We start from the raw sequence: 60948 nt of genomic DNA, 5'->3' as shown, positions 1-60948 counted from the left end.
CGAAACAAGATTAAGCCGTAGCGCTGGTGTTGGGGCAAAATGTCTATCATAGCATACTGTATTGCTTATGTCCTTCATTTTCCCGGTTTGTGTAGAAAGCAGGACATTAAACACCATTTTATTTCCGAACACCCAATACCACTTGTCACTAGGCTTCTTTGTTTAAGAAATAATATCCCGTTGATCATATAAATTCAAATCTTATAACATATATTTGTTAATTCTTTTAATCTTAGTATTAAAGGTGATTATTTTTTAGTTACTATATAATGCGGGGGGGGGGGGGGGCAAATGGTTAACGCGCGTTGTATATCATAAGGTCTGTCATTGAGTTAACTGACGTGGTTTGGATTTCCCGGTTGTACGAGACAAGGAGTAGGGTCGCCTGTCCAACCTCGTGGATTTTCTGCGGGTCCTCCAGTTTCCTGCCACTGCTAAAGACCCTTACGCTCAAGCAAGTTAGTGAAATAAAATTGAACCATATCATTATGTTAGCCCCGAAATGACCCCTCTCTCCCTCTCTCTCGCTCTCTCTCTCTCTCTCTCTCTCTCTCTCTCACACACACACACACACACACACACACACACAATATAATACGTCTCTAATATGAGCAAAAAACACCCTAAAAAAACTTTCTTAGATGTTAATGGATTAAATAGATAAATCTATGTAGATGATATATATAACACGCGTGCTACTTGTCCTGCAGTTTTGTTATATCCTACAGTTATCACAAAACTCACGTACGAATAAATATGTAACAATAAGCCAATTCGATTTTCATTTAAATTACTTTTATGTCTAACAGTGATTTTACTAATAGATAAACATTCACTTAAACGGGTAAGACTACCAATTAATTATGTAATTAGTATGACATTAATTTATGTAAGATTCACTTAAACGGATAAGACTATTAATTAATTATGTAATTAGTACGACATTAATTATTATATGACTCACTTAAACGGGTAAGACTATCAATTAATTATGTAATTAGTACGACATTAATTATTATATGATTCACTTAAACGGGTAAGACTATCAATTAATTATGTAATTAGTACGACATTAATTATTATATGACTCACTTAAACGGGTAAGACTATCAATTAATTATGTAATTAGTACGACATTAAGTATTATATGATTCACTTAAACGGGTAAGATCATCAATTAATTAAGTAATTAGTACGACATTAATTAGTATATGATTCACTTAAACGGGTAAGCTTTAAAAATAATATCCATTCTGACAGCCACTGAATATCATTGTTATATATGACTTGTGCAAAATTTGATAACAGAAAGAAGGACCTATTAATAAATAAGGGTTTCGTTTAGATGAACTAGATTATACAATGTCTAGGCTTTATAGTACAGCCCTTACTATAAATTAATTATTTAATTGGTACGACATTTATTATATGATTTGTAAGATGTTTATATAATATTCAACCACTACGACCGACTGAGATAGAACACTGTATGGTGGTACGCTAGATAACACAAGGACGTTATTCCCGATAAATGTATATAGGTCAATTTGTAACCGACAACCCATAATACAACGACATGATATTATCACAAGTTAGATAAGAGGGTCGTTTTTACATTATTTGTAGGTTGCAAAAATGGCAACAATCAAAGTAGCAGACGACGAAGGAGGAACTATTACATTTATAGATGTTGATGGGAAAAGATTCCCAAACTTTAATATCAGTGCTGCGCGGGGCATCCCGGATTTTAAACTCAGGAATGATGATGTTTTTCTTATTGCATATCCTAAATCGGGTAGGTTTATTATTAACTTGTATTCCCTTAGAGAGAGAGAGAGAGAGAGAGAGAGAGAGATTTTGGGTGTAACGTCTACTCGACACAAATTTCGGGACTAACATATGGTTTAATTTCATTTCAATAATTCGCTTGCGCGTAGGGGTCTTTAGCAGTGGGAGGAAACCGGAGGAACCGGAGAAAACCCACGAGGTTGGACAGACGACCCTACTCCTTGTCACGTACAACCGGGGATTCGAAACCACGGCAGTTGACTCAATGACAGGCTTTATGATACAGCCCGCACGTGCTAACTATTCGGCCATCCACCCCCTACCCCCCCCCCCCCCTTGCAAAGAATTCCCCTCGTAGAGCTAAAGTTAAAAGCGCATTTACTATCATACAATAAAGTAATTAAGATTCCCCAGCTTACAGCCCCGACAGTTGAAAATCTAAATAAGAGCTTGCAACGGCACCGCTATCCTTGCAAAATTCCACCCATATCACATTCGCTCGGTTGGTACAATAAAGTAAGACCTTAAACCACAATGTTATTTATCCTCCATTCACCAATCTGCCTGTGGCAGTAAAGTTATACGTTAAACCCCAATTTAAAAAAAACCCGCAGAAACTGACCTATTTCCGTCTATTCAACAGATTGTTCAAATCAAATCACTTTCACCAAATGGCCACTACCAAAACTCTGATTCTTTCTTAAAGTTTTAAATGTAGCAAGAGATGTGATTTTATACTTTCCAAATAAATTATTGAATAATATCTTTTAAAATATCCTAAAGGCAGTCATTGGATATGGGAAGTATGTCGAATGCTGTTTGCTGGCTCCACAGATTTAGATGTTATTGCTAAAGAATCGTATATGCTTGAACTGACCTCACATGATCTGATAGACCAACAAATGTCACCAAGAATTCTCAATACTCACCTACGACTCAACGAAATGCCCAAAGATTTCCAAACTCTAAAGAACAAGATTATCTACCTCCGAAGAAATTTGAAAGATGTTGCCGTGTCGTTCTTTAACCACACGAAGAAATTTAAGAATAATTACCAGTATAACGGTACTTGGAACAGTTACTTAAAGATGATTATTGAGGGAAAGGGTAAGTCAGCATTTATTTATTATCACGTTCGCTCGGGGAGTAATGTGCTCGACAACTAACCAAGACTTCCAGGTGGTGACCGAGAATTTGCTTCCATCCTGGTTTCACCTTTTTGAAGACTGGGTCTACTCTTTAGATGGAGAGAGAGAGAGAGAAGTTTAACGTCCACTCGACACAAATTAGGTCATTTCGGGACTAATATATATGGGTTAATTTTATTTCAATAATTTGCTTGCTCGTAGGGGTCTTTAGCATTAGGAAGTAACAGGAGACCCTGGATAAAATCCACGAGGTTGGACAGGCGACCCTACTCCTTGTCACGTACAACCGGGGAATCGAAATCAGCAGTCCTTTAGATATGACACAGACGAAGAACTGGGGTCCAAAGTACACCATTTGCAGAACGTAAAACAATCATGGCATCATTAGCCCACTGGGTGTAGAAAAGTAAGATGTCAAAGCCCATTTCACTTCGTGGTTCTCCAGATGAAGGTTCATGTTGCGACAATACCCCCCCCCCCCTCCGCCTCACACCCGTTACCACTTTTGCCTAGTTCTTGTGACAACTTTGACACTCGTAACGAGATATCTTATTACATGTTGTGAGAGCGCGACAGTTAACGCGATTTTCTATGTTACAGGTGTTCAAAGGTATTAGCTTATGAAGGCACGGGTTGTGCAGAAAAGTGGGAATTTAAATCGCATTTTATTTCATTTCAACTCCAACGACTTTAGAAAGAGCATCACACCTTTTTTTAGTATGTTTCCGTTATAATTTGTACAGAGTATCATAACAGTTCCAGTAACAAATTCATATTCCCATTTTGACATTAGTACCTGTTATTTTGAAAAGGATAAGCATACCCTCCGACATACTTGGATTCGTTACAACATACTTTCACCCCAACAACAATTACCTAACGTAATTTAATATGCATTGCATCTTTATCTCTCTTTCACTAGTGCATCTACAGTATTGTACGGAAGCGTTTTAGGGCTAAATAAATAATTAAACAATTCTCCTAATTGGGAGATAGTAACTTCTAAATAGGATATAGTAATGCCTAATTAGGAGATAGTGACGCCTAATTAGGAGAGAGTAACTCGTAATTAGGAAATAGTAACTCCTAATTAGGATATAGTAACGCTTAATTAGGAGATAGTAACGACTAATTAGGAGATAGTAACGCCTAATTAGAAGAGAGTAACTATTAATTAGGAAATAGTAATTCCCAATTAGGACCTAATATCTCTTAATTAGGACCTAATTTGTCCTGCCATAAATGCTTCACACAATTTGAAACATATCAGTTCAGGAGATAATAAGTTATAATTAAGACACACAAGTACTTAATTAACAAATGCTTTAAGATTTATTCGACCCTAATAATAGTCTTCATATTAGGAGGTGAAAAGTCCTAATAAGGAGATACAACCTCCTAATTAGGAGATACTTATTCGGAGATACTACGTCCTAATTAGGAGACAATAACTTGTAATTACGATACACTGGTGTCTAATTGGGCGATACAAAGTCCCAATTAGGACATATTTAGCAAATGGTTTACTAGGACTGAGTATCTCCCAATTACAACTTAATTTAATTTTTATTTTATTTTTGTGTATGACCCCAATACGCTTCCATAGTATTGCGCTGAAATTTTAATTGGGTTATGTTTTAAGCTTTCACGTTACCTTGTCCTCGTCAACTAGTGCAACTCGTGTGTTGCATTTGAATTATACACTGTGTATTATATAGAGAATCTCCTACGAGTCGATAAATTAAATTTCATTTATGACCCAATCCCTTCTTACGCGCACAAATAAATCAATATAGTTCTTTGTTATCGATTTCAATTGTACTGAACCTGATTACATTACGGCGTATTGATACATCATTTTTTGACAGCAATTCAACCATTGCAAAGTACTTTATATTGACCCAGTATTTCCATCAAGGTAAATTAAATAAAAATAGTTCATTTTTAATAAATAAAAAAGAAGTTACTTTTAATAAAAAAATGAACTGTTCTTTAAAATAAAAAAAAAGTAGTTCCTTTATAACTGACCAATCAAATTCATGTAAAGCGATATCTCCTAAGCAGTAGATTATGAAATTTATCACACAAGTGATATCTACTTTAGAATGTATTATTGGGTGACAAAAGGTCATAAACCATCATTTCATTTTAAACGAGTTGTTTTATCCTTTAAAGGGCTAATCCCGATAATTTTTTGGAGAATAAAACTGTTTAATTTTGTTTTAAAATTCCTTAAAATCCTCTACCTAAGGGCCGAGCAACTAAGTCAATATTTGTGATAAGTTTTCAAATAACTGAAACCCGTCGGTCTTCATTTGGAAATGGAGACCGGTGCCCCAAGCTGTATTATGCGGTGTCTAGATAAAACCAGACAATTTTTGTATAAAAATAATGTGTAGGTGAAATTTAAATTTCATTATCAAGTACAGCATTTGGGTCATTCACTGTATAGACCTCTCAATGAACGGGAATCGATTATCAGGTCTCCCAACGAAAAAATTGACCCAAATCTTAAAAGGGTTACGTGTCCGGATAAGCAGTTTTGACGGTCACGTCCAAACGACTCAATATTTTGAGCTGAAATTTTGAGATACGGCCAATATATCATTCCTCTATATTTTGGCGTTTAAATTTCATATATACTCAGACTTTTATTTTTGAGACTGTTCAAATAAGGGATAGTCCCTTTAAGTGATCTTGTCCTTGTCCGCTATGGACTTCTATACTTAACATTTTGGTGTAATAAAATGCACCTTAAAATCCAATCAACTTAAAGCGACTAAACCCTTTCGCTAATCCTTCGGGACGTTAAAATGAACAAAACCAGATCGACAAGCACATATTAATGTAATAGAAACACTCATGTGTAATGAAGCGCTATATAAATCGAACAATAATAATAATAATATGAATGTATATAAACCGATTTACATTTATTGTATTAATTGTAATATCTAATAAGTTTTGTTCACCGAAATACATGAGCTGTACAAGTATAAAGACAATCATTTGAGCTTTGTTAGTCCAGTCTAGAAGTCTACACTGCCGAAACATCTATGGCTTTATCAATACGAATATTTCTTCTTCTTTCAGTTGATTATGGATCATGGTTTGATTATGTGAAACACTGGGAAGAAGTTAAAGAAACTCACCCGGAACTACAAATATTAGATCTGACGTTTGAAGACATAAAAGAGGTGAACACACGTAGACCAAACCAGTTTAATATTTAGTACTTTGGGATATTTACCCATAAACAGCCACCCGAATGTCGTAACAGATGTTTTGTTTAACATTCCAAACTTCCAAATGTGGATTTAAGAGCTATTGAGAAGAGCAGCCAAGCCCCAAATGAATAGGTAGAAAAAGTTATAATTTTTCCCAATGAACAAATTTTCAAATGGTCGTGGCCATATCGAAACTGGGGTTTGGGTGGCCAAATGGTTAAAGAGTTCTCGTTGAATCAGAAGATCTGTCATTGAGTCAAGTGGCGTGGTTTCGATTCCCGGCTTGTACGTGACAAGGAGTTGGTCGCCTGTCCGACCTCGTGGGTTTACTCTGGATTCTCCGGTTTCCACCTCTGCGAAAGACTCCTAGTCGCAAGCGAATTATTGAATTAAATTAAACCATATCTCAATCCCAAGTTGACGTTAAACCCCGTCTCCCCCCCTCTCTCTCTCTGTCTCTCTCCGAAAGAACCCTTAGAAATTGAAATTCTAAGACGCAAATGGGTCCTCATGCATAGCGTATGCCCTAACTATTACAAACGATATCCACCAAATAACAGATAATTTAATTCAATCTACAAATTCAATTTTTCATGGCAATCTCGACACTCCCCTTTAACATATTTAATTTGTTTTTTTTTTTAAAAATCATTCTAGAACCCCAACAAGGAAGTAAAGAAAATTGCAGAATTTTTAGAAGTCCCATATAACGAAACATTAATTGATGATATAAACCAGCAATGTAGCTTCAAAAATATGAAGGCAAGGAAAGGTCTGTTGATGCCGACCGAGGATGGTGAATCTGTTATATACAGGAAAGGTAGGTCGAGAAGATACAATGTAACACGGTGTCAGACCACCATTACTATTAGTTCCTTTTGTTCCTTCTATTTGTAACTTTGCTAGCCCTTTGTTACACTTGTAGGTTCTTTGAATCGGTTCTGGATGACAACACTGGTTTAAACTTTATATAATACTTTGATTCTACTTTAAACATGGCATGTACAAGATTTCTTAAATAACACTTATTTATCAGGTTCCTTGACTTGTAGCAGCCTTGTTTCGAGCTCTGCTCTCTGACCTGGATTCGGTACCGGCGTGTCCCCCATCCCAACCAACTTACATGGCCCTGGTTCTAGCCTTAACTCAAGGAGTCCATGGCCTTCTCTGGCCCATCTCCTTTTCATTCATACTTATGAACCCTTTCTAGACAAAGGATGATCGAAGAGATTATCCAGCTGGCTATATTGCATTATATATACCAGATTAAACGTTCAGTGCAGATTGTTTAACAAGACATAGGACATTACATAAATCGGGCCAGCTATAAGTTTATATTATTTTAATGAATAATGCGTGCATTCTGGAAAAGCATGGATGTCAATAGCCGACATAAAGCTATTTTAATCAATTCTGCTTTCATGTGTCAAGATGGTACGTGACTATCACCAACATCTGCCATCATATAACACCCCCACCCCCTTGGTGTCTAATCATAGAAAAGTGGTTTCAATACAATTTCTCCTAGATTTTGTTGAATATTCACGATTTTGTGGCGACAATGAAATGGTGCTTAACTTTCCACTATTATGTACCAATTGGAACAAAGAAGGCCGATAGCGACACCCTTTTTTGGAATTCCAACTGTCAAGTGTTGTTTTAAGTGCACGTCAACATCAGCATAACTCGGCTTTTCGTTCCAGCCTAGCGGAAGGATAATTGAGTCAAGAAGTCGCTTACGTTGGAATGTTAACTTGTATCTCAAGTGTCAACGGTGAATCACATACCGTCCCGATGCACGATCTTTTGTAGAAAATGTTAAACCCAACTAAAATTGGCTCAAAGGAAAATTAGTACCAGGCGCCAAACGTTTAGTTAAAAAGAAGCACGAAAGTTGTTTCCCTTCATATAAAAGCCCATGTTTGGTGGGTTAGGTTTAAATATTTAGGTCAACTGCTGATATGGTCGAAGCTCACGAGAAGTAAACCAGGCTAGCGCTAACCCTACACCTGGTCATAACTCTTGGCCACTATATCGCCAACAATTACCTGCCCTAATACTATTTACATCTGGTGAAATCTGCAGTTGGCCTTGATATTTAGACCTAACCCTCTTTAGAGTCCCCTCATGACAACCCATGAGAGATGGAAGTAGGTTAACAGTGGATGGAAACGATGCTGTCCGCATAGCGTATATCAGTTTATAAGCCAGGCTGGTATAGCAAATTAGAAACGTTAACCCGCTTTTCGCTTTTATTTCATTTCATCTGCTGGTTCTATGTCTAAATGTCTAAAACTGTAACATATTATACGTCATACCCACCCACAACCATCTGTTATGTTTGTATATTATTCCAGTCTTTATTAGCTCGGTCGGTGTAGAACAGTAGGACGTTAAACCCCATTTCTGTTCATTTTATTTTGTTTGTTATTCAGGAGATGTTGGTGATTGGATGAATTGGTTTACAGTAGCCCAAGATGAATGGTTTAATAGCGTTTATCAGGACAAAATGGCCGGGTCTAAGTTAAAGTTTAAATACACACTATAGACAATAGGTTGACTAATCAGACTGAAATAATCAGTCAATAATTCAGTTAAAGTCGCGTTACGTCATTTATATTTTACGCTAAGATTTCAAATATGTTGATTATTTAACATTTAATTAAGGAAACAAAATCAAAATATCAACGCTAGATAATCAGATTTTTTTTTTTTTTTTTAAAAAAGGCCTGTCAATAAATTTCGCGGATAACAAACTACCGACGGACTTATTACATAACGAGTAGCATAGATCGATGAAATTTTAATTCCACTTATCATTGTAAATACGTAAATACCGAATGGAATTGAACCATTTTGAGACTGTTACTCCTATTATAGATTCATCTTTCACAACATTGTAGTTTGCATGCGATTCTATGGAGCTAAGATGATCCATCGGGACTTTAACATGTATTATTATGCAAAGATCTGAAAGAAAATCGATATATTGACTCAAATATATATTTCCACAATCTTTTGTAAATCAAAAAAAAATATATGAATGGATGTATTGATATAAATACCTTCTGCATTAATGAAATATTAATACCTATATAGAATCAGATATTTTATTTTACAAACCTGTATTTTTGAATTATTGATCTATAGTTTATACACTCAAAAAAGAAAAAAATATCCCGGTTGTGCGTGACAAGAAGTAGGGTCGCCTGTCCAACCTCGTGGGTTTTTTCCGTGTTAGACCCACGGGTAAAGAACCCTAAGCAAAAGCTTATTTATTGAAATAAAAATGTACATAGTTTGTTTCGATAGAGGTTAAATATCTTTCTGTCTCTCTCATTATCCCGGTAGGTGAAGAAAATAGGGACGTTAAGAGTCCAATTCATTTCTATTTTCGCTACATTCCTTCTTTAAAATTTGGCTTTAAAAATTACTAAACCATAACCGACACAAACACAAAACGTTTTAAAAATGAAAAAAAAAGAAAGTAATGAACCATATGCGGTTATGGGAGAAAATCGATAATATACTCTTCAAAAAAAGTAGGGTAGGGGATATTGAAATGCAAATACCTATGCAGGTTGTGATATGATAAATAGTCATGGACACATGATATGCTTTGTATTTTACAAACCTGTATTCTTTAATTATTGACGTAAAGTTTATATAATTTATTATCTTTACGATATATTATTTTAAAAGTTGTTTCTATTTCGTCGACTTCTAAGTTAAATGTCCAATACCGCATGTCAACGATTTAAGGGTGTGTTGTTTTGTGTGCCACTTCGAATAGATATTAAAAGTTGCAGATATATATGTTATTTGCAGGTTGTGATATGATAAATAGTCATGGACACATGATATGCTTTGTATTTTACAAACCTGTATTCTTTAATTATTGACGTAAAGTTTATATAATTTATTATCTTTACGATATATTATTTTAAAAGTTGTTTCTATTTCGTCGACTTCTAAGTTAAATGTCCAATACCGCATGTCAACGATTTAAGGGTGTGTTGTTTTGTGTGCCACTTCGAATAGATATTAAAAGTTGCAGATATATATGTTATTTTAGACGGATCGGCTGTCTTACAGTATGTCAGTATTAGAATCTGTGTTACAATTCTGAAAAAATAACGTTGGAGATTCGGGTACTACTGACTAAAACAGGGGTTGTCTGACTCCAGACTGGACATCAACAATACACGCACTCGTAGCCTTATTATCTCCCCTAATCAAGTCTGGAGAAGGGGTGGTACATTCTGCAATGTCGCGTTACAAGCACTCTTACCAACTAAACCAAAACAAAACGTAGCATTAACAGAATTTATCTTCTTAAATAATCTTCTTGAAATTGTTAATAATAAAATATGATTCAATACACATTGTCTATAATTTGTTACCCTGTTACCTTTCTATTCCTTCGGATAGGACGAAAATTGACGCCCCGTGTACAAGTGGGCGTACACATAAAAGAATCCTTGGCAATTGGAATCTTTTGAGGAATAGTCAGAAACGCTGCTGTATGGCGTTTGGCCGTATTAATTGCTATTATTGCATCCCAATTCGTGTTTTTAATTCCGAATTTTATGGAAAATATTAAGTTACAGGTTTAGAACTTTTAATATAGGTTCAGACATACCATAATTGAACTGTATTAAAACTCAAACGTTAATGCAGGTCCCAATTTGAACAGTATTACTCAAACGTTAAAATAGGTTCGCACATACCATAATTGAACTATAATAAAACCCACACGTTCATGCAGGTTCCACCCAACATAATATATTAGAACTGTATTAAAACTCAAACGTTAATTCAAAGGTTATTATAGGTTCCAACATACCATATTTGAACTGTATTAAATGGTTTAAAGACTAGGGTCGTCTATCCAACCTGATGGGTTTTCTCTGGGTGTTCTCCAACAGCTAAAGAACCCTACGTCTTCACGAATTTCTGAATTAAAACAATGAAACCATATGTTAGTCACGGAATGACCTAGTTTGTATCGAGTGGGCCTTACGCCCCATATCTCTCTTTCTCCCTCCCACAAATTAAATAGTCATCATTGCTGAATCTGTATGAAAGGCGAAAAAGTTAAATGCACGACAGTTGTTGATATCCCATGCTATAATGCAGTAAAACCATTTAAGTTTAGATCTTATGTTTATATATTCATTTTAGTATAAAAGTTATTGTTCAGTATAATATCGTTGTAAAACACTTTATGGAAGACTCTTCAACATGATCTGTACAATATATAAAACATGCGTTGATAGAAGGAAGTCGTCATAATCTGTATACAGACTGAGATACCATTCTTCAAGATGCAACTCCTTTTATGCATGCTTGCTTTGGCTGGTGAGTTGTGGTTTAATTTTGTTACATGAAGTGTGGAAAGGAAATGAAATGGATTTTAACTTCCTACTGTTAATGCTCTGACTGGCTAAATGAAGACGGAAGAAAGGTGGGAGAGGAGTAACGAAACGAGAGTTGGCTGGTTAGGTCTGTAACCATATGACGGCATGTTCGAACACTTCGTTTGGCTGTGTCAAATAATTTAATTCTTACACATGGCATTGTGTGCTTACCTCTCATTATACCAAGCCATAAATGGGTACTGATAGGATTGTGCAAGGCATAAGTAATGAAGTACATAATTTTTATATCATAAATATGACTGTTTCCGAAAATAATTCTTGAAATATAAAACATTCTCCCAGATATGCCCCAGATATGGTCATCATCCTCCCCAAACCTTGCAATAGCGGGATATACAGTTACTGATTTCTATATTTTTATGTTTCAGGAATTGCCTCTAGTGAATTATCACAGAGAATTATTGGGGGAGTGAACGCCTATGCTGGACAGTTCCCATGGCAAGTGTCTCTCCAGAGAAGTTCTGGTAGCAGCTGGTCTCATATCTGTGGTGGAAGTTTGATTTTCAGCAACTGAATTTTAACAGCTCCCCATTGTGTTACTCCCACCAGGTTTAATTTATTTCTATACATTATCTTCAAATTCCATCGAAACAGTATACACTAAAGTCAATAATTGCCATGTAATGTAATTAAATTAATTATTTAAAGGAGCTAAATCGCTAATATTTGGGACCTAGAGCTAAATCGCTAATATTTGGGACAAAGAAATTGACACAAATGGGTCGCAACGCATATAATAATGAAATATGAATGTATATAAACTGAATTACATTCAATCGTTTCTGTTTTTGCTGTAAATTCTAATCAGTTATGTTCGGCGAAATACACCAGAAGTCTCAATCGAATGGCTATCTCTAGCGTCTGGTTATTGCGGTCTACACCAAAAGTATTTATTGCGCATACTCCCCAGATAAGAATATGTGGTCACCGTTTGACATGACTTGTGGAATATGTCTAGCCTCGTTCTTCGAGTCCCTTGTTACAAATGACGCTGAAACACATTATGGTACACGATTGGTGTACCAGTGGTAAACCGTTCATTTTGTCTTAAATATTGGATATCAGAAGTCCGTCTTTTCCCGGTAAGATCACAACACCAATGTTGATTTAAATTGACAAATAATTCGTGTTTTCAATGTTGAAAACTTTGGATGATATTGAGTTAGAGACTTAGTTACTTTAACATTTAAAGAAGAGAACAAAATGAAACATCAACGGAGATAATATCCGTGCATTGATTCAATCGAACTGAATTGGGGCCCATCAAAAGATTTTCACGAAAAGTATAGGGGGCGCTTGATTTCCTGTTGACATCGTTTCAATTCATCACATCTTTCTAAATGCTTAAAGTGAAGGAATCATTTTCAGACTCTTTTTCCTTTCACAATTTCGTAGTTGGTAAATATTACGGGGATATTAGCCTCCTTGGTAATAACACCGTAACCATAGAAGCAAACCAAATCCCATCTATTTCCCTAAACATGAGCAAACTACCACCTTCAGTTCATTCTATTTTCCCAATGTTTCATTTTCAAAGCGATTGGCAACAATTTTTAAATACATTTTGCTAGATATCGTGGTAAACTATTGATCACTCTTCACCTTTTCCTGACTTTCGGATTTTTTTTATTTCTTGCTATTTTTAATAATCTTACCCAGGTATTAACTGAACCTGTTTTAATTTCATGTTGTCAGTCCCGGGTCATACCGAGTTGTTTTTGGTGAACACAGACTTAACAATGATGATAATTGATAATACAGAACAGACTATCTACATCAGTTCTATTGTAAACGTAAGTAATTTTATAATTTATTATTCTAGTCGTAGGTATGGATAAAAAAATTAGCTTCGCAAAACTCTTAAAATGAAAAGTGATGTCAGGTCAGTAAGCAGCGAACAAAATACACTGCCTTACACATGACACTTGCTACCGGTTAGAATTAAAACAAATATCAATTTATAATTCACCATGATAATGTATAGCATCCCAACTACAGTGGTAATGCCAATGGATATCCTAATGATATTTCTGTTATGAGACTTTCATCCAATGCCAATACCGGAAGGTCAGCTGTAAGTACCATCAGCCTCGCTTCCTCTGGATCCAGTTTTATAGGCCAGAAATGTACCCTTAGTGGAAATGAAATGAAATGAAATGGGGTTTAACGTCCTACTGTACTGCTCATAAACTGGGCTAATGAAGACGGGCATGCAACATACAGTGTGCTATGAGGGAAATTTTGCCCGGGCAGCGGCGCTACGGCCTACTCTTATATCGAATTCCAACTGCCAAGGGATCTTGTACGTGCACGCCAATGTGTACCCGGGACCTCGGTATTTCGTCCCATCCGAACGACTAGACAGCTGTCCTTGTCAGGCCCTCCGTCCTGCATGAACTTTCTCGGCCAATGCAGGGATCGAACATCCTACCTCCAGGCTAGCGAGCCAGCGTCTTACCCACTTTGTCACGCGATCCCCGTACCCTTTGTGGATGGGGCAGAACATCTGGTACGTACATCAACTTGATTATATTAATTGGGCCCTATATGTCTATATCGTGGGTTCTAACCTGCTATGTATTATGTTATTAAATTGCTATGGACTCTAATAAATAATTGTTTTTGCCCGCGGTGGCTCAGTGAGTAAGGCATTGACTCGCTAATCTGGAGGTCTTCTGTCCAATTCCTGTGTTGACCGAGGAAGTTCGTCGGGATTTCCCGGTGTGGTTCCCCCTTGTCGTTAGTGTAGGACGGTGGGCCTGGCAAGGGATAATGTATAGTCGTCCGGATGGGACGAAAAACCGAGGTACCGTGTACACATTGGCGTGTGCGTAAAAGAACCCATGGCAGTTGGAATTCGATATAAGAGTAGGCCGTAGCGTCGCTGTCCGGGCATAATACCCCTCATAGCACACTGTGTGGCGTATGCCCATCGTCATAAGCCTAGTCGGCACAGAACAGCAGGACGTTAAAGCTACAATTTCATATTTTCTAAGAAAGTCAAAACATAATTATTTCTATGTCTTTTGCTCAATAGGTTGTCAACTCACTATTATACGATCATAGTTATCATTCTCACACTCAAAAATGTTTAACACCGGAAATAATAACACAATTACCTCCTAATTACCTCCCTTGTTTTTCTATTCCCTGCCATGGAATAGCTATCTGCAAACGTTTGAATTTGAAGTTGAAAATGATATTTTTGCCAATTTCTCAACTGGCAATAGTGAATTATAGGATTAATAGAATTATTCTTTAACATTGTAGGACTGTTTATAGATACCATGTATTATTTTAATACATTTTTAAAATATAACTTAAAAATATGAAATTGTAGCTTTAAGCCTCATTTCGTTAGATATATTTTGTTGGGGTTTTTTTTGCCAGGCGGTAGCAGTTTACCAAACACTCTTCAATACGTTGCTATGAATCAAATCTCAAACAGTGACTGTGCAAGTAGTTGGGACAGTTCTATCAACAGTGGACATATCTGTGTTGATGAGCCTAACAAATCAGCCTGTAACGTAAGTTCCCTTTCTAAAATGTTTGCCTTCGTATATCTTCCATGGTAAATACAGTTAAATCAAGCTAGATTAAACTAAATTACATGTTTTAACTTCAGGGTGTTAGTTGCATAGCATTTTTCCTTAACTATAGGGGAATGCAATATACTTTGTAAGTTGCATGGTATTTTGCCTTAACAGCAAGGGAATGCAATATACTTTGTACATGCAGAGTGATAGTTACATACTATTGTGTTAACTGCAGATTGATAGTAGTAGAATACTATTTTCACCGTAGAGTACTGTTAACACAATATTTGCTTTAATTGCAGGGTGATAGTGGTGGACCAATGGTCTGTAATGGTGTTTTAGCTGGTGTTACATCATGGGGCGCATCAGGTTGTCCTTGTACATACCCCAGTGTTTATACCCGTGTATCTGAATATCTCACCTGGATCGCTTCTATTTAAGTATGGTGTTAGCTGAGAAGCCTGTATTTAATATGTAAATTGGTATTTATCGTGTAGTAGTAGCACAACCTACAATAAAATGATTTAAAATACAGATGTGACGTCACCCTTTGATGTTGGCATACCATTATTTCAAATAATTGTACGGGCAACTTGCCAATCGTACCTTGTCAAATATTAGACTCGAGTGACGTATTTCACTGTAAACGCACGTGCGGAGTGTCTGTATTTTAAGATGTTTAATGGTCTCGAGCTGAGACATTGCGTAATATATTGTAAAAACACTCGGACCTGACGGTCCTCTTGTTGTTACAATATATTACTTAATGTCTCGCTCTCGACCATTAAACAATACATAAATCCCCCCGCTCTGTTTAATTATAAAACGTTAATGTAAAAGTATTATAGTAAAAATATTGACTGATATTAATAACCTTTATTGGCAAATAAAGTGAAATGCAATGGGGTTTAACATCCTATACTGTTCTGCTCTGACTGGGCTAATGAAGCTTAGTATACACCACACAGTGTGCTATGATTCAAAATTTTGTCCGGACAGTGGCTCTACGGCCTACTATTATATCCAATTCCCACTGCCAAGAGATCTATTGTGTGCACGTCAATGTGTACACGGAACCTCCGTTTCTCGTCCCATCCGAACGACTATACTTTATCCCTTGTCAGGCACCCCGTACTGCGACACTGATAGGGGGGGGGGGGGACAGCACCGGTAAAATCTGTATTAACGACAATGCAATATATATGGCAAGATCAAACAGGGGCAATCATCTGATGGTGAAAAAGAGGTTATTGTCTGACAGTCAGATTTCCAAACAGAGGGAATCATCTACAAATAACTATTCCCTTTAAAAATATATCTGGGAATAAACACAAAAAAATAATATTGAACACAATTACTATACTATTCAAAAAAAGTAGGGGATATTTGATTTTTAAGTGTTATTAAAGTCACCTAATGAAACTGACGAAGAAACAAATGATCGTTAGACTAAGTAAGGCACAGACTGACCATTATAAGGGTAAAATGATACCCGGGGTCAAACAGCAAAGTTACCACAGCATCACAACCAAGTCAGTAACGGGTAAATCCTCCTCTGTTTGCCAAACAAGCATTGATCCGACGTGGCATACTCCTAATGAGACGTCTAAGGTCATTTTGGTCCAGATTGTCCCATTCCTGTTGCAACGCAGCAGCAAGTTCTTGGACATTGGCAGGACGTTGTTGACGTTGACGTAACCTCTGTCCAAGCATGTCCCAGACATGCTCGATGGGGGAGAGGTCGGGACTCAGTGCTGGCCAAGGTAATGTGGTGATGTTCTGTTGTTGGAGGTAACCTGTAACGATCCTGGCCCTGTGACATCTTGCGTTGTCATCCTGGAAGATGAAACGGCGGCCATGACGTCGTGCGAACGGCACAACATGGACTGCCAAGATGTTGTCCCGGTAGTACTGGCCTGTAACACGCCCTGCAACAACATGTAAAGCCGTTCTTCCAGCAACAGTGATGCCTCCCCACACCATAACAGAACCACCCCCAAATCGATCATGTCTGATGACGTTAACGTCTTGGAAGCGCTCGTTTCGACGACGCCACACCCTCCTACGTCTGTCCAAAAAATCAACAGTGAACCTTGACTCATCTGAAAACATCACATTGCTCAAGCGTCGATTATCCCAGTGTTGACGATCCCTACACCAATGACGTCTTGCCTGAATGTGATGATCTCTCAAACAAGGGATCACGCGAGGACGTCGGGCGCGAAGGTGACCCCTATGCAGTCGATTCCGAATCGTCTGGCCACTCACTCTCACACCAGTGTCTGTTTGAAGACGAGCGCTGATCTGATTTGCTGTGATGACACGATTTCTCAAGGCCAAGGTACGGATAAATCGATCCTGGGCTTGAGTTGTCGCCCTTGGTCGACCTGAGCGTGGTCTGTCCTGTACAGATTGTGTATCACGGTATCTGGACCATAGCCTGCTTATGACAGACTGAGAAACATTCATCATCCGCGCCACAACCGCCTGTGTTGTGCCGATCTGTAGCATGCCAAGGGCACGTAACCTTTCATTTTGGGTAAGCCGACGCATATCAAAATTTGTTTTCTGGTCACTAAAACAATTAAACTGGTGTTTCCACCCTGGAATTCAATGCCACAATGACTGTAACATTCAAAGTCAGAGTCGTGCAAATCTTGGGTTGGACCCCCATGATGATCCCAAGCATCACCTGCATTCCATGCGGTAGCTATTGGTGCGTTTGGGCGTCACATGTAACTGGGAATGTTTCTTCTGTTAGGTTCTATAGTGACTTTTTTCGTAGTCATTTGCATATTTTAGTATTATGCCCCCAAAATCAAATATCCCCTACTTTTTTTGAATAGTATATTTTAATTAGTGTTTTGTTGATGGTACTCTCAGAGTTATCAAGCTACATTTGCAATTTCTAACTGAATGACAACAACGAGTAACTATAAATGGTGATATCAGTGTAATTGATTTCGGTGTGCCCCAAGGTTCCGTTCTAGGACCAATATTCTTCACCCTTTACTCAATTCTGATGTAAGGTAAATGGTCATGAATATCATCTGTATGCTGGGGTTTCAACCTGCCATTCATAACCAAATTATTGATCAGAAACAGAGACTAGAAAGTGGCACCAACGACATCAAACTATGGATGGGAACTTAATATTTTCCAGATGTAGTGACAAAGATCTTTATTAAATAGAATGCACAGTCAGCCCTGAGTGGGAGAAAGACGGGCGTCTGCCAAGGTAGACGAGCGGAATGATTGTCTGTTAATGCACCGTGTTAATGTTACTGTTTATGTTCCTGGTGTAGTTTAGTTCATGTTCGGTTTATGTTCCTGATATATACTCTTCAAAAACAAAAACAAACAAAAAAAAACCCCAAAAAACAAACAAACCATTTTGGTTTTAACAGGATCGTTGTTTACATAAATCTTACTTATTTTGAATGTCATTATGTAAGGATAAAGGAAATTCATTATTGGTTTTAAATATAGGGTCACTAATTGTGACTGGTCATACTTCTTACCGAAATTTGTTTTCGCTTGATTGCACCAAAACACATGAGTTTATCAACTTTGCAAGCTTTTCGCACGAAAGCTTTTCTCGGTTTCAAAATTAGTTGCACTGGACGAGCCAAGTAATGACACGTCTGAATGAAGACCAAGGCAACAACGCTATCGGTTGCTTACAAGCTCTCGCTTTTGGGATAGGTACCGTGAGCGAGGTTCAACAAGTGACCGCCCACGCTCAGGCCGACCAAGAGTGACCATACCTACCCAGGATCGTTCCATCCGGTTACGTCATTGCAGAAACTGTTCACAACCGCTACATCTACTGCAGAAACGATTCCTGGACGGCGTAGGATCTTAGACCAGACTGTCCGTAACCGCCTACGTGAAGTCGGATTAAACCTAAGACGGGACGTTAGAGCTGTTGTTTTGACTCGCCGTCACACACTCAAATCCGACTTCAATGGGCTCGGGCACACAGGGTATGGCCCCAGCAACGCTGGAGAACAGTTTGGTTCAGCGACGAGCCGCAGTTCCTATTGTAACTAGGCGATGGTAGGGCGAGGGTATACCGACGACGAAATTTCAGTATGCGTTTCTCGTTTTGTGGAAGAGTATATTTAAGTTGCTGTTTGATTTATGTTTCTGTGTATATATGTTTCTGATCCCGATGTAAATAAATAGTATATTTAATAAACTGATCTCTATTATCACTAATAGTGTTACACGACACAGGAAAACCTATAAATGATATATACATTTAATATCAATGATAGCACGCTATCATCTGCCATCTTTAATATATTATCGTTTTTCTCCTATAACCACATATGATTCATTAATTTCTTTTTTTTTTTACATTTTTAAAGCCTATTGTGTTTGTGTCGGTTATGGTTTATTAATTTTTAAAGCCAAATTTCAAAGAAGGCATGTAGGGAAAATAAAAATGGTGTCAGAAATGAAATGGACTCTTAACGTCCCTATTGTACTGCACCTACCGGGATAATCAGAGAGACAGAAAAGATATTTAACCTCTATTGACACAAACTAGGTACAATTTTATTTCAATAAATAAGCTTTTGCTTAGAGTTTTTTTATCCGTGGGTCCAACAAGGAGAAAGCCCACGAGGCTGGACAGTCGATCCTTCTTCTTGTCACGCACAACCGGGAAATCGACACTGCGCCACTTGAACTTGACTCAATGACAGACCTTATGATCTAATAACGCACAAATATAATCCCTCAATGGCCAGTTGGGCATTAAAAATACATATATCTTCAAATGATATTGCTCTCTTCAACTCTTACTAATTCATCGTAATTTTAGAACAAAAAAGAATTCATCAATGTTTATTCACGATGGCTTTCATTCTGCACTTTTAAAGTAGCCAAGTCTTTAACTCAGTATCACCAAAAGTCTTCGACACTGAAAACACGAATCATTTGTCAATTTAAATCAACTTTAATGTTGTGATCTTACCGGATGTTGTAACAAGGGACTCGAAGAACGAGGCTAGACATATTCCACAATCGGTGACGTCATATTCTCATATAGGGAGCTTGCGCAATAAACACTACCTGTGTAGACTGGAATAACTAGAAGCTAGAGATTGCCATTCGATTGAGACTTCTCGCGTATTTTGCCGAACGTAACTGATTTTTGAAATTAGAGTAAAAACAGAAACAATTTAATGTAAATCAGTTTATAATTATATATTTATATTACATTATTATATGCGTTACGACCCATGTGTGTCAATTTCTGGGTCCCAAATATTAGCGATTTAGCTCCTTTAAACTCGATGCTTAATATATTGACTGTGGTTATGTAATGCCCCGCTAGAGTGTTTTTATACCCCACATCTGTTTTGTATTAGTATAAAGCTTTGATCATTAATTTATTATATATTTTTGGACCAGGAACTGGTCGCTAACCGCTACTCATCTCTTTCTTCTTCTTCTTGGGTTGGGGCTCTTCGAAAAATCGAGGGATCACGGTGGCTAAGTGGGTAAGACGCTGGCTCGCTAGCCTGGAGATCGATCCCTGCATTGGCAGAGAAAGTTCATCCAGATTTTCCGGCGTGGTTATCGCTAGTCAGTAATGCAGGACAGAGTGCGTGACAAGTACAGCTGTCTAGTCGTTCGGATTGGACGGAAAACCAAGGTCCCATGTACACATTGGCGTACACGTAAAATATCCCTTGACTGTTGGAATTCGATATAAGAGTAGGCCGTAGTGCCGCTACCCGGTCAAAATTTCCCCCTTAGCAATCTGTATGGAATATGCCCGTCTTCATTAGCCCAGTTCGGATCAGAACAGTAGGACGTTAAACCCCCATTTCATTTCATTTTTTCGAAAAATCCTTAGGCTCCGTCAATGCAAGTCCGATCGACATGAAAACTGGCATACTTACTTTGAACAATTCAGCATCGATTTGGTAAATTAGATTTTTGAATTTCAACCAACAACATGGCCAGTTCTTTGTCAATAGTACAATCCTACTTGTTATAATTTATGGGCATTCCTACTTGGTGGCGTATACTGTAGTATACAAGCCAACAATTTTACTTGCAAAACCTTTACTAATGAGACAACGTTTCCCTTTCTGATCGATGCCCAGATTCAATTACGTCTGTTCAGTGTTCTTTTTCGTGAATTTCAAAGATGAATTTTTGTGAATATTTTATATAATGATTTCTTGTAAAGGAAATTGTTACCATCCAATAGATTATAGCGTAGGTCAATATTGACCCTTTAAATATTAAAGAGTTGGTGATTATTATTATTAGCATTGAACTAATATGAGCGGACAGCGTACATATAAGGTCTCTTGATGTCATTGGACCGATTATTAGTTCCTTGCAAACTACAATATTGTGAAATTTGACATTGACAATTAGGTGTAAAGATATTTGTTTCCAACTCATAATTATACAGGTAACAAATATTAATGTCTATCGATATATTAATTATAGTAATAACCTGTCATTCATTGTATGTTGGAATAGATACAATCTTGTTCCCCTCTACTTGGCAATGTACGGTTGTTATACCTTAACATTGAGATTTCGAGTAGCACATAGTCGTTCATTACGCATGTCATTATCACACAACGTTTAGGAAATATTTCTTTCTTATTGTTCGTTTCTCTACAATTTATTGTTAGTAAGAGAAAAATAGGACCCGGAGAAAAGCCTACTCCTAGCCACGTACAACGGGGGTATCGAAACCATGCCAGTTGACTCAATGACAGACTTTATGATACAGCGCGCACGCGCTAACCATTCAGCCGTCCACCCTCCCCTCATTTTGTATGAAGCCTGTATCTCAACATGACCGGGTCTGTACGGCACAGTGGACAACAGGCGTCCAATCCATTAACCTGACTTGATATATGGACGTTTGTTGTTTTGGTTTTTTTTTTTTTTTTTGGGGGGGGGGGGCGAATGGTTAGCACGTGGTCTGTCATTCAGTCAACTGGCTCACGTGCTCATTTGTTCATATTGTATTGTATAATCCCTGATAATCTTATTGATATGGCTAATTATAACCTAGTAAATTTAACAAATGTGTTTATACCATGTAATTTTAAAATAGATCTTAAAGTGGAATACTATCGTGTATAGATGCCGGGGGATTGTGTGACCGAATGGTGTAACGGAATCGCTTTAGATCTTAAGTCTGTAACGTAACGAGGAGTAGGGTCGCCTGTATAACAGCGTGAGTTTTCTCTCGGGAACCTCGTGTTCTCTAAATTTTCTAAATAAACCCCAACGCGCAAGCGAATTATTGAAATGAAATTGTAGAATATTTTAGTCCTGAAATTACCTGGTTTGTGTTGAGTAGCCCGTTACGCCCCCCCCCCCCCATTGTCTCTGATTATGGAGAGTATAAACAGAAGGATCGCTTCGAAAAGATTTTAAAGTTGCCGATAACATTGTCTGTATGTGGCTTACAATTTAGCTTGTAAACAAAAGAAAACCTGACTTTTAGGGTCGCCTGTCCAACCTCGTGGGTTTTGTCCGGGTCCTCCGGTTTTCTCTCTCTTAGGTCTTGGTGATGTGCTGGCTTTTTAATTTTTAAATCATGGATGTGTGTGTGTGTGTGGGGGGGGGGGGGGGTACATACAATATATAAGCCTCACCATGAACCATCTAATTCCTCTGAAATAGTACAAGTTTTTAACTTTTGAAGGATGTGTTAACGAGTTGGCCTTTAATATTTTAGATGTTTTTAAATAATGTTTTGTCATGTCGGTACATGGTACGGATAATATATACTTATTTGTACATAGCAATTAATAAATAGTAAAGTGGGTCTTATTTACATCGACCCATGCCATTTTGGTTTGGAAGTTTGGAAGAAACAGATCATTGTTACATACATTCCTTCAGAACAAGAATGAAAGCCATTTTATTTTTTGTGTTGTGTTTAGTGAACTCAGCTAAATGTAAGTTTCATGTTTGATTTTTTTTTCACTCAATTTTTATTTAATCAACCCAAGTCAAAAGTAGAGAATATTTAAAGGGCCTCTGATAGACAATCCGAGTTTTAATATATATATCGTAAAACCGAGTCAATGGCAGTTGTTAACTGAATAGGATATACACCGAACATAATTTATATTAGTGTGATTTAATGGGTGGTTGAAATTTAGTTGCAACGCCGTGTGGATAAACAGAACATAATTCTATAGGGTGTAATTACTGTCTATTTTTATAGTTACCTCCATTAGTGGGATTCTTTTGCTTTATCCAGCAGTAAATTTTGATATTTTGTCTTTAATATCTTAAAGATACATCAAGGGAGATTAGATAAATAGCTGGCAGTTCTCACTATAATAGTTAAAATCTAAATGATGTAAAGGCAAAATGCGGAAAATTTCAGTCACATTGCTCCTCTCTAAGTCAAGAAAACCTTATTTTCAATCTTTGTAGCCTCGATTGTCATTGTTAGCGTTGTCTCGATAAGTAACAAAGTCTCGATTATCGATTTTTGCGTTTAATCCTTAACGGACGTTGAACAGCAGATCGGAATCAAATCCACCGAAAATCGGACAGATAAGATGGCATCGAGAGTTAATTATGGTCTTTTCATGTTAATAAATGTCTAATTAATAGTTTATATAACATTTCAGGCCTAAAGAAAGCCCTGCAATAGGCCGATTTACCTCTTGTATAATGCATGATTAATATATATGGATCAAGCTTTATCTTATGATGCCAAAGAGGGAGGGTTACCGCGTTGTCGGGGCAAAGTTTCGCCAACTTTCATCTCTGCTTTCTGGGTATATATCTCCAAACTAAATAACATAAAGTAGATTGATATTAACGGTCTGAACTCGTTCTCGCTCTTTGATATGAAAAGGGTATTTCCTTTATTATAACACTTCTTAACTTCGACTAAAAATAATGACTAAAATAATAGGAATATGTTATTACAACCCTAACACTTCTTAACATCGACTATAAAATAATAACTAAAATAATAGGAATAGAACTGTTGTGTTTATTTTAATGTTGTTATAGCCCTAACATTCCTTAACATCGACTATAAAATAATGACTAAAATAATAGGAATAGGTTATTATAACCCTAACATTCCTTAACATCGACTATAAAATAATGACTAAAATAATAGGAATAGGTTATTATAACTCTAACATTCCTTAACTTCGACTATAAAATGACTAAAATAATAGGAATAGGTTATTATAACCCTAACATTCCTTAACATCGACTATAAAATAATGACTAAAATAATAGGAATAGGTTATTATAACCCTAACATTCCTTAACATCGACTATAAAATAATGACTAAAATAATAGGAATAGGTTATTATAACTCTAACATTCCTTAACTTCGACTATAAAATGACTAAAATAATAGGAATAGGTTATTATAACCCTAACATTCCTTAACTTCGACTATAAAATGACTAAAATAATAGGAATAGGTTATTATAACTCTAACATTCCTTAACTTCGACTATAAAATGACTAAAATAATAGGAATATTTTATTATAACCCTAACATTCCTTAACTTCGACTATAAAATGACTAAAATAATAGGAATAGGTTATTATAACCCTAACATTCCTTAACTTCGACTATAAAATAATGACTAAAATAATAGTAATATTTTATTATAACCCTAACATTCCTGAACTTCGACTATAAAATAATGACTAAAATAATAGGAATAAGTTGTTATAACCCTAACATTCATTAACTTCGACTATAAAATAATGATTAAAATGATAAGTAACAGATCTAACTGTTTACGCCAGTAATAAGATAAGGACCCATCCAACAATAATACCAACAACAACTCCAGGTTAGGCAAACTTTATATATGACATGACATGCCAGAATACAATCACAAAGTGACACAAGAAAAACACGGAGCACGGGACGAAGGCGGAAACGGAAGTGCCGGCCGGTCGTACTTGGCTACAGGACATAGCCTACTCTGAATGTCTAACTTGATTCCATACAAGTGTATGGCGCAACCTTTTTTCTTTTCTTGTAGGAACAAATATACAATCTCACACAAAATATATATGTCCGTAACCAACGCTAAATGTATTTAATCAGTCCAAGACAAAATCATTCAGCCTCACAGGACGCCTTCTCTCGAGAGTAGATCTACGTAGGGTCTGTTCGATTTCAGATGCAGACGTGTCTACAGTTAAGTCTGAATTAATAGCAAATAGTTCATTTGGAGCACTGACATGTAAATCTTTAGAAGGAGTAAACTGATCATCTGGTGTAGACAATTCACATGGTATTTCCGGTGGATTTGGGAGCTCCGGAACCCTATGTAACTCTGATTCCTTGTCACTCGAGTGAGAATCTATATGTATTTCGTCATTACTGAATACCTGATTAGCTGTAGAGTTCACTTTATAACATTCACATGTTTTCACACGATAAGCGGTTCTACGAAGTTTGTTTCCAATGAACTTACGAACAGAGCACCAGGGGCCGTCAACGCTTGTTACCAAGTAGCGATTCCTAGCTTTAAGCTTGCTGCCATCAGAATAAAGATATACAAGATCTCCAACAGTAATATCAATACCCGGCTTTATTATGGAGGATGGAGCTTTCGACCTTTCACTGTAAGGGTGATTCTCCATACAAGATTGATGATTCTCCTGAATTAAATTAATATCATTTATGGGGATAGGATGACTTAGAAACTGATCTCTCTGAGTGAGCATTTCACGCGCTGATAAACCTGACGAACGAATTCTTGTATTCAACCGAGCAGTTGCTAATGTCAGTACCAGTGGTGTGATTCTACCGCCCATAGGCTGCTGTTTAAGAATTTCATTACCAAGTTCCTGTATTGATTTTTCAGTAACTGGGTTTTTGTTCGGGTTCTTTACACGACCTAGCTCGATGCACACATTGTGGTGACGTAAGAGTTTATCGTTTATTAAAGCCTTAAATCCGGGTGCAGGATCAGTTCGAATGACAGCAGGTGGGCGAAGCTCAATACACAAACGGAGTATTGCTTCGCGTAAGGACTCAGCTCTTTCACTATCAATGAAGCAGGACATAGTAAATGCGGTTACACGCTCACGAAGTACAAAGATAAGTTGACCTTCACGTTTCATAACATCACATGCATATGAAACACCGATAGCATCCGGGGGATCTGTTGTAGTCTGTTATTTCAATGTATGAGGTATCTTCTTAAGGGAAGCACATTGGTGGCAAGACTGAGACAATGAACGAATTACCTTGTCCATGTCTAAAGCAAAGAAATGTCTGTTCATAACCTGTTTCAATTGATGAGCAGAGGGATGATCAAGCTGAATATGCAATGATGTTACAAGACCATCTATTACCGAACGAGGAACCACAATACATTCACATGACTCCTTTAGTGGCGAAACGCTAGAAACGACCAAAAGTCCATCTTTAGAAATTGTTACAACATTTAAATACCGCTTCACATCTTTGATGTTAGTGAGCTTCTTTGAAGGTCTTGTTCCCTTAACCAGATGGGCATGGACCCGACGAAGATCATAACATTCACCCTGGATATCTTTCCATAGAGATCGATTACGATAGGGAAGCTTACCTAGCCCATGAACAATATCACTGATCGATAAGTGGCGCACCACCGATTCCCCAGTTTGCTTTACGAATAAACAGATTTGGCATGTCGGATTACTACAGTCTGGAGTATTACGACTAGAAAAATCGGACGGAATGTTCGCCGCACCCGCTAAATGGCGTACTGAAGCTTGGTAGCGACTTACCACAGATAAAAACGTAGACAAGCGAGGGCTTATAGAAAATTCACCGCGACAAAGCTTTTCATATGCTTGAACACAAGGTTTACTGTCTGTAAGTACACAAGCCTTGTGTTTTGACTGAATTAAATAGGGACTGAAGTGTTTAATCGAAGCAGCGATTGCTAACGCCTCAATTTCGCATGGTATCCAATCGGGTTGTCTTCCCCGAAGTTTCGCACTAAAAAACCCCAGCTATACGAGGTGTCCCATCGCGTGTCACATACAAAGTAGCGCCTATCCTATGGTCCTTTACCGCAGCATCAGTAACTACCCACAACGTATCATCCGGACGTGGTAGCACGATAGTTTTATTTGAACTCAACTGGGATTGTGCACGTTGAAATATGGCCTTATGTTGCTCAGACCACACAAGCTTGTCACGTGACTGGCGACCCGCCGTAAGCTCATCAAGCTGACCTACTAATGATGAACACTTTGGAATAACACGAACAAGTACCTTATACGCACCTTGAAAAGAACGTAGAGCACGGACAGTTTCGGGTAATGAACAGGAAGACAACGTAGCTATCCTGTGTGGGCTAGCTCGAATAGTTCCTTGATCCCACAACCACCCTTGGCTGGTACGTCGAAGTCTTATCCGACTCATTTTGAACGGCAACGGTAAGCACTTGGCAAAAATGCTCATTGCGTTTTAAAAGCTTTGGGGTATTGGTCATATTAGGAATTCTTATCTTACCAGAAACGGTATAAAGTAAGTCCGGCTTCGGCCAAAGATCAGCATGCTTACATGTAAGAGCACTGGAAGTTGAGGTACGGGGTTCCATGGCTATAACTGATGCAGAACTTAAATCAGAGGGCACGTTCAATTCAATATACTCCCCGGGCCAAATGGTCGTAGCTTGGGCTGGTGCACGTAACACACAGGCGCGTCTAATAGTATGTTCTGAAAAAGTCTTATCGGATGAACCATAATTATAAATTATATCATCACCAATCATAACTTGATGTTTTGCCGGACGAACACTTACATCATTGGTTTCCATAAACGGTGTTCCAGCAAGTATCTCGACATCTAGATTCTCAACCACCATCCCTTCAAATACAAAAGTGTGGTCGGCCCTGTTGAATGTTACTCTCACCTCGCCAACAACATTCATAGGTGAGGTGGCATCCGCCTGGTGAGAAGACTGTGAGCTGGTTAACATTGGAATGTCAAATCGTCTAACTGTAGATAACTTCATCATGTTACCAGTAGCGCCGCTATCTATGGTGATGTGGGGGACATGGTGATCATAGAAGGCGTTTAAATAAGGGGAATGGCGAACTTGAACGCGTAATGTGGCTTCTTCTATCGGTATAGGTGGTGTAAGGGATTGATCCTCATCCCCAAGGTAGATGTCGTCATCATCATCCAAAATGTTGGAAATTTGTCTAACTCTCGCCAAATATTTACGATCTTGAGCGGGTAAATACTTGCATTCACTTAAGTAGTGTCTAAAGTATGGTCGATTGGACTGGTGACAAATGGGACACAACTTGCTTGGACGACTTGACATAGATCTAAATCCAGTAGTACTGACATTACTACTAGAAGCCTGGAATCTTGGCTTGGTTGTTATACTGGTCCGCATGGCCCGTGTCTCATCAGCCGAATGAATTTCTGATAAAAGTGAATCCAAAGCCTGAGATATTTCTGGTCCGTAGCTCAGTTCCATACCGTTGCTTGACAAGTTTCGGAAGATCTTTATGAAAAAGACAGAGCCATGTTAACACTACAAAATTTTCCAGAGATGGGGAAATCTCTTCATCTTCCTCCACAACAGCGCCATTGTGGGTAATACCGGACAGTAATTCGCTATTTGACCAAGTAAAAGCTCTAAAATGGTTACTTTTTGTTCCGCTGTACGTCTCTGCCCTTCAGGAACACGTTCACCATCATTAATGAAACCTCGTAGAGGTGAATTTCGTGATTTCTTTCCCCATGTTCTTCCAGCAACTAAAAACTGGGCGAAATTTGTATCTAGTGACAGTGAATATAGTAAGTTCTGCCTCCAATTTTCGAAAGAATTCACAGTTTCATTCTTTGATAAACACCACTGTTTTGGGGCCCGATGTGAGGTGGCCATACTGGTATGTCGAATTAATATAAAGTTGCGTGTTTGTTCAAACCTGGTGTCAAAAGTCTCTCTTGACAGTTGTTGTGTAGCACGTGTTCTTGGTCAAGGGTCCCTTGCTTACTTCATTTATTGAGTAGGCTAACTACCGGTGATTCTTCGGAATTGTAAGGTTGAAACCTCTGCCACCACGCCAGTAATAAGATCAGGACCCATCCAACAATAATACCAACAACAACTCCAGGTTAGGCAAACTTTATATATGACATGACATACCAGAATACAATCACAAAGTGACACAATAAGAGCACGGGACGAAGGCGGAAACGGAAGTGCCGGCCAGCCGTACTTGGCTACAGGGCATAGCCTACTCTGAATTTCTAACTTGATTCCATACAAGTGTATGGCGTTATATTCTTCGTCGTAATATTGAAAATTACGGTGGCTGATAAGGGACATGAAAAGTAATATAATTTGTTTTTTTTAATATTCACCCAAGTCAATTTTAATATAATTTGGTTTTTATAATTTCCACCCAAGAATTTCCACCCAGCGCGTGACGTCATCTCAATTAGCCTCGTTTCCAAAACACTAATGACCTAGTTTGTGTCGAGTGGAAGTTAAACTCTCTCTCCTCTCTCTCTCTCTCTCTCAGTTTACGTACGAGGGGCGACCATTTTGTCCGGCAGTTTCGATCAGATTTTCAGACAATTCGAACTCAATCATCATTAGGGCGTAACGGTGATATATTCAAACGTTTTTTTTTTAAATCGGATACAAATTGTGAACTCTAGAGGGACCACAAGCTAAAAACGAGATTTTCCGAAAGAAACCAGATGATAATTGTGACCTCTAGAGTGTCCACACGCTAAAAAAAGTGACTAGTCGTACAATCAGGGGCCATAATTCATGAAGTTTCAATCCTATACATGCCAATATCGAAAGGATCCTAGATCTTTTGGGGATAAACCTATATTTCAAGTCTCGTCAAAATCGGATAAGAATTGTGACCTGTATAGTGTCCACAAACAAATTATGGATGGACGTCCGGACGGACAGGGGTGACGACAATATACGTCCATATGAAAATGTGGGCGTATAAAAATATCTATTTGATATAAGGTAAAACATAATACATTGCAATCTGCTAATTACAGTATGAGAACCATATAAAGCAGTGGACACATCAGTCGAATCGTTCGGCCGAATCGTTCGGTCCAATTAATCGGCGCCGAATGGGTGGACACACTAGCCGAATGCTTCGCCCGATTCAACCTGTCGATTGCATCACCTTTCACGTCACATGATTAAACATGGCGGCGTCTATGTTTTCAATCTATCACGTGACTTCTCGATATGAGTGGTGATTAGCTATTGAATTCTATATTCGGCCGAATGCTTCGGCGAAGCGGACACACCAGGCGAATATAATTCGGCCGAATATATCAAACCTGTTTGACTTGGGTGAAAATTATAAAAAACAAATTATATTAAAATTGACTTGGGTGGAAATTAAAATTGACTTGGGTGAAAATTATAAAAAAAAAATTATATTAAAATTGACTTGGGTGAAAATTATAAAAAATAAATTATATTAAAATTGACTTGGGTGAAAATTAAAATTGACTTGGGTGAAAATTATAAAAAACAAATTATATTATTTTTCATGTCCCATATCAGCCACCGTAGAAAATGATATTAGAAATTGGTTACGAAAAGGCCATGATAGCTAGAATAAAATTTTAAATTTGAGTAAATCCAAGTAGTAATGGTTGGGCCACACATTGTTTTAAAATATCTACAAGTGTGAGACAAAGGTTTACTTTATCTCCATATGTATTTGTGTGCTGTGTACAGTGAACCATTAATAGCAGAAAATAGCATTTGATAACATAATATTAACTATAACAATAAGCGGACGACCATACACTTTTCTAAAATTCCAACATAAATACATTGGAAACAAGTTTGTAGCACATATATTATGTCAGAATTTAGAACTGCAAGTGGACTAAAAGCAAACTTTGATACATGTGAAATTGTCACACTCCGTGCTCTTAAGACAGTGCCAAATATTATCAGAATTATAAAAGCTAATATAATTATGTATACTTGTCATTAATATTCTTCTGAATAACAAATGAGATGATTATAATAATAATAATAATAATATAGAAAATAAGATACCATAACAAATGTCCTGAATAATTTTAAAGGTAAATCCAAAACTTTGAAGGCCAAATAGTAATTTTAAAGTTGATAATCATAGCTGTTGACGTATTTACCAGTAATTATCTGATACCATGGTGACAAGGAGTAGGGTCGACTGTCCAATGCTAAAGACTCCTAGTGAATTATTGAAATAGAAAATATCCATCTGTGTGTAACGAAATAACCTGTCGACTGAACACCACACATCGCTTTGTGCAATCTAGATAAGGAATACACACGGGCTTGGAACCTCATGGGTTACTGTATATAACTCCCGGAAACCACATCACTCGTTTACAAAAGGTGAACTACTCTATTTAAAGCCCGATGCGTCATTTGCATTGTCACTAAAATACCAACTTCTCACGGACATCACAAGAATGAAACTACTGTCGGTAACGACTGATACTCTTCGAATGATGTATATATAACTCTCTTTACCCTCTATAGACTTCTCCAGTTAAAGCAGGTTCCCGCTTGGCACACCGAAGGAAACTCAGGACTAAGCCTTACTGACGCTATCTACATTCAAATTAGTTCTATCAGCTTGTTTCTCGCCCCCACAACCCTTGAAACGACATATCACGTGTATGCTGTTACTGGTATTGAAAGAATACTCTTCGCGGCAATTCCCACCGCCATTTTGGCAGCCATATAGGATCAAATTTTTTTTAGATGAATCGGAAACTGTCTCAAATGAACCCGATGACCAACAAAACATATAAACTGATATATTACAGCTGTCATTTCGCCAACAATGTTTGTCATATCAAGCTCAATTCTTAGACCATATCTGGCCCCCACCTTGGCGTTTTCTGATCTGCTGAAATTCGTACGTAGTTTTCAGAGGTAACAAATTACAATGATCTTCATTCGGGTCCCTTCTATCTGAAACCATCATCGAACCTTGATCCCTAAATTGTACCTATGCAATAATAGTACCTATAGAAAAGATAATTATGTTAACATTTACTGCTTTTATTGTAAGTTGTGATGACATTATCCCTTTAATCTAAATTGTACCTATACAATAATAGAAAAGATAATTGTGTTAACATTTACTGCTTTATTGCAGTTTGTGATGAGACTATTGAAGCTGAGAGTGGAACGTTTACATCTCCCAACTACCCAAATGTATACCCTAATGCTATGTATTGTACCTATTCTATAATTGTACCTATAGGAAAGACAATTTTGTTAACATTTACTGATTTTGATGTAAGTTTTTTATTACTTCCTTCCCTCTCCTTATTTATAAATTTATTCACATGACAAGCCTATTATCCATTAATATCACAGGGATTAAAATAAAACTTTTTACTACTGTTTGGCTATATGTTACAGTATTAATAAAGTATATCACGCGCCATATTGTTTTGACTCGTTATTATCATCTCTCAATACTCACTAGTTGTACCTCTTCCCATCGTTTTTTTATTGCCAACGAGACTTTATTTGATCTTTATACATCTCGTGGGCTGAGAATTAATTGGTTCTATGTCCACTTTTCGCTAAAAGTCAGATATTTGCATAAACACAATCTGTGAATCAACAGGTGTTATGTCCTGTGAGCATGAATTAATACTGCCTTCCAGGTTAAATTATCAAAAAACACGTAGGTCTTTGTTTTAATTTTGGGTCTTTTCTCACTCACAAAGTTCTATTTCCACTTTCACCAATAGAATTCCTGGATCTGGAGTCATGTGATCGTGTGACAAAATGGCCGAAAAGGAAATAGCATAGCTGGATCTTGTGTGAGATAGTGCTAGTTAATTCTCGTTCAAACATGTATTGTATGTACATGTAAAATGTACACAGTTCATGGAGATGGATTGCCTTTTGGTGCCGGACGTTGAGAGTTCGACATGAGTTATTTTTAACTACAAAGGCTGTGCGTTTAGTTCCGACTATCGCTGGGGCACTTCATTTTTCCGACTAAAAGGCACAATATTTTTTCCCAAAAAATATATTAATTTTGTACCACTTTATCTGTCTGCCTGAGAGATCAAGTCTTGAAGTAGGGTGACCCACTGACAAGGGGGAACCACGCCGGAAAATCTGGATGAACTTTCTCCAGGCTAGCAAGCCAGCGCCTTACCCACTTAGCCACCGTGATCCCCACACTTTTGAGTAAAAGATAGGTTACGTGCCCTTGATTTGAAATTAGTCTCGCTTAACCAGTGTACCGATCATTCTACGTCTGATTGACAGGTCGGGATAAACAAGACTACCTTTTTACGAAACATAACAGAAAGCTGGAACAAGAAATTGAATTTAGAAAAACGCACGTTAGCCAGCTCAACAATTGTTTTAAGAAGCTTGTAAAAGTAAAATGAAACTACTGCTTGTATCATGTTCCTGCTAACGAAAGTGATTCAGAGATATTATTTGTACTAAACCAAAAGATGCCGCTCTTAACGGTACAGTTAATGATAAAGCAATTTAAAAAATAAAAACGAACAGCTTTTCTAAAGCTGCTGTAATAACCAAGAAGCTAAATTTTACTGCTATTCAATTCCACCCCCGTCCCACTCTGACGATGATCCCTCCCGGAGCGGCGCGGCGCGCTCTCTAAAAAAATCTCGGGCACAATTTACTCTTCTAAGTTTTCCGGTCGCTATTTAGTAACCCGGAGTTTGGTCCTCGTGTGTGGTTTTGGACCAGGTGAGCGCTGATGAAATAAGTTCATTAACATACAAGCGAGCGATCGCCTACGGTCAAAGAAAAATTTCTTTTCAGATTTTTTTTAACAATTTCTTCTCCAAAATTTCTCTCAAAAATAAATTCTAAATTTTTTTTCCAGTATTTTTCTCAGTAAAATTATTTTCTACGGAATGGTTTTTTGTAAAACCAATTTTTCGGAAAAATTAGAATTTTTTTGTTTGTGACAGAAAATTTTGGAGAAAAAAAAATCGGAATTTTCAGATTTTTTTAAACAGTTTCTTCTCCAAAATTTCTCTCAAAAAAAAATTCGAATTTTTTTTCCCAGTATTTTTCTCTGTAAAATTATTTTCTACGGAATGTTTTTTTGTAAAACCAATTTTTCGGAAAATTCGATTTTTTTTTTTTGTGACAGAAAATTTTTTTCGTCCAAAAAATTTTGGAGAAAAAATAATGGATTTTTTTTTTTTGAGCAAGCGCACTAAATACAAAATATGCACATAAAACATTACAGCTTCAAAAGCATTATAAATGCAGACGAAATGTCGTCAAAAAGTCAAAACAATATGACGTGTGATATATTTTGTTAATACTGTAATATATAGTCAAGCAGTATTATTTTAATCCCTTCAAGTGCCTGTGATTTTAACGGATTAAAACACGGTCGCCAATTAATTATTTAATTTAAAAATTTCTAAGCGAGGCAAAGTCTCGAATTAGAAGTACCGTTGCCAGATATCTTGTCAATACTTAGCTCAGAATGAAGTAATTTGAATGCCATTTTTAAAATATTCATTTTTCATTATTTAATATAACAAGAACGACCAGCGCTTTATCTAAATTACACAGAATCCATATTTAAACAAATCAAATATCGTTTCTAATTGTTGATTTTCACCCACCTGCATTGTTATTACTGACAATACGATCAGAAATATTTAAATCAATTTGTCACTTTAAAAATGATTTTCAAATCTTGGCTCAATGCGTAAAGCGCTGAATCACTAACTCTTTGAGTCTAGTTTTCGATTCAGGTGTTGACCAAGAAAGTGGTGCAGGACGGTGTGCCTAGCAGGGACATCGCTTAGTAGTTCGGCTGGGACGAAAATCCGAGGTCTCATGTACACGCTGTGTGTATGTAAAAGAACCACTCACACAGTCGTATCTTTAACTAATTATTAGGTTTACACTTTGTATAGAGTTATATCTCACGCACTCAAATGAAATTGACTGAAGTGATAATTTGTTAAAAATAAGGTAATATTCTCCCCCCCCCCCCCGTCGTTGGGGTATGAGGATGTTCATTAACGCCTAGGTCAGTCTATGACGTAAAGAAATTAGCGGGTAATACATGAGGGTGTTGAGCTAAATTCATTAGAGCTCATCCAAAATTTCAGAGCAGCCATCTTATACACTTTATTGAGAACGAGGAACATTGATGTGTGGCACTACGGGGTACAGATGTTTGACAACTCAGACCAGAACGGCTTACACGTGGCAAGAGCCACATACTTCTTGATAGTTCTACATAAGGTTCACGCTAGGATGATGTGTTCACCCTAGCCTCTAAGCCGAGGAGGCTATAGGTATGGTGATCTCCCGAGCTCCAAAAGATTGTCTGAGGGTAAATCAAACCCGCTCTTTCCTATATAGAAAATGTAATGCGTCATCTATTAGGGCGGGACAATTACCATTTTTGGGTAAGTGTTTCATATAGACACCGTTTAACGTCAACATTATTCTATTTAATTGCACTAATCCGTGGACGAGATGTCTGGACGATAGTACCCTACTTTCCAGAAATGGATACTGACATAAATGTCTGTGAGTTCGTCTAAGATAGTAGCAGAGTAATGCAAGCTACTTCATTACCCTAGTTTTCGTCACACATCATGTAGGTAAAGATTTCTATATTAAACAAAACACTTTTCTTAGACCTAAAATAACCCTATAGTGTTATAGATGTCAAGCGGTTTTAATAATAAAGTTACACAACAAGGAAGTCCGGTATTTCTACAACAGCACACTGTACGGGATATGCCCGTCTTTATTAGCCCGGTTTGTGCCGAAAAGTAGGACGTTAAACACCATGTCATCCATTCATTCAAATCAATATATGAAACGATTCAGATTAATTGGGTTTCTTGTAGATTGAAGCAGACAATGTGTGTGGATTTGATTATATAACGATAGATGGTGGAGATCATATGTGCGGAGCAGAGTTGCCGACTCCTTTTAGGAGCGACTCAAACCTTATGACGGTTGTATTTTCATCTGATTACGATACTGGGGGATGGGGATTTTCTGCTTCTTTCATCAGTCAGCCCATCACCGACCAGAGCGGTAAGTATCTGATTAGATCCTATAATTACTAAAGCTACCGCCACAGTCATACGTATTTGCCCTCGAGGTAAGGACCTGCTACTTTTTAAAACCAGATAGACAACATGACCTCCATTCGTACAATCTTTATAAAATATCGATTTCCCAAAAACACGTTTGTGTCAATATAGAGACGCGTTGGAATAAATATATTTTATTCAAACCAACGAATTTTTCAAGTTGTTGAAACCGCCGACATTAATGGATATGTCTGCTTTCAGAATACCTTAATGTTAAGTCACGTGACCAAGACAAAATATCATGCTGACAAAAATCCAGTGGTTACATGGGTAAATATCGCCACCACATAGTCTAGATCTGTAACCTAACAGCGCTGACCCTAATGTTCACAGATTTCAGTGTTGGTAACCCTTAGTTGTAATGGCCATGCTTTGATACTGCTATCTTTTACTACTCACGCTCACAGGCTTAGATTATACGTTCGATTTCGTCGTAGTAGTAGTTGTAATGGCCATGTTTTGATACTGCCATCTACTACTCACGCTCACAGACTTGTAGATTATTTTAATAATTAAAATACGTTTATTTTCGTCGTAGTATAGTTGTACTGTCCAATTTATTCGTAATAAAAATGTTTTTTGATATGAATATCATATATGAAGATTTCCCTATATTTTCATATAAAAAGTTCTGAAGTGTACTCTTTGGAGGCTAACATCGAGGCCACGGAATTAAATTCGCCGCGAATCGCCTCAAAATCAGAGGAGTGGTATTGTCTACCATTCCCATATATGGTGCATGTTTAACCAATCAGAATTATGTAAATTCCAGATTTGTGTCACAACGATCATGTTTACAGGTCGTGTTGACCGGAATTGTTCCTCGACGTTTTTGTTTGTCAACATTCTGTCATGTCGATTTAATCCGATTGGAGCTTATTCGGATTTGTTCAGCGGTGAACCGGACATGGACAGATTCAAAGGAGTCATTTCGCCAACAATATTTGTCATATCAAGCTTAATTGTATACCATTTCTGCCCCCCGCCTTGGATTTTCTAATCTGCTGAAGTTAGTACGTAGTTTTCAGAGGTAACAAATTACAAAGATCTTCACTAGGGTACCTTCCATCAGAAACCATCATAGAATCTTGGTCCCTAGAGCAATGGCCACGGATCTTGAGGGATGTGCCCGACTACTTAGTCGGAAAACCGATAATTGAAAACTACCCAACTTCAAGGGCGATGATATAAAGTTGGTAAATGGTGTTTTGTATTCTCTACATTATTCGTCACACATTTTATTGCAGTTTGTGATGACATTATCATTTTAATCTAAATTGTACCTATATAATTATAGTAACTATAGAAAAAATAATTGTTAACATTTACTGCTTTTATTGCAGTTTGTGATGAGACTATTGAAGCTGAGAGTGGAACGTTTACATCTCCCAACTACCCAAATATATACCCTAATTATCAGTATTGTACCTATTCTATAATTGTACCTATAGGAAAGACAATTTTGTTAACATTTACTGACTTTGCTGTAAGTTTTTTATTACCTTATTTAGACATTTATTCACATGACAAGCCTATAACCAACCCTTTAGATTTAAACGGATTAAAACAAGGTCGCCAATTAATTATTTAATTTAAAAATGGCGAAGCGAGGCAGAGTCTCTCGAATTAGAAGTACCGTTGCCACATCTTGTCAAAACTTCAAACGGTGATAACGTCGCTCAGAATAAAGTAATTAGAATGCAATTTTTAATATATTCTCTTTTCATTATTTATTTTTGAACTTTTATAGCAAGAACGACCAGCGCTTTATCTAAATCGTACATAATACATATCTAAACAAAACAAATATCGTTTCTTATTGTTGATTTTCGTCCACCTGCATTGTAATTATAGACAATACGAACAAAGATATTTAAATCAATTTGTCCCTTTAAAAATGATTTTCAAATCTTGGCTCAGTGCATAAAGCGCTGAATCGCTAACACGGGAGTATATTGTTCGATTCAGGTGTTGACCAAGAAAGTGGTGCAGGGACGGAATCCCTGGCAGGGACATCGTCTTGTAGTACGGCTGGGACGAAAGTACGAGGTCTCATGTACACGTTGTGTGTATGTAAAAGAACCATTGACAATTACAATTTTAAATATCCCTCACACAGTGTAGTACTATGGTCTTTGCGTCCATACCGTATCTTTAACTAATTATTAGGTTTACACTTTGTATATAGTCATATCCCACGCACTCAAATGAAATTAACTGATGTGTTTGTATATAAAAACAGTGATAATTTGGTAAAAACACCGGTTTTGTCCTTCCCATTGTCGAAATATTCATCAAATACTATCAGTTTATGGCATGTGTTTGGTAGACCAAATAAGGTAATATTCTCCTGTCGGTCGTTGGGGTATGGGGATATTCATTCCATATTTGCGAAGGAAATTAACGCCAAGTTCAGTCTATGACGTAATGAAATTAGCGGTTAATACATGAGGGTGTTGTGCAGCCATCTTTTACACTTTATTGAGAACGAGGAACATTGATGCCAAGCGGTTTTAATAATAAAGTTGTATAAACGACCTAACCTGTAGTTATATTTACGATCACGAAAGCAAACACAACAAAGAAGTCCGGTATTACTACAACAGCACACTGTAGATGTACATGCTATGTCCTTTACATTAGCCCGGTCAATGCCGAAAAGTAGGACGTTAAACACCATGTCATTCATTCATTTAAATCTACATGTTAAACTATTCAGATTAATTGGGTTTCTTGTAGATTGAATATGAAACTGAGTGTGCATATGATTATGTAAGGACAGATGGTGGAGATCTTATGTGCGGAACAGAGTTGCCGACTCCTTTTAGGAGCGACTCAAACCTTATGACGGTTGTATTTTCATCTGATCACACTTATGGGGAACAGGGATTTTCTGCTTCTTTCACCAGTCAGCCCAGCACCGACCAGACCGGTAAGTATCTGATTAGATCCTATAGTTATTAAAGCGATCGTCACAATCATGCTTATTTGCGCCTGAGTTAAGGAACTGTTGCTTTTTAAAACCGGATAGACAACATGACCTCTATTGGTACACACTTTATACAATATCAATTTCCCAAAACCCGTTTGTGTCAATATGGAGACGCGGCGGAATAAATATATTTTATTCAAACGAGCGAACAAAAATCAATAGTTTACATGGGGAAATATCGCCTCCACATAGTCTAGATCTGTAACCTAACACCGCGAATCCTAACATTCACAGATTTCAGTGTTGGTTGTGTGGGGTATTATATTAATATATTATATATTGTACAATTACATAACTTAATAATTCCGATTAGTCGCTAAGACTTATGGTTTTTAAGCTTTTAACGTTATTTTATTTGGATTATCGCCCTTATTATTGTGATTTTTTATCACCATCTAAGATATGACGTCATTCTCAGTCAGCAGACGGCTGTCCCTCGACATTTCCTATTTGCTTCTTTGTATTCAGTTTTGTTTTTGTGACGATGGAACATGTACCCTATATGTATTGAATACTGAAGCGTTTCTTGATTGAATTTTACTACATATGCTTACATTCGTATTTCGTGTAGCATATAGCAGATCATGACTCATGCTGGCATTACACAATGGGTTCTTTGGGTTGTATTCAAATTTGAGTGAAGTCTGTGTCACTACAGACCCGGGACTGTACAGCGGAGTGGACGCTTACGGCTAGCCCCCGGATACATTCACTTTTTTTGAATTGTCTTTATGTTTGTGTTTTCCTGAGTACGATGTCCTATCCGTGTATTTGTTTTTGTACAAATTTTGTGTGGTGCAGTCCCCCTGCACTTACTATTAGGATTACTCGTAATATTATAGTTGTAATGGCCATGTTTTGATACTGCTATCTTTTACTACTTACTCTGACAGACTTGTAGATTATTGATACGTTCGGTTTGATGGCCATGGTTTGATTCTGCTATGATTATTAATACGTTCGGTTTCGTCGTAGTATAGTTGTACTGTCCAATGTATTCCTAATAAAAATGTTTTTTGATATGAATATCATATATGAAGATTTCCCTATATTTTCATATAAAAAGTTCTGAAGTGTCCTCTTTGGAGGCTAACATCGACGCCACGGAATTAAATTCGCCACGAATCACCTCAAAATCAGAGGAGAAGTATTGTCTACCATTCCCATATATGATGCATGTTTAACCAATCAGAATCAAGTACATTTTTGATTTGTGCTACAATGTATAATCATCAGATACCCAACGATATGGATTGCCTCCATGTGAGGAGGAATCGCATAAAGACACTCTTTATAATACTTGGGAATCACGGTGGTTAAGTGGGTAAGACAAGAGCAACTGTCTAGTCGTTGGGATGGGACGAAAAACCGAGATCCCGTGTACACATTGGCGTGCACTGTTGGAATTCGATATAAGAGTAGGCCGTAATGCCACTCTCCGGGTAAAATTTCCCTCATAGCACAGTGCATGGCGTATGCCCGTCTTAATTAGCCCAGTTCGGAGCAAAACAATAAGACGTTAAACCCTATTCCATTTCATTTTATTTCATTTTAATAATTTATTCCAATTTATCCGCATTCTAAATACTGTAAGGTTACCGACACCCTGTCCGCATCGGCGCCTACGATTAATTAAATGTGGGTCTTGTCAGGATATCCGTGTTGGTGTCTGGTGATGTTGTTTTCCTCCTTTTTCCGGTTCCATTTATGCACCCAGCCCAACCTTCCGATATACGGGTTCCTTGGAAGCTAGCCCCACGATTGAAGGGGAGTAACTCTTCATTTACTCTACCCCGTAAGTAACGACTAAGGCTAAATATACGTTCAATATGCCTGTTCCTTTATTACGTGAAAAAGGATTTAAAGTATAATATGACAATGAAATACATTTATATACATGTTAAAATATGGGTGTCCGGCGTGGTGGGAGATAACGTTCGTGATTATTACATATTGTTAACCCGGCGACAATATTAATGGCGGCATATTTAGGCTACTACAAACGAAGGTAATAGTAGCAATACTCTTATATTCGAAACATTACAGATCCAAGTTCCCCCGCGGGCATGATTCTCACCTTATTATTTAGGTAATTGGTCGGGTAATTGCGACAAGAAAGATTTTTCCGCTTTTGATCACTTTATGAAAAAGGTAGTTTGCCGTGGATACGACGAACCGTTATCTGCCCTTCCGACGTTCGATCACCCTTTATATAGAAAAATTAAAGTATCACGTGACGTCATTAACCAATCAATTATTGTCCTTTTTGTTGTTGTCGGCACTTCTTTGACAATTGAAGTGTTCGACGTTAAAATAGTCTATTAAAATAACGAATCCAACTTGTCCGGTACTTGTCCGTTTCACTTAAATTTGACAAGGAATTATTTAATACGTACAGCGAAGAGATTGATTATAAACAGACAATGGGTAACAACATAATCCAGTTGAACTACGTCAATCCTGGCCATAAAACATATTAAAACCCGATACAATTATTATAACAACCAAGATAAATTACTATACTTGGCAATGATGTACAATAAGCATAACCAGAAGACTAATAGAAACATTATATGTAACAATCTGACAGGTCGTTGTTAAGAACGACGTGACACAAAATGGACGTCTACGTATTGAAATATATAAATGTGCTCGTATTCGTAACTAAGGACTATTCCAATGCAAAATTGAACGTTCGGGAAAAGGACTATGCAATGTTATAATTGACAATAAGTGCAAAAATACCGAGAAGATTATTCGGGAGGCTAACAAGTAAGTAAAACTTGTTCGTTTTATACAAAATATTACTTGAAATGGTTTGTTTACACGAGGCCTTGATTTCACGACTGACGGTAATCACGTTATAATAATAATATGTCCGTACCAAAATACCCGCCGCATGCTGATAATTTAACGAACAATCTAAGACTTAAACAACAATATAACAATCAAGTAATGCAATAAAATGATAATATGTACAGGGCTGAATTCGATATATTACACTCCCCCCACCTTAATTTCTTAATTCTCCCGAATTATTTAACATGCAAAATTATTAATAAATTTGTGAAAACATTTAAACATGGTCGACGGCGAGTCTTAGAGGTATCCCCATCTCGTCTATTCTTGATAGGACGTCTTCGACTCTTTTCCCTCGCACCGCCTCTTCCAACATCTGGATCAATTCCTCGTCCTGTAGAGATGCGTCTTTTTCCTCTGCAATTCTCCTAAGGGCTGTATATAAATAAAATCGATACTGACCCTTCACATATGCTGCCTTATTATTTTTGGTGGTATCAGCTGTTCCGGGAAGGACCAAATAGCTATAGAGCACGAGTAGGTCTGTCTTCGGCTTTGGTGTGGTCACTCCAGCACAAAATTCTAATATGGTGGTAGCATGTTCAAACTGGCGTAGCTTTTCTTGGCCACTCATCGTTCTCCAGCCCCGTGGTGGCCACATATACTTAGTTGGAGTGTTTACAAGTTCAACGAGCTCTTCCCCGGTCCATTCCCTTCGCCCTGCCGGAAATAAGGGCATTCCTCCTCGGCGCAGCAGATGTCGTGCCCTCTCACATAGTGTTGGTGTACTTCCTTTCGCCGGTCCCTCCTCCTCCGATCTCTCCTGCTTCTTTTTCTCCTTCTCTAATCTCTCCTCGTCTTTCTGCCTCCTTTCCTCTTCCAATCTCTCATTCCTCTCTTTCTCCAATCTCTCCTCGGTTTTCTGTTTCCTCTCTTTCTCCAATCTCTCCTTCTCCTCCCTACCCTTCTGTAACCTGTCCTCGACTCTCTGTTTCCTCTCCTCCTGTAACCTCTCCTCCTCTTCGAGTCTCCTCTCCTTCTCGACCCTCTCTTTTACTATCTGCTCCTCCTTCTCCCTTAGTATCTGCTCCTCTCGCTCCTTCTCCTTCTGTAACTTCTCCTCATTTTGTCTCCTCTCCATCTCGACCCTCTCTTTTACTATCTTCTCTTCCTTCTCCCTTAGTATCTGCTCCTCTCGCTCCTTCTCCTTCTGTAACTTCTCCTCATTTTGTCTCCTCTCCATCTCGACCTTCTCTTTTACTTCCCTCTCTTCCTTCTCCCTTAGTATCTGCTCCTCCCGCTCCTTCTCCTTCTCCTCATTCTGTCTCCCCTCCATCTCGACCCTCTCTTTTACTATCTTCTCTTCCCTCTCCCTTAGTATCTGCTTCTCCCGCTCATTCTCCTTCCCTAACCTTTCCTTCTCTAACCTCTTCTTCTCGACCTTCTCCTTAACCATCTCCTCCTCCCTCTCCTTCTTTAGTCTTTCCTTCTCAATCCCCTCTTTTACTATCTGCTCCTCCCTCTCCTTCTCTGATCTCTCCTCGTCTCTCCGTTTCTTTTCCTCCTCTAATCCGCCCTCCTCGTTATCATCACCTGTCTTCACCCGTTTCTTCTCAATAATTTCTTCCTGTCCTTCCTCTTCTGTCTTCCTCTTCCTGATCTCCATCATCTCTTCTTCAAAATCTAATGTAATATCCTCTTCTAGATCCAGAGTTATTTCCGATGTAGACGGTGTGGGTAGAGGCGTCATAGGTCTTATTAGGTCAAAGAGCTCCCCAGACAAATTAATTTCGCCAAGGTGGGAAATCTGGATTCCGAGGGCTTGTGCAGCGGTGTCCTTCCAGGAATCCTTGTCTTCATGTCCAACAGTGTGGAAAACACGAGATTGTGTTTCCCCCACTGCCCATCGTCTTCCCTGCAAAGAAGCCATTCGTCTGGCGAGCGCCTCAACAGCTTTGGGGTCGCGGAAGATAGAGTCTTTAAGCTCGACTTTCAGATATTTCTTCCCGGCGGAAAGTGTTGCCTCCGAACCACCCATCGTCATCCTGAGGTCCTCTGCTTCCCAGCTTTTGTTAGCAGACTTTGTCGGTGGTGGTGCTGTTGTTGGACTCCTCCATCCCTGGACCCACTCCTGTCTCGTCCGTGCGGTGTTCTTTACTTTTTCCAAAAAGGAAAGCACCTCCATCCGGGCCTTGATGGCTTGTTGGGTGTTCTCGCCCGAGGGGGCTATCACCCTCCGATAGTCCTCTGGGTAGATGGCCATCCAAAATCCGTTGTTTTCGGAGAAAAAATCAGTTGGCATTAACTCCAGTTTGCTCCGGTGGTGGGTCTTTGCATGGTTTTTTAAATCTACCATCTTTCTAAACTTTGCCTCCTCCCTGCACCAAACACAAATCAAACTAAGTCGCTGGTGTGGCTTGGCGGCCAGATGATTTTTTAGCAGCCTGATGTTCCTGAACGTTTCCGGACATATGTGGCATTTTACTTCGACAGCTGATGGAGGTCTCATCCTGAAAGGAAATAAGCTGTGTTAATATCCACCCAAAAATCGTATCCCTCCGGAAACCATTATATAACCACCCCATCCCCAGCATTGTGCCTTTGACCGTCCTTTATATCACCACTACTCATCCACTCCGATTACTACTACCATTTGTTCCTAACCTATTATCTACAAACTTATATTATCGCCACCCCCCAACCCCCGATTCCAATGAGACTTGCGTCCGTCCAGTTGCTGGCGACAGCTCGATTATCCTTGTCTGGTTAATAATTTAGGCTCCTCCAAGGATTCAACCACCATTTGATCGGCCAGGGCCCCGGGACCACGTACAACCCAGTTCACTCTATGTCTACAGATACGAGTCGAACCGTCGAGTACCCGTCTCCTTTTAGGGATAAACGAAATCGTTCGCGAGCCTTAATGCGTCCATTTAGGTTCCTAAGAAATATCACGAAATCGTCTATTCCAATATCTAGAGCTAAGACGACAGATTCCTCCGTTCTCGCCTACCGTTCCATATAACCCCTTTTCATAGAGCTATGCACGTGTCCGTAATATCTCCCTGCCGATTATTTCCCTATTATTATTCTCCTAAGACCCCAAAGGATAATCGTTCTATATCCCGCAGACTATCCCTGAATTCCTGTCTCCTAAATGTTCCGATTCTTTAAACCAAGAGGGTGGGTTTCGTCCCTTGTATAGCAGTAACCGGTCTATGTGGTAAGCCTTAGCCATTTGTTTCTTTGATCGTTTCTCGAGATAGGTGAGGTCGTCGATTTTACGTACAATCACATAAGGACCCTTCCATTTAGAGGTCAGTTTATTACAAACTCCTACTTTCCTGGATGCGTCGTATAACCAAACGGGTTGTCCTTCTTTAAATGACCTCTTAATAGCCTTGAGATCGTAGTGACGCTTTTGATAATCTGAATTTCGTTTAAGTTTTATTCGAGCTAAGGCATGAGCATTTGATAATGTATACTGTAAATTCTCCACGTATTCTTCGACGGCTTGTGCGTCGTCGCGAGGCCTAGGTATAAGGGCTTGAATGGGCATTACAATATTCCGTCCTAAAGTCATTATATTCGGAGTCTGACCCGTGCTCGAGTGCATGGATGATCTATAAGCCATCATAACTTGAGGTAAATATTCGACCCACCTCCTTTGTTCATTCTCGCAGAAAGCGGTTAACATGGTGGCTAGTGTCCTGTTAAATCTTTCCACGGTTCCGTTAGCTTGCGGATGTTGACTACTAGTTCTAGTCTTATCAATCCGAAATAGATCGCACATTTCTTTAAAGAGTTTAGACTCGAAACAACTCCCCTGATCGGTATGAATTTGTAATGGCGTTCCAAAACGACATATAAATTCGTTGACGACTACTTTAACGATGGTTTTACTCTCTTGGTTAGGAATAGCGTAAGCTTCTGTCCACTTTGTGAAACAGTCGCATAATACTAGAATAAATCTATTGCGATTTTCTGTGATAGGTAGCGGCCCAAGTATATCCATCGCGATCCTCTCCATCGGTTCTCCTACTAAATATTGCCCCAGGGGTGCCTTTGAAGGGCGGCTCGGCGGTTTCCGTGCCGCACAAACGTCGCAACTTTTGCAATACGACCGTACCGACTCCCCTATTGTCGGCCAGTAAAATGATTCCCTTATTCTTCCTAAAGTTTTCTCAGGGCCTAAGTGTCCCGCGGTAGGTAGGCTATGATAGTATTTTATTAATTCCTCTACGTGCGATTTAGGGACAAGTAACTGAAGCGAGCTTGATGTCTCCTCATATGACGACCTATATAACATCCCTTTATTGATTAAAAATCTATTCCATTGATTCCATAAAATTTTCAAAGTTTTAGTCCCAAGCGAAATTTGATCCCAGTGGGGCCTGGAATTACCATTCTCGATCTCCCGTAATATTATTCCCAAGTCTGGGTCAGAAATCTGAGCCTCTCTTATTTGATCGGGCGACCAACCGTCTAATACTAGCTCGCCCTGGACTCCTGGTTGCCCTGAACGTAGCTGAGCTGCTCGCAAGCTCACAATAGAGGGTTCGTCTTCCCCGTCGGGTTCGCAACTTGAGTCATCTTCCTCGCTACCGCCCGAGTGGCCGTTTTTCTGTTGCCGTTCGCACGCTCCACACGGTTTCCGCGATAGTGCGTCTGCGTTAGTATGTATCCTACCGGCTCTATGCACGACCGTGATGTTATAAGTACCCATCTCTTGGAGCCACCGTGCGGTCTGCCCTGTTGGTCTTTTCAAATTTCTCATCCAACTGACTGCTGCGTTGTCAGTTCGCAGGGTTACCTCCTGTCCATACACATAGGAATGAAACGTTTTTAGAGCAAGTATAACGGCCAAGAGTTCCTTCCGTGTCACGCAGTAGAGTTGTTCGTGCTTGTTCATCGATTTGCTCATGTACGCAATCACTCGTTCCGCCCCGTTTTCCATTTGCGAGAGGACAGCCCCGACAGCGCGGTCACTTGCATCCGAATCAATGATGTATGGTTCCCCGGGTCTTGGGTATCCCAAGACCGGTGTACTTGTGAGTGCAAGTTTCAAGTCGTCAAATGTTAATTGGCATTCATCCGTCCAATTGAAAATGACTCCTTTTTCGCATATCCTATGTAGTGGTCTAGCTTTATGTGCAAATCCTTTGACGAATCGTCGGTAATACGAACAAAGTCCTAAAAAGCTGCGCACCTGCTTAGCAGACTTAGGTAATGGCCAAGTACTGACGGTGTTTGTCTTTTCCGGGTCGGTCGATATTCCCTTTTCTGAAACAATATGTCCTAAAAACTTAACTTCTTTTTGAAATAATACACATTTCGATGGTTTTAATTTCAGATTGGCCTCTTGGAATCGCTTGAAGATATTTTCAAGACGGGAGATACCCTGTTCAAAGTCCGCACATGGGGAAATCACATCATCCATATATAATAAACATTCCACCCACTGCAAACCCCGTAAAACGTCCTCAAGTAAACGTTCAAAACTTGAGGGTGAATTGACAAGTCCGAACGGCATAACCGTAAATTGAAAAAGTCCTAGGCTTGTCGAGAAGGCGGTCTTTTCCTTGTCTTCGGGCGACATACCTATCTGCCAAAACCCTTGGTTCATATCCATAGAGCTAAACCATTTGGCACCCGATAGCGAATCAAGACAGTCGTCTACCCTAGGCAATGGGTAGGCGTCCTTTACGGTGATCTCGTTGAGCCTCCGATAGTCAACACAAAACCGTACTTGTCCATTCTTTTTCGTTACAAGAACAATATTCGAAGCCCATGCACTACTGGATGGTTCTATAACCCCCCTATCTAACATCTTTTCTATTTCAGCCTTTTCAATTTCCCGTTTCCCAAAAGGTAATCTCCGCTTAGATTGTCGTATCGGAAATGCGCTTCCGGTGTTAATAGTGTGAGTTACTCTACTGGTCCTACCGATATCGTCCGCGGATTTTGAGAAGACGTGTCCATATTTCCGAAGCAGTGCGGAAAGGACACTACGCTGTTGGTCGTTCAAGAATTCGGAGCTCCTCGCTAAAAGGTCTTCTAGATGTTCTGGAAATTCGTTGGGGTCGCCATTAGTCATACTAGAAATTTTAGTAGCCGCGACTCGCTCTTGGTGCTGCCATTCGATAAAAGATTCGCATGTTCCGATGGTTTGGCGAGGGTTAAAAGTTATCGGATTGTATCCATAGTTAATTATATTGACAACGTGTTTCTCGGACTTGGTTGAGATTACGCCTGAAACTACATGGATATCACTCCGATTATTATCGCCCTCGACGTATCCTTCGTCGGTAAGATGTTTTGCACCTGGTATATCAACGGGTAATATTACTCCAGATTGCGGGGGTATAGTAATAGTTTCCTTGACCTCTAATCTACAAATCATGTTTGCCGTCCCCCCTACCCAACACCGTATCTCCTTATGGTCAGCGACTGTCAAGACCATCCGTTTATAGCTTATCTTGTTTACATGGGCGAGGAGGAAATCTTGCCCTAATATCCCGTCTTGCTCTATGTCGCATACGATAAATTGTACATCAAACAATAGCTCTCCGAAATAAACGTTTAATTTGGTGAACCCGTAGGCATTAATCCTGTTCCCATTTACATCATGTATATTCATATTACAGGGTGTCATTGTAGACTTGTTGTTTGTAAGGCTATCGTAACTAGTTTTTGACAATATAGAGGCCGTAGATCCACTGTCGATAAGAAATATTATATTTTTGTCCACTATACGACCATTCGTGTAAAACGCGTTATCCCAAGTATGATCGGTTTCCCCTATGTGTCCCGTCCTTGCATTTCCCGTATTCAGTCTCCTTTCCGGCCTATTAATCTCCGCTAACCCTTGGCCTACCGGGTTAACGGTCTCCCGTTTCCCTGTATGTGTCCCGAGGAGCCAGAGTTTCTCTGATGGTGGGCGCGTTTGTTCCTATAATTTTGATCATACGTCGGGCAATTGCGAACGATATGGCCAGGCGCACCGCAGCCGTAGCAAGTTATTGGACCCATAGTATCGGAATCTCTTTGATAAAACGATTTCCCAGTGGTTTCGAGACGATCCAAACGCGCCATTATCTGTTTTAGAGCTTCCTCGAGCTGACCATTTTGCGCCTTATCCTCCTTTTTCCGCGTATCCTGACCTCGAACGACACTGCTCGTCTCATCACTTTGTGAGATTGCCCTTACGATGGGTTTCTTCCTATCGCCCATCTCCCCAACCATAGACTCATATCTTTCGATGACGTCTACGGCCTCAAGCACGGTTCTACAATCGCGATCTATACATCGGCATTTCATATCGATAGGTATAATTTTATATAACTGATTTAAAGCTAAAGCCTCTTGAGCCATTGCATTCAGATCGCAGTATGCCCTTTGCGCCATTTGCCTTATATCATCTCCAAGTGCGGCAATATTTTCCCCGGGTTGTCGCTTTCTCATTTCTAATTTTGATAGCCACCTGTTTTGGTGTTTATAACTCCCAAATCGTTGGCTAAGCCGACCGATTAGGATCTTGAACGTGCACTTCTCCGCTGCGCTTAAGTTCATATAAAATGTCCTCGCTTGTCCCCTTAAGCTAGACGCTAAGTATAAAAGCTTAGTTCTATCTGACCAACATCCCAATTCGGCGCAGTCATTAAAGTGTGACACGTATTCCTCCCAGTTGTCCTGACCGTGAAACGATTCGGGTTTTACGGTACATATTTGTTGATGAGGGCGTTTTGGACGCTCGAAATCCGCTTCTTCGAAGTCCATTTCGCCTCTTCCTCTATCGCGTCGCATCATTCGTCGACGACCCTCGTTCCTTTGTTGATCGTCAGGTGATCCTACGACTTCTTCGTCTTCCGATTCGTCCGTGAATATACCCCCCTGCCCCATCGCATCGTTCTTCTGAGGCTTTTCCTTACGGTCAAAACTAACTTCGGGGTCCGGTGAGGGAGTATTTGCTTCCGCCATAGCTCTAATAAAAGATTATAAAACTCATTTTAGCGATAATATTGGGACAATAAATGGTGATAGTAAAGGCAGGCCTAGTAGGCGAACAGCATTTAAAATTATTAAATATTATTATTTAACTTTTCATATGTTTAATATTCATATTACATTCCAACAACTCCCTCGGAATATTGAGCGTATTCCAATAGAAATCAGCCAACGTATATACATATTTACACGTTTCTATATACAACAATTCTTTCCACCACGTCGGACAGCTAATTTAAACTTATGACAGGTCAGACTTTGGGTTCGTATCACGCAAAGAAAAAAACTTTCCATCCCACTTCTGACACCATTTGTAAGGTTACCGACACCCTGTCCGCATCGGCGCCTACGATTAATTAAATGTGGGAATGGGAGGGGAAGATCGCCGAGGGCGGGTCTTGTCAGGATATCCGTGTTGGCGTCTGGTGATGTTGTTTTCCTCCTTTTTCCGGTTCCATTTATGCACCCAGCCCAACCTTCCGATATACGGGTTCCTTGGAAGCTAGCCCCACGATTGAAGGGGAGTAACTCTTCATTTACTCTACCCCGTAAGTAACGACTAAGGCTAAATATACGTTCAATATGCCTGTTCCTTTATTACGTGAAAAAGGATTTAAAGTATAATATGACAATGAAATACATTTATATACATGTTAAAATATGGGTGTCCGGCGTGGTGGGAGATAACGTTCGTGATTATTACATATTGTTAACCCGGCGACAATATTAATGGCGGCATATTTAGGCTACTACAAACGAAGGTAATAGTAGCAATACTCTTATATTCGAAACATTACAGATCCAAGTTCCCCCGCGGGCATGATTCTCACCTTATTATTTAGGTAATTGGTCGGGTAATTGCGACAAGAAAGATTTTTCCGCTTTTGATCACTTTATGAAAAAGGTAGTTTGCCGTGGATACGACGAACCGTTATCTGCCCTTCCGACGTTCGATCACCCTTTATATAGAAAAATTAAAGTATCACGTGACGTCATTAACCAATCAATTATTGTCCTTTTTGTTGTTGTCGGCACTTCTTTGACAATTGAAGTGTTCGACGTTAAAATAGTCTATTAAAATAACGAATCCAACTTGTCCGGTACTTGTCCGTTTCACTTAAATTTGACAAGGAATTATTTAATACGTACAGCGAAGAGATTGATTATAAACAGACAAAACGGACAATAACTATCAACAGCGTAATTTTATGAAATGTGATCAAACCACGCGTAACTATTCAAGACGTAATGGGTAACAACATAATCCAGTTGAACTACGTCAATCCTGGCCATAAAACATATTAAAACCCGATACAATTATTATAACAACCAAGATAAATTACTATACTTGGCAATGATGTACAATAAGCATAACCAGAAGACTAATAGAAACATTATATGTAACAATCTGACAGGTCGTTGTTAAGAACGACGTGACACAAAATGGACGTCTACGTATTGAAATATATAAATGTGCTCGTATTCGTAACTAAGGACTATTCTAATGCAAAATTGAACGTTCGGGAAAAGGACTATGCAATGTTATAATTGACAATAAGTGCAAAAATACCGAGAAGATTATTCGGGAGGCTAACAAGTAAGTAAAACTTGTTCGTTTTATACAAAATATTACTTGAAATGGTTTGTTTACACGAGGCCTTGATTTCACGACTGACGGTAATCACGTTATAATAATAATATGTCCGTACCAAAATACCCGCCGCATGCTGATAATTTAACGAACAATCTAAGACTTAAACAACAATATAACAATCAAGTAATGCAATAAAATGATAATATGTACAGGGCTGAATTCGATATATTACACTACCAGCATTGACTCCATGCATGTTTTCTATTCAACAGTATCAAACGACTTATCGACATCCGCATACTCATGGGGATCAAACGACTTATGGACGCCAACAGACTCATGGGTACCCAACAATCAAGATGGACCAACCAGTTCAGCACCATTAGCTGATACACCTAGTACGTATTATAATTTAATTATATCCACCCTTGTAGATGTGGCGTCCGATTCGGCCACTCTACCGCCTAACTCTTAATGCAATGGAATGGGCGGGTTTGATCAGTGCTGGACGGGAATCCAAGGGATGTGGTTTTTCGGTCGACCCTCGGACCACAGCTACTCTTCGGAGACCCTGAATTTATGTCAATGTCTTGACGTTTAAAGATCCCCAAATTCTCTCGTTCTAGTTTCAATAAGACAAAACAACAACATTATCCAGGTGATACTTTATATATACTCAGCCAAATTAAAAACTTGACACTGATGAATTTCAACAATTTTTTTTTTCTGGTAAGTCAAATAAATTTTAAAGTGTTTCTAACGATAGTAAGTAGTAAGAAGCCTATAAAGATGAAAAACCTGAAAAACACGTGCAAACACAAACTCGTGAGGTCAATCGATGCAACACGCACACGTAACTTTAACTGGAAAAACAAATTATAATTGTTATTTTCATCTTTGTTAGAAAATGCCGCGCCTTTCAAATGTAGAACGTCTACGTGCTATAGGTAGGCTCTATGCTGGTCAGTCTGTGGTCACTGTTGCAGGAGCCTCTAATTGTTCACGCCAGACAATAATTAATCTTAGAATGAGAGTGCTTCAAACTGGAACTATTGCCGACCGCCCAAGGGCGGGAGCGCCACGTGTGACGTCACTCCAGGAAGATCAAGCAATACGATTACGTCATCTTAGAAACAGATTTGTCACTGCAACCTCCACAAGTAGAGAGATGTTTGGTGGGAGGGTAACTGCACAAACTGTTCGAAATCGGTTGCAGGCTGCTGGTCTTCGAGCTTGGAGGCCCTATAATGGACCAATATTGACACCTCTTCATCGCCGTAACCGACTTGTGTGGGCCACAAGACACATAAGATTTACTCAAAGACAGTGGAATTCGGTTGTCTTTAGTGACGAATCTCGATTCACTTTGAGATTTGCCGATGGCAGGGTCCGAGTGTACCGCAGACGAGGTGAACGTTACGCTTAAGTATGCGTCAGAGAAGTTGACCGATTTGGTGACGTCGCAGGACCTTCAACATGCTCTTGCTGAGCAGTGGCGACGTCTTCCTCGGGTAGTGTTTACTAATGTTCTGAGATCCATGAGAAGACGTTGTGTGGCAGTATGAGACGCTAGAGGAGGCCACAGCCGTTACTAAACACTTTATTCCGATTGTTCTCCAAGTCTGTGAATTTCATTTTGGGGGGTACTGTGACATCACGAACGTTATCAATGTCAAGGACTTTCGGCGAGAAGTATTCTTGCTTTCTGTTGATGTCAAGGTCGCCTGTGCACACCATAACACTAAAATAGTTGCCTTAAACCAAATATTAAAAATCTAGTCCCAAAAATCCCGAGTGTCAAGTTTTTAATTTGGCTGAGTATATATATAAAACTATAAAAACATCAAGTAATATGAATGTCACATAAATAATCCACTGGTAAATACACTGGGACGGAGTATAAAATAAGGCACTTTATTATATTCCAATAAAGACCTAAAGTTGACACAAATCTAAACATATAAAAGGCTTGCTCGGTGTTAACACACGAGCGGGGGTCAGTTATGCAAAAACGGGAAGGAATAGTCCCCAATCCACAGATACGACCAACCCACAGTCTACGTCAAGCGCGTTGTACGAAAGGCCAAGAAAATGACTTTACCCACGAGACACGTTCGCGGCCACTCGCTGTATTCCAATGGAACACACTGGTTAACACTGAGACACTAGGGCGTACAATTATCGGGCAACGTATGAGCAAAAGCCCAGATTATGGTGAAGGGAACTCGAAACACACGGCCCAAGAAATGGTCACGTATCCAGTCACAAGAAGTAACACACGACTTCTCACCTTGAAATCCTTCTTAAAAAGTGCGCGCCACACATGCGCTATGAGACAAAAGAGACGGAAGTAGACTAGATTAACTATGAACAATACAGGACATTACAGCGAACGATCAAAAAAAAAAAAAATACAAGGATTACCGATATAACAAATACAATGGACAGTGATTACATTAAAATTAGATATAAAAATAAATAACTGACGAAGCCGTAGGCAAGGTGAGACACAAAAAGCCAAAGAGATAATTTTAGAAAGCAAACGAAACCCGTAATTAAATTTAAAGCCAAATATACATGAACACGTTATATTATTACTAGACACAGAAATTTCGGATCATCACATATGTATTATTATTACTGGAATTGTTTTATTTATACCCAGTGTTCCTCGACTTTTTTGTTTGTCAACATTCTGTCATGTTGATCGAATCCAATTTGAGCTTATTCGAATTTGTTAAGTGGTGAGCCGAACTTGGCACGTCTATACGATTTTAACAATAGATATTAACATATTGAACGAAGAGCACAGCACAGTATGGGTTATAAGAACGATTTTCGTTCGCAGTGAAAATTGTCAACGACGGGGGAGGGTCACCAAAAGCTTGAGCGCCAAGCCTAGGCGTTAGATTGACGAGAACATCATGACGCCGTACAGTCGTTTTGGCAGCGCAAAACAAACAACATCCTGGCCATATTGTGGACGGAACAGGAATGCTTAGTGACACGGGTCCGCAGATATTGTCCCCCGCTACTGGTGTGCGCTAATCGGTCGCTCAACACGTGCCTCTTTCGTTTTTTATCTTTAAAAGCAATACTTCTTATGAATATTTAAATGCATGATCTAGTTGATTATTATTGGTAAAATTGGGGAGAAATTGTACAGGATAGGCCCATAATGCAGATAGATTCTGTCACTGAAAATCTCCATCAAATTAAACGTAACACACTAAAGCAAAGATACGCTAAACAGTAAATCTTATTCAAGAAGCGATAGGAAAGCAAAAATGGATAGGAAAACCCAGCAAGCGACAGTGTTCATCAACCCTTCCCTGAAGTGTCAAATTTTACAATGAACCCCTCCCACGTGTATGGCGCTATTGCGTGTCGCACATGCAGCTCAGTGGTTCTGTTGGGGCGATGAGTTCCTCATCTGTGAACACACTCTCAAAGCATGTAATGTGTAGTACCATGGGTCTTCTGTCAGACGTCGAGAGCGGACGCGGGAAAACCATTCGCCACATCCTACGTATGACCCATGCATCTTTTCTTGCTACATATCTTAGCAGCCTTGTGATCGTCTAGAATTTGTCTCTAGCTGTCTTTGCTTCTGTTTCACGATGTGTATTTACTTCTTACTGTTTTCCTTAAGACGTTTGTCTGCTCTGTAGTTATAACAACACAACAGTTCATTTTTATGTATTATATATCATTGCTGCTTACATATGGATACAGGCATAGTATAGATTACAATAATAAAGTCATTCTCAAACACTAGCCATTCAGACTGGGCGAGTCTGCTAATAGCAACTGTTACATCTTTCCCCTTCTGGAATCAAGCTGTTGTCTAGGCACTCAGATGGTAAACTCTCCGGAATCAAATGAAAGTCTGTCTTACAAATTTACCACGATTTCTTTTATAGGAATCATGGATATCACGCAGAGAATAAGCTACTCATGACCCTGAACCTGTACGATCACTGATTATGATTGGTTACTTTAACCATATGATGCAATTAGTAAATTTACAAGCACGTTTTATCTCGTGGTATTTTATTGACACATAGAACCAGCTATGTTTTGGTTCTATAACTCTTTTTATGTGTCAACCTGTCTTTCATTCACTAAGTTGATTTAAGTACATACTACATATATGTGAATCTACTAACTTGCCAAAGATATTAATTAATGAAATATAATGCCACCATTAATTTCAAGAGCAAAAATTCTACAACATTAATACACATGTCAAGTGTCCATGACTATTTATCATATCACAACCTGCATAGGTATTTGCATTTCAATATCCCCTACTTTTTTTAAGAGTATATTTTATTCAAACGAACGAATTTTGCAAATTGTTGAAACCACCGACATTAATGGGATTGTCTGCTTTCAAAAAACATTAATGTTAAGTGACGTGACCAAGTCAAAATATCATGCTGGCAAACATCTAGTGGTTTTATGGGGAAATATCGCCTCCACATAGTCTAGATCTGTAAAGCTAACAGCGCGAACCACAGGCTTATGTAACTGTCATCAATGCTAGACATTTATAATTCACAAACAAATTGTTTTTCGGAAACAATATACACAATGTTGTGTGCACGTTTGTATCTATGAGCAGGGCATAGTTATGTAAGCAGTGTTCATATTTGGACATTCGGAATACCCAACGATATTGATTGCCTAATTGTGATGAGGTATCTTATAAAGGCACTCTATATAATTCTTTATTCCAACGTATCCGCATTCTAAATACCAGCATCGAATCCATGCATGTTTTCTATTCGACAGTATCAAACTACTTACCGACATCCACACACTCATGGGGATCAAACGACTTCTGGACACCAACAGACTCATGGGTATCCAACTTTCAAGACGGACCAAGCAGTTCAGCACCATCAGTTGATACACCTAGTGCGTATTATAATTTATTTATATCCCATCCTTATAGACCATGTTTACCGGAGTCTTTTTATTTATACCCAGTTTCCCTCGACGTTTTTGTTTGTCAACATTCTGTCATGTTGATTCAAAGATGCAAATTCATAAATTTAAAAATAAATGCAATTACTAGTCGCCAAAGAGACAGGACAGGACATATGGTATCGATATGATCAAATACAGTTGAACATAAAGCTCACCTACCCAAGTTGTCACGTCTATATGATTTTAGCCCTAGACATAAACATATTGAATAAACTGATTGACGATTTCAACCACACTCGAATGAAAGAGTCCTTAAACCGAACACCAGTATATTATTGATCTATTAAATTGTACATCTGCATGATTATAGTCCACCAAATCGTACACCAGCATGACCACGGTCTTATAAAGAGAATTAGAATCTTTATTCGAGCTCTACATCTTTATTTCAAATTGCTATGTAGATATTCAAGTTGAAAGTGCAAGCAAAACATCTAACGACCTTAGAAATCCAGTAGAGTTTCAACGAGAATTTGTATATTAAAAGTTAGATACAATATAACCTTGCATCTTTTTTCAGATTGTGGTGAAGATGTTGAAGCTGACAGTGGAATTATAACCTCCCCTAACTACCCAGATAATTACCCCAATGATAGGATGTGCATCTATACAATACGAGTACCTGAAGGAAAGACAGTCCTGCTAACGTTCACAGATTTCGATGTTAGTGACCCTTAGGATTCCGTGGTAGTAGTAGTTGTACTGCTATCTAATACCCATAGTAGTAGATGTACTAGTCAATGTATTCCTTATAAAAATGATCAATAAGATGTCTTGTTACAGCCACCCCCCCCCCCCCAACGAAATCAAGTGCCCCAGAGATACTGTCTTCAGTAATTTTTCACTTAGCCATTTTGATTTTATTATGCTGTTGGTTGACATTTTATGATCATCGGTCCAATCTTTAGGAAAAAGACAAACATTGAGAAAGTGATTCATGATTAGTATTTGCCATAGATAGTCATTTCTATAGACTGGGGATCAGTTTAAATGATGGAGAACATTTCTAGAACACTTGAGCACAAAACGTGATGAGAATATCCTAAATCAAAGCATGATAAAACCCAAATAATTATGATATAAAAGAGAACTGGCGCCGGTAAGTAGTGCTAGTGATTCAGTTCTCTCCCGGTGTTGGCAAAACAAGTTTCAGGTGATGTTCCTGTGTGATTTCTCCTTCTTAGTATTGCAGGATGGAGGAATTGACAAGGAATGGGATCTAGTAATTCGCATGGTACAAAAGATCATGTATGCGCATTTGAAATAAGAATATGCTTCAGCGCCATTGTCCTGGCAAAATTTCTCTTATAGCAACCTGCATGGCGCATGCCCGTCTTGGCAAGTTATAGATGCTATCTTGAAAAAACATCAAGTAAAGTGAATTTGCTTTTCAGAACGAATATGACTAAATACTAGTAAAACCAATTTCCTTTTCAGATTGAAAATGGGGCGTCTTGCCGGTATGATTATATAATTGTTGATAGTGGGACTCGTATATGCGGGTTTGTTAAACCTGATCCTATTAGCACTGATTCAAATGACATGACCCTTGAATTTCGATCTGATGGAAGTGAACGACATAGAGGGTTCTCTGCAACGTTCACAAGCCAAGATATAGGTGAGTGTGTAAAAATAAATTGATAGTTTAGGGGCAGACGGGATGAAGACAGGAAGATATCACCGCTTAGCTAGGCCGATACGATCCTTTTTGATAACCGTTTACGGCCAGAATAAAGGCACGACACCAATGTCTCTGTTTAATAACACACGACAAGCCAGATCACAAATAAACTTTTCAAATCGATTCACTTTGTTTTGTGTTCATTGCAGATCTATCTCATTAACAATTTGTTTGTATTTGCCAAAATGGCACGTAATTATAGAGTATGCTTGCTCGATTCAATACGGTGGGATTAACTTTATTACAGTTTACTATAGACGTGTATAGGGGCATAAGGGTAAATATCGTGCTAGATACCGTTTAGGGGTAAAAATGTCGTGCTGCGTATAGGATAATAAGGGTAAATATCATGATAGATACCGTATAGGATTATAAGGGTAAGTATCGTGATAGATACCGTATATGATTATAAGGGTAAATTTCGTGATAGATACCGTATAGGGGTATAAGGGTAACTATCGGCGAGAAGTATTCTTGCTTTCTGTTGATGTCAAGGTCGCCTGTGCACACCATAACACTAAAATAGTTGCCTTAAACCAAATATTAAAAATCTAGTCCCAAAAATCCCGAGTGTCAAGTTTTTAATTTGGCTGAGTATATATATAAAACTATAAAAACATCAAGTAATATGAATGTCACATAAATAATCCACTGGTAAATACACTGGGACGGAGTATAAAATAAGGCACTTTATTATATTCCAATAAAGACCTAAAGTTGACACAAATCTAAACATATAAAAGGCTTGCTCGGTGTTAACACACGAGCGGGGGTCAGTTATGCAAAAACGGGAAGGAATAGTCCCCAATCCACAGATACGACCAACCCACAGTCTACGTCAAGCGCGTTGTACGAAAGGCCAAGAAAATGACTTTACCCACGAGACACGTTCGCGGCCACTCGCTGTATTCCAATGGAACACACTGGTTAACACTGAGACACTAGGGCGTACAATTATCGGGCAACGTATGAGCAAAAGCCCAGATTATGGTGAAGGGAACTCGAAACGTTTCACACGGCCCAAGAAATGGTCACGTATCCAGTCACAAGAAGTAACACGCGACTTCTCACCTTGAAATCCTTCTTAAAAAGTGCGCGCCACACATGCGCTATGAGACAAAAGAGACGGAAGTAGACTAGATTAACTATGAACAATACAGGACATTACAGCGAACGATCCAAAAAAAAAAAAAATACAAGGATTACCGATATAACAAATACAATGGACAGTGATTACATTAAAATTAGATATAAAAATAAATAACTGACGAAGCCGTAGGCAAGGTGAGACACAAAAAGCCAAAGAGATAATTTTAGAAAGCAAACGAAACCCGTAATTAAATTTAAAGCCAAATATACATGAACACGTTATATTATTACTAGACATAGAAATTTCGGATCATCACATATGTATTATTATTACTGGAATTGTTTTATTTATACCCAGTGTTCCTCGACTTTTTTGTTTGTCAACATTCTGTCATGTTGATCGAATCCAATTTGAGCTTATTCGAATTTGTTAAGTGGTGAGCCGAACTTGGCACGTCTATACGATTTTAACAATAGATATTAACATATTGAACGAAGAGCACAGCACAGTATGGGTTATAAGAACGATTTTCGTTCGCAGTGAAAATTGTCAACGACGGGGGAGGGTCACCAAAAGCTTGAGCGCCAAGCCTAGGCGTTAGATTGACGAGAACATCATGACGCCGTACAGTCGTTTTGGCAGCGCAAAACAAACAACATCCTGGCCATATTGTGGACGGAACAGGAATGCTTAGTGACACGGGTCCGCAGATATTGTCCCCCGCTACTGGTGTGCGCTAATCGGTCGCTCAACACGTGCCTCTTTCGTTTTTTATCTTTAAAAGCAATACTTCTTATGAATATTTAAATGCATGATCTAGTTGATTATTATTGGTAAAATTGGGGAGAAATTGTACAGGATAGGCCCATAATGCAGATAGATTCTGTCACTGAAAATCTCCATCAAATTAAACGTAACACACTAAAGCAAAGATACGCTAAACAGTAAATCTTATTCAAGAAGCGATAGGAAAGCAAAAATGGATAGGAAAACCCAGCAAGCGACAGTGTTCATCAACCCTTCCCTGAAGTGTCAAATTTTACAATGAACCCCTCCCACGTGTATGGCGCTATTGCGTGTCGCACATGCAGCTCAGTGGTTCTGTTGGGGCGATGAGTTCCTCATCTGTGAACACACTCTCAAAGCATGTAATGTGTAGTACCATGGGTCTTCTGTCAGACGTCGAGAGCGGACGCGGGAAAACCATTCGCCACATCCTACGTATGACCCATGCATCTTTTCTTGCTACATATCTTAGCAGCCTTGTGATCGTCTAGAATTTGTCTCTAGCTGTCTTTGCTTCTGTTTCACGATGTGTATTTACTTCTTACTGTTTTCCTTAAGACGTTTGTCTGCTCTGTAGTTATAACAACACAACAGTTCATGTTTATGTATTATATATCATTGCTGCTTACATATGGATACAGGCATAGTATAGATTACAATAATAAAGTCATTCTCAAACACTAGCCATTCAGACTGGGCG

General features: G+C 38.7%; 2 protein-coding genes and 1 long non-coding RNA gene across 3 annotated transcripts; 2 read left to right on the top strand and 1 right to left on the bottom strand.

The window, feature by feature from the left end:
- The first annotated feature begins 810 nt into the window (after positions 1-810).
- Positions 811-9981, top strand: LOC126825684 (sulfotransferase 1B1). Its single transcript, XM_050555450.2, has 6 exons — positions 811-844; positions 1627-1795; positions 2572-2895; positions 6030-6133; positions 6821-6983; positions 8599-9981. Exons 2-6 carry the CDS (start codon positions 1636-1638, stop codon positions 8709-8711), a joined length of 864 nt encoding a protein of 287 aa, XP_050411407.1. The 5' UTR covers positions 811-844; positions 1627-1635; the 3' UTR covers positions 8712-9981.
- A 2133-nt stretch (positions 9982-12114) lies between these two features.
- LOC126825696 (uncharacterized) lies at positions 12115-15686 on the top strand. Its single transcript, XR_007682124.2, has 4 exons — positions 12115-12153; positions 13300-13397; positions 14995-15131; positions 15443-15686. It is a non-coding gene; the product is annotated as an uncharacterized LOC126825696 (long non-coding RNA).
- A 2342-nt stretch (positions 15687-18028) lies between these two features.
- On the bottom strand, positions 18029-45813 carry LOC126825663 (coiled-coil domain-containing protein 112-like). Its single transcript, XM_050555406.2, has 2 exons — positions 43345-45813; positions 18029-18052 (listed from the first exon to the last, which is right to left on the bottom strand). Exons 1-2 carry the CDS (start codon positions 44602-44604, stop codon positions 18029-18031), a joined length of 1284 nt encoding a protein of 427 aa, XP_050411363.2. The 5' UTR covers positions 44605-45813.
- Positions 45814-60948: the final 15135 nt, after the last annotated feature.

This window comes from Patella vulgata, chromosome 6 (assembly GCF_932274485.2).
Source record: "Patella vulgata chromosome 6, xgPatVulg1.2, whole genome shotgun sequence".
Lineage (NCBI taxonomy): Eukaryota > Metazoa > Mollusca > Gastropoda > Patellidae > Patella > Patella vulgata.
The sequence above is the reverse complement of the archived record's forward strand: the minus strand, read 5'-3'. Positions and strand labels throughout refer to the sequence as shown.

Bases quoted from the DNA above. Each gene is read 5' to 3' on its own strand.
- LOC126825684 (XM_050555450.2), top strand. From the start codon at position 1,636: ATGGCAACAATCAAAGTAGCAGACGACGAAGGAGGAACTATTACATTT. The intron at 2,896-6,029 runs GTAAGTCAGCAT...TTCTTCTTTCAG, and splicing joins GATGATTATTGAGGGAAAGG to TTGATTATGGATCATGGTTT. The intron at 6,134-6,820 runs GTGAACACACGT...AAATCATTCTAG, and splicing joins CGTTTGAAGACATAAAAGAG to AACCCCAACAAGGAAGTAAA.
- LOC126825663 (XM_050555406.2), bottom strand. From the start codon at position 44,604: ATGAGACCTCCATCAGCTGTCGAAGTAAAATGCCACATATGTCCGGAA. The intron at 18,053-43,344 runs GTCGAGATGGAG...GTTGTCATTCAG, and splicing joins AGAGGGAAGTAAAAGAGAAG to TTAGAAATTGCAAATGTAGC.